At 42.1% G+C, this 72,089-nt stretch overlaps 1 protein-coding gene across 2 annotated transcripts; it reads right to left on the reverse strand.

The window, feature by feature from the left end:
- Positions 1-28,400: 28,400 nt before the first annotated feature.
- LOC131250573 (cellulose synthase-like protein E6) lies at positions 28,401-52,079 on the reverse strand. 2 transcript variants are annotated; one of them, XM_058250864.1, is made up of 8 exons: positions 51,454-52,079; positions 39,047-39,187; positions 34,274-34,402; positions 31,562-31,774; positions 31,227-31,356; positions 30,842-30,936; positions 29,667-30,014; positions 28,401-29,003 (listed from the first exon to the last, which is right to left on the reverse strand). In XM_058250864.1, exons 1-8 carry the CDS (start codon positions 52,027-52,029, stop codon positions 28,452-28,454), a joined length of 2,184 nt encoding a protein of 727 aa, XP_058106847.1. In that variant the 5' UTR covers positions 52,030-52,079; the 3' UTR covers positions 28,401-28,451. The 2 variants fall into 2 exon arrangements, with proteins under 2 accessions (XP_058106847.1, XP_058106854.1); XM_058250871.1 differs by having other exon boundaries at positions 28,402-29,003; positions 30,842-30,933.
- Between the last annotated feature and the right edge of the window lie 20,010 nt (positions 52,080-72,089).

Below are 72,089 nucleotides of genomic sequence, written 5' to 3' on the forward strand. Positions count from 1 at the left end.
TTGGAGCTCAAATCTTTTATAAATGGGAATCAGTTCTTGAGCTATTTTAAGAGTTTTTGGAGCAACCATAGGTAAAGTGATCCCATATGCATATCCTCCATTCCTATGAGTTCCAAGAAATCTCCCTTGAGATTTCAACTCAAATGAGAATTCAAACCTCACCATTGGAGATGTGCTTGAACTCCTCCATTTCTTAGAGATTAGAATTAAGCATCTTGGTAAATCATTGTCTAGATCTTCTAGAAGACCCATCTAGTTGAATCCCCTATGATAAACAATTACCCATTATTTGTAGGAGATTCAACCCACTCATATCACCTTAGGCATCTCAAAGTAACATCTACTGCAAGGTGTTGATCTTAGAGCTGAAGCCTTCGTGAAGCTACGACAACATGATCCGAGGAGTATCAGGGAGTTGATTAAAGCACGGGAGAGCAAACATCAAGAAACCCAAGAGGAGCATCAAAAGGGACTCAATCCGACCAGTAGGTGTCATATGTAAAAGTCCATCTTTGTACTCCTTCCTTGTGTAGGTTAGAGCGCAAGAGTTTGTGTTCAAACTCACCTAAGTTCATTCATAGGACCTTCGCTCTTCCGTAGGGCCTAAATTTTGTGGTTCTTGTGTAGGATATGGGTTGATGGTTAACCAAAGGAAAAACCAACTCAAGTCATTGTGTAGGCCTCTGGCGGGAGAATACGTGTCGGGTTCAGGATTAGGACATTTGCTCTTATATAGGGCATAAATCTTAGGTTCGGGATTAGGACCTTGACCTTTGTGTAAGGCCTAAACCACTAAGTTCTTGTATAGGACATTGGCTCTTGTGTATAACCCTTGCTCTTGTGTAGGGCATAAAGTTTAGAGTCATTATGTAGGGCTGTAAAGGTTTGAGGTGAACATGATTTAGAAATCCAATAGTGAAATCCGGTACACTCATGGGTTTTTTACATCCGTCAGGAGTGGAGTGGGTAAGTAACCGAACTACTATACATGCTTGTATTTGGGAGTGTCATTTGTGGAATTATTCGATTATGCTTGTGAGTTTGAATGTTTACATTTTACATGCATGATTAGATGAATGCTTCATGTTGATAGGTAGTACATCCCACATACACATGTTCACTATCATTTTATAGACTAGTTGCTTATTTGCAAATCTTTTGTAATCTATGTGATTGGACCCTCTATTGACATGGAGTCTTAGAGTTATATTGCCTTAGTTTAATTGTTAATTATTTTAAGTTAGACAATCTCAATTTTGATAGGTATAATTTTTTAAATTGGTCCTAATGACCCCCCCTCTAGGACATAGCCTTCATTCTCTAGCTCCGTTAAGATTCTGCACTTAACGCATTATGGAAAAAACTGCAATTTCATTTGGTATCAGAGAGGGTTCCTCCTTAAAGGTTTAACTACTCGTAATGAGATCCATAAGAGCTTTGGAATGATGTCTTCTTTTGTAGGCAAATCCCAAGTTACCCAAGATCATGAGCTCATTGGTATATCTAATTTGGGTAGACCTTTCAAGGTTAATAGAGGATTGAACTTAATAATCACATCTTTGCCTAAACCCTCCAGTAATCCAAAGGGACTAATTTTCTTCCCTAGTGTGTCATATGTGTGGAAAAGATGGGCACTTTCAATTTGAATGTGCATCTTTTAAAAAGGCCCAAGACACCTCAGTCACAAACCAAATAGGAAAATTCTTAGTGACCAAGAATTTAATACATTAATGGAGAAGGATCCCTAAAGGATTGCCTGAAAAAGATAGAGAGTTCCCAACCCTTCCTAAAAGAATTGATCAGATGAAGTTGTTGCTAACTTTAATTCCTCAGCTACATGAAAAGGTCAAATCAATGCTAATCAATTACAATAAAAATTTTGGTAGGATCAACATAGATAAATCACCTACCAAACATAGATCTCCAAGTAAGAAATCACTTAAAGGAGATAATTCTAGGAATATCATTCCCCCTCTCGAACATTATTCAGGTCCTAGGAAATTCACACCCAGGTGGGTTGTGAAGAGGAATAGGTGACCTTAGAGGTTTATTTGAGTGGAAATGGTAAATCAAAGGACTAAGCCTCCTATATGAGCTCTATTGTTGAATTAGAGGATTTCAGCCTCATACGTGATTTAATAGTTAAATCAGAGGAATCTATCCCCATTTTGTGCTTTATTGTAAAATCTAAGGATTTAGCCTCATTTATTTTGGTAATCTAACGTTTAAAGTTGTTGAACTTAATATACTTGTTTAGAGCGTAGATCATCATTGGTCATTCATGTTTTCATTATATATCTTTTGAATGACCTTTTATTTGCAGGCTTTATGTTTTTAATGTTAACATGCATCCCTAACCCTTGTTAGTATAGGCTTTATAATTGCAAATCTTTGACTTATAAAGTTGGTTCATTCATGATTTTATTGGCATATTTGTTTTGGACTAACCCTTTATCAAATACTAATGAAAAGGAGGACAGAGATCAAATCCTACCAAAACAATGTATTCTCTTATGTAGGGTTTGTTTGTTGCGTTACAGGTTTGATTGGGGAAGTAATTTAGGGGGAGCATTGCAGCATTACATGTCTTAGTGTATCGAGTTGTAAATTTTTATATTTGACATGTAATTTTTGTTTAGTTGTTTTGGTATGTCATTGGTATAAACCATGGCATTGTCTTAAGTTAGGTTTTTGTCACGTAATTGAGAAAGTGGGAGATTGTTAGTGCACTCATTTTTAGACCTTGGTTTGTCAATCATGTGAGTCGTTATGTCGAGAAGTTGGTTGAGCCTTTAGAAAGTGAAGACCGAAGACACAAGCAAAGACGAAAGCATCAAGGAAGCATAAGTAAATAGGTGCCTTAATGACCCTAACCCTTGACCAAAATAACCCTATAACCTCAAGATGATCTTGACCCAATAGGAATATAAATTTAATCATCCCTTAGGCTTGGGAGACTAAGAAAAGCATGATAAAGAATGATAGAACAAGTGCAAATCTTCTATGTAATAGATAGCCCAAAATAGCATATTCTAAGTCATGTTCGATGGCATCGAGCTGCCATCGAACGATCTTTGATGGCATTGAATGTCACACCCCAAACTCAGAAACTGGGCTCATAGAATTCCCGATCAGCAAATCCGGCACCGACAGGCTATGTAATACCCCATTCTCGGCTCCTGACACCCATACACCAAGTTCCGATTCTTGGGATCCTACAAGGAGGATTTATATATCACAAGTCTGTTTCATAATCAGGATACCCAAGATCATAACCATAGAAAATAACTACAGGAACAACATTATAAAATCCACTAAGAATTAAAACTTTTTATAGTACATGGCTGAAATAGAAAACATACAATGATAGATAGAAAAACTCCCAAAGAGATAGCTCCTCGGCAAGCTCCTGCTCCAGCACCTGTTACTACCTAGCGTCACGCATCAATCGTGCATAAGTTTATAGAAGGCTTAAAGGGTGGTGTAAGTGTGTGTAAGACAGGTGCCAAGGTCCAATATCAGAGAATGCGGAAAAGTTAGCAAGACCATGGATACCATTAAACTATCAGTCATACCAAGGCTATGCTATACCAAGCATGAATGCTATCAGTCGTCACAAGGCTATGCAATGCAATATATGAGTATTGGGCGCCATACCAAGGCGATGCAATAAGAGGCTTACATAGCCAAATGCTATATGCAAGGTGCAATGCAATCATGCCAGTCCTCAAGTCCACATATCAATATAGTTCCTCTCAAGGAAGCTACCGGGGTCAAATACACTACATGCTGACTGCCGCCTCCCTAACCACACAGACTAGTGAACGTAAGAGACCTCATTACCCGCCTGTGGACAGCCAATCACCAACAAGACTCGATGGTAGCAGACCCATTTATGAGCTGGTCAAACTCAGCCTAGCTTAAATGCCCTCTCACTCGGGCGGATAAGGTCACACCCCTTCCTAACCGACCACGTTACAGTGGGAGACACGGCCTCAAGGTGTAGGCATCGGTGCTCATATTTTCTACTCGGTCTCAACGTTGGAGCATCTCCTGGTACCATAACAGTTTTAGGACTTTCACCCAAGGACATCCTAAGTGCCCACAGTGCTCAAGATAATATTTCTGGTGTCCAAATCTAACCATTCACGTTATGGCTGTGGAGACTACGGTCCTGATGAAGCTAGGGCGAATATCTATGCCATACAAATGCAAGATGTATGAATCATGCCAGTCAACCATGCATCAGTCCTAAACATATAGCGCTCATGTAAAGCAACTCTACATCTCCGGGAGTCCCATAAAAACAATCTGCTCAACGGAATAAGTCATGATCAGTCAATCCATACTCCAAGCACACATATGATGCACATGGATGAGTCATGAGAGTGACAAAGTATGTCATGAGACGATGTTGTATTCTCCTCTTACCAAGGTGGAGTCAACGTACTTAAACAAAATCCTCAAAAGGTGAAAGATACATACTACTAGTGGGGGCCCAATAGTTTAGGATAGCCCACAAGGTCTAAGTAAATCATACTATGGGCCTAATGAATAGGGACGGGCCCAAATAAGGAATAAGGTGGATATCCAACCACCAAAGGATGAGAATGGACCTATCAAATAGGCCTAAGGTGGACATTCAACCACCAATGGGCCTAAAGGGGTCCACAATGGGGACATTTAACCACCATTGTCCCAGGAAGGTGGCCTAATCAAGATAGCTAACAAAACCAAGGCCCAAAGCCCGAATATTATCACGAAAATAAAAAGGGCAACCATGCATCCACATCACAACACATAATGGCTTCAAGAGAATGGCTCAAGGTCCTCATGTATATCATGGGTCCAATAAGGGCATAACATGGCCCAAGCATACACATCATTACGGGCCAAATGGGGCATCCACGGTCCAACCCCCAATTGTGACCGGATCCATGCATTAAATGGATCAAATGGACAGCCCACATGCCCAAAAATACAAGGTGTGGGCCTCACAACATCAGCCTATGACTTGGCAAGGCCTATCCAACAAGCTTCAAGGTGGGCCTTGCAAGTCAGCCCATACTAAGGGTTTAAATGTGGTATTCAAGATTTATTTACTCAAGTTGGGCTCATAGATAATTCATTGGACCCATAATATAATAGGGTCAGCCCTTGAACAATACTGGGCTCCAATGGAGAACTTCCAGTCCAACTGGGCCTAATGGACCATAAAAATCTGGGTTTATAGATGGTCCACAATATACAACAAGGATGAACCTTACAAAGCATCAATTAAGCCCAAAAATATTCCAAAATTAATCTGATCATGTGTGTACTCCACACTCTTCATTTGGTGGGCCTCACATCCCTTACAATACCCACAACTTGAATCATACTTCTTATAGTACATTGCTGGACTTTCAACCCACCCAGCTTCCTGGGCTTGCTGAGTCCAGCAGATGGGATTTATTAAAAAAAATATATATGGTAATGGTCCTTAATACTTATAGTGGTCCCCATCAAATGGAGAGTGTGAATACAACACCAGAAATGAGGTGGGCCTGCTGTTGGACTTGCAGTCCAGTACCACCACCAAATAGGCTGGACGTCCAGGTGGGCCTGGACGGCCTAACATACATACATCAAGGTGGGTTCCAATGGTGGGCTTCCCACAAGGGAGTGGTCCGAACATTAGTGGGCCACCCTAGGGAGAACAACCAAGGATAAAAACTCATACATCAAGTGGGCCAGCAGGTGGATGGCCAGCCCACCCCTTGGGCGTCCCAAGGGTGGGACAGTTGGCCCCCTTCCAAAGTCTAGGTGGGCCCCACTTTGGGATGTCCCATCGGGGACTAGTCCCCTACTAAGTGGGCCACACAAAAGATGGATGATTAGGATAAAAACATACATGAAGGTGGGCCTGAGGTGGGGTGAATGGCTAGCCCATTACTGGACATTTAGCCCAGCTGGATGTCTAGCAAGGTGCTGCTATCCCAGCCCCTAAACACCTCAAAATCAGATCAGATATGTGGCCCATGGGAACCTGGGGTTGTCCCCTACAAGGTGTGCCACAAGTCAGGTGAATGGGAAGGCCACCACCACACAAAAGCTTGGGTAAACAACCATGGACAGGAATGTCTAAAAAGATACAGTAGAAAAACAAAATACTGTTGTCCCGGTTTTGAGCACCCCAAAACGGTGGGCCCAAGTCCTCCAAAAATTTGGGAAAAATATTTCTAACCTCCCTATACAAGTGTACTTCAAGATGGAGTCCACAAAAGTGGCCCACCATTTCAAAAACTATTTTATATTTATGGTTTTCCAAACTGCAATATTGCTGGACAGTCCAGAAATCTGGACTGTCCACCCCACTTGGGCCACACCTTTGGGTCCTCAAACAAGGTCAGATAGGTGTAAAATTTGGTACACATCTAGGTGGGGTTCACACCTAGAGGAAAAGTCTATCAAAGGGGTAAAAACAACTCCACAAATAATCCTAAAACCTGACCCAAAATCATCCAGAAACTGACCAACAAATTAATGAACAACAGCATATACATGAAGTAAACTGAGCATGAGAACCAAAATAAGGGGAAATCATCCCATGAAATTAGTGTTGTGGTCCCCACAAATATCCAGACCTATTCCTCACATGAAAATCCATTGCATGTGCCCATAAAAGGGAAAATAGGTCATCAACATCCATAGAGTGGACAACCATAGGCGTCCACTCTCTTTGGATGGTCCGGATGCTTCCAAGCCACAAGGTGGGCCACACACATTAGAGAGTAAGAAAAAAAATAAGAATCAGCTACAAGGGAAGGGGCTCTGCTACAATGAGGCCCTTCCCTTCATCACAAACCACACATCCACTATTATTGATGAAGATACAAGGATCTACACATGCATGCATCTTTCTAATTGAGATCCAATGGTGGAGATGCCATCTCCACCAAGGATCAAGGGTCTAGATGACCCAAGAATCCTTCTTTCTAAGAGAAAAGGCCATGGTGGGATCTATAGAGAATGGCCCCACCCATGGATTATGCATGCAAGAAGGGATGTGCCAATGGCCACACCCAAGAAGACATGGGGCCTCCACCATCATTTGGTGGGCCCCAAATGCTTCAAAGTATGAAATGAAGAAAAAGAACAACTAAAGAAAGTAAAAATCTGAGATCCTAGTTTACAAAAGCACCCACCTTACTAATCTTCAAGGTACCACCACCAAGAGATTCTCCAAGCTCCCAAGTATAAAATTCAAAGGCTAAGATCTATAGTAGTGGGTTGGATGATAAGGTTTTTTAGGTGGAAGGAGGGCTGGATTCTAGCCAAAGGGTGGGATGTCCAAGTTTGCTAGAGAGGGAGAGAGAGAGATGAGGAGGAGAGAATGGAAGGAATGGAAGGAAGGATTGCTAGAGAAAGGGGTTTTTACCAAAATCCATCATTAGGTTGTTAGAAAAGAAGGATGAATGATTTCTTCTCTCCCTAGAGAAGAGGGAGAGGTTAGATTTTTAAACCTTGGTTAGAGTAAAAGAGGCTTGCTAGCATTGGAGAAGCAAAAAGGTGGCCACCTAGATAAGGTAACCAATGATGGGAGGGTTAGCTAGGACTTAGCTACCTAGGGAACCCTAGCCAATCCTAGCTAGGCTAATCATGACCCCTAGTATGATGCAAGCATGCATGGAATTTCGTGTAACACTAGGTGGGCCTTACAAATCACGATCTACGGTCCAAAACAAGCACGGCCTACCTCTTTTGATGTACAACTTGGATTGCCGCACGAGACGCGGCGTTGGAACCACGGCGATGATGCAGTCGCTATGGCACTAGTTTCGGGTCGATTCGGGTCGGATTTATATGATGGGACTTAAGGTCATTGCAAATGCAATCCGTAGGCCGCAAGTCACCAAAATTCGACCGGTAGGACCGTGGGACCCGACAAAGAGAAATGGATACTAAGGTTAAGGGTCTCACATCTCTCCCCTCCTAACAAAAAATTTCGTCCTCAAAATTTACCATAACCAGGACAAAAGAAAATGGAAAAAATATCATCATATATCTCAATCATCATCATATGAGAAGGCAATACAATCAATACAATCAAGCATCAAACAAATGGGGATAACACTCCCGAATCTCAACCTCGCGCTCTCAAGATGCCTCGGCCTCGGAATGATGACCCCACTAAACCTTCACCAAGTCTCTATGTATTTGATGCTCAATTGAAATTGCTTCTTTTATAACCTAGGACCAAAAGCTTGAAGGATGGGCTTTCAATGGGCCCTTTAGGCTTGTTATGTTCAGTGTTAAGATTTCATCAGGAAAAGATGAAATTACCTTAAAAAAAGGACCAAATCTACAGGCAAAGATGATGAGAAATGACCTGAAATGCAAGTCCTGGGCCTACCTGCAACAATCCTTCCTTTGATCGATGAAAACTCGAAAAAAAAAAAAAAGAGTAGTCCTTTTCCCAACCAGAATTAGAAGTTGTAAACATTGATTGAGTCATGATTTCACATGTCACATCTTGCATTCACATTAAGGTTTCAGTTTAATATTGAAGGTTTAACTTGGTAATCACTAAGCATGTGAGGAACCAACCTGGACAATTTTCCCGTCATAATCAATTGAAGAAAACGAAAATACCTAGCTATAAAAAAATTAAAAAAAAAAAAAAAACCAGATACCTTTGTAAAGGGTTGGGCGAATAATCTTCACCATAGGTTTGCTCCCTATAGGTGTAGATTTAATTCCCTATGAATGATATGTGAAAAGGATTGGGTGTACGGTCTTCACCATAGGTTTGCTCCCTATAAGTGAGGATTTGATTCCCCTTCTTGGAGCTACTTTTAATGGAAAAATCAAAAGTTGGAAGAATGAAAAGATGATTTGTGAGGAAAGTTTTGGGTTAAGTTCGGTTATCATGAATTCTCTTGTTGGTTACCAATGATATCCTGAAATAGAGAAGTGAATTTTAATGATGATAAGCCGAGTTTAGACTATACACTCATGGATCCTAATGTTTAGAATTGATGAATTAATCTTTGAACTTAATTATGAAGTTTACCATGCGCTTAAGTCCAGGAGAAAGACATGCTCAACATTCATGAATCTTAGAATTCTAGTATCTATATTGCTTTTTAAAAATCACTCAAGTTCATAGAAATTGTCCTGTAATTCTCAACCTATTTTTTTCATACTTTGCTCGGGACTAGCAAGATGCTGGTTGGGGGTTATTTTGAGGGTCAAATATTGCATATCAAACCCAGTTATTGCCTGGATTTATGAACATAGTACTGTTTAATAGCCCAATTTAATCGTGTTTGTGTTGCAAGGTGTAATTGCGAGCTTGGACTGGATCCTTGGCACCCTAGTTTCCTACCTCTGATCTCTCTAAATTTTAGATAAATATTTCACCATTATTCTTTAAATTTATTTGATTTAGATTTCGTCTTAGTCTAGTTCTAGTTCTACTTAGTTTCAGATAACATACAGATTTCAGTCCCTTGGGATTTGACCTCGACCTCACCGAGTTTATTACTATATCACAACCCTATACTTGGGGAGTGAACACTTGCCCTTCACTCTAAAACAAACCATGCCCTTCATGGGCGAGACCTTGAGATACACCATGTCCCCTATTGTAAACTCTAGAGGACAACGCCAATGATCTGCGAAGCTCTTCTACTGGCTCTGAGCTGTTGCGCATATGCTGCCTGATGATATCAATGACCTCTGACGTCTGCTGCACAAGCTCGGGACATAGGAGACGACGCTCTCCAACCTTGGTCCAACAACTAGGAAATCTGCACGGTCTACCATATAATGCCTCAAAAGGAGTCATATCAATGGTCGCCTAATAGCTATTGTTGTACGTGAACTCGGGCAGGCACAAATGCTCATCGTAGCTACCCACGAAGTCGATTATGCAAGCTCTAAGCATATCCTCAAGGATCTGGTTGACCCTTTCGGTCTGCCCATCCATCTGCAGATGATAAGCGGTGCTGAGCTGCAAAGTAGACCCTATCGCCTGCTGAAAGCTCCTCCAAAACTGAGACGTAAAAGTAGGATCTCGGTCAGAAACGATCGAAACCGGAATGCAATGCAGTCTCACTATCTCCTCAGTGAATACCTTCGTGAGTCAATCCAATGTCCAGGTGCACGAATCGGAATAAAATGTGTTGACTTCATCAAACGATCGATGACAACCCAGATGGCGTCGTAACCACGCTAAGTCTTCAGCTAGCCCATGATGAAATCAGTCGACACGTGCTCCCACTTCCATAATGGAATGCTCGACAGCTGCAAAGGACCAGGCGGCCTCTGGTAGTCGGCCTTGACAAGCTGGCAAGTGTCGCACTCAGCCACAAAACTATCAATCTGGCGCTTCATCCCTGGCAAAAAATATTACCTCCTCATATCTTTGTATATCTTCGTGGAACTTGGGTGGATAGTAAGTCGCGATCGATGTACCTTAGTCATCAGATCTCTATGCAATTCTGACACATCCAGAACACACAATCAACCTCTAAAGTGAAGTCAACCGTCAAAACCAATCTATCATTCTGACTGCTCCACGGATACTGCCTCTGCTCGGTACTCGTCTGCTGAGCCTGATCACCCTTGCGATAAGAGAGGGTTGAATTAACAAGCTCGATAGCTGAACAATAGAAGAATGCAAACTGAACTCGAAGTCGTACACTGCAACATCCTTGAGCATCTTCCATTCACGAACCATCATCTACGCCACTAAGCCTCGTGGCTGATGGCTGAGCGCGTTAGACACCACGTTTGCCTTCCCCGGGTGATACTAAAGGTTGAAATCATAATCCTTCAGGAGCTTTATCCATCTCCTTTGTCGTATATTCAGCTCCGATTGCGAAAACAAATACTTCAGGCTCTTATGGTCCGAGAAGAGCTCGAACCTGACCCCATAGAGATAATACCTCCACAACTTCAGTGTGAAGACAACTGCTACTAACTCCAGATTATGTATGGAGTAGTTCAGCTCATGGACCTTGAGATGGTGGAGGCATACGTCACTGGCCTCCTGTGCTGCATCAGAACAGCACCCAAACCAACTCTACTAGCATCAGTGAAAACAACAAAACCATCACTCCCAGTAGAAAGAGTGAGGACAGGAGTGGACGTGAGGCGGTCCTTCAGCTCAAGAAAGCCTGCTCACAAGCGTCACTCCACACAAACTCAGCGCCTTTCTGAGTTAACTTGGTCAGCGGTGCTGCAATGCAAGAGAATCCCTCGATGAATCGCTGTAATATCATGCTAAACTAAGGAAACTATGGATCTCGGACACATTCGTGGGCTGGCCCCACTGACGCACTGCTTCAACCTTCAAGGGATCCACAGCGACACCCTCCCTCGTCACCACGTGATCAAGGAACTTCACCTCCTCCTGCCAGAACTCGCACTTCTCCATCTTCGTATACAGCTGGTAGGCACGGAGGGTCTCCAACACAATCTGGAAATGCTCCTCATGGTCCTCCTGGGTCCTCGAATATACCAGAATGTCATCGATGAAGAGTACAACAAACTGGTCGAGGTAGGACCGGAAGACCTCGTTCATCAACTACATAAAGACGGCAGGTGCATTGGTCAGCCCGAAAAATATGACCAGAAACTCGAAATAACCGTAATGCGTCCGGAAAGCTATCTTCGGAATGTCCTCTTTTCGGACCCGAATCTAATGATAGCAGGACCGCAGGTCAGTCTTGGAGAAGAACTATGCACCCTGCAACTGGTCGAATAAATCATCAATCCTCAGGAGTGGGTATCTATTCTTGATAGTGACTTTGTTGAGCTCGTGGTAATCCATGCAGAGCCTCAACGAGCCATTCTTCTTCTTCACGAACAATACTGGGGACTCCCCACGACAAACTGCTCCCGTAACTTGAACAAGTCATCCAACTGCACCTCATCGGTGTCATAATATACGAGGTCTTCTAGACAGGCACAGTACTGGGCACAAGATCTATCTAAAACTCCACGTGTCGATGCGGCGGTAACCACGGAATCTCTTGAAACACGTCGAGAAAGTCACAAACGACCGGCAACTGCTCAGAACACCCGGCCACTGACTCCTCAATAACACAGGCCAACAAGCTAGACAGCGGCTCCCCTTTAGGCTCGGCAACGAACTGGAACAGTGGCAAGCCAGGTATACAGAACGTGACTATCCTCGCGGCACAGCCCAAGACAGCGTGATACTCGCCAAGCCAATCTATACCTAGGATAACATCAAAATCAGACATCGGTAACACAAACAAATTGGTCGGTAAAAAGATGTACCTAACCAACACGGGACAAGACGGATAAAAATGGCCCAAGACTGAAGTCTTCCCCAGTGGAGTCGATACTGACAGGCATAATGTGCAGTCTCCAATGGTAGACCAGTCGCCCAGCAAAACTCCTCGGCAACAAATGAATGGGATGCACCAGAATGGAATAATACATGACCAATAGAAGCTGAGATGGGAAGAATACCCTCGACTTCCCCTTCAGATGATGACTAAGGGTCCTGCTGAGCGGGGTAGAATCTGCCTTGAGCTGGCAAGGGAAGCAAACTTGATGACTGAGGGTCCTGACCTTGCACCTGCTGCGCGGCATAAACTCTGCCCTGGGTCGACGGGGGAGGTGCCTGTCCCCTCTGCATCTGCGGTCTCTGCTGCTACTGCGGTCGTTGCAGTGGCCTACCCTGCTGCCTCTGCTACTGCAAAGGAGGCCTAGGAGGTTGGTGCTGTTGTCGCTGCTAATGCCACTATGGAGGCTACTGTGGTGCCTTCGGCAGCTGCTGCTGCTAAGCATGGAGACACTCGTTCCTGCGATGTCCCGTCCTCCCACAACCAAAACAGACTCCAGTAAATGTACGAGAAGAAGAAGATGGCTGTGAAGAAGATGACGCTGGCTACACTACTGGTGCTCTAGGCCCTAAATGGCCCCTATGCCGTCGGTGCTGATGCTGACAGGAACTACCGGAGGGCACCTTCCTCTTCCAATCTCCACTCTGATCTCTGGACCTCTGCGAAATGGCCCAGTCCTCCTCATAGACCAAGGCCCTATGAACGACCTGATCGAACGTCGTCAACAAATGTCCCACCACACAGTTGCAAAGGGCGGGACGCAAGCCACTCACAAAACGACGATCCTTCTGCCTCTTGTCATCAACAAGGTAGGTGGCGAAACAGGACAATGCGACAAAATGTGCCTCATACTAAGACACAGACATATCACCCTGCACTAAGGTCTCAAACTCTAGCACTCTCTGCTCACGAACGTGCTCCAGAAGAACTTCTGGTCAAAGTGATCCACAAAGTCCTCCCATGTCCAAACGAAATTTGGTCCAGCTGACTTAGAAACTGAAGCCCACTAGTGTTATGCCTCTCCCTGAAGGAGGAAAACTACCAGGGGAACTCTCTGTTGGGTGGTGCACCGCATAGTATCAAATATCTTCTCCACCTCGGAGCGCCACAACTCATCTGCGGAAGGGTCTAGTTCACCCCTGAATCACGGGGGATCATGCTGTCTGAAATCTCAGAGCAGTGCGCTCGCTCGCAACTGCTCTACCTGCTCAAGAGTCTCAGGTATGGGATGATGGGTCTGCCCCTCAAGAATAGTGGTAACGGCCTGCAGCATCTGCTGCAACTACTTAGCTCCAACTAGAATCGTAGGATATACGAGGGCGGCACTGGCCTCTGGCGGAGGCACAGGTGCTGCAGGAGCCTCCGGAACGGGTGCGGCAGGCTCAGGCGGGGGTACTGATGCTACTGGGGGTGGAATCAGGACCTTGGGAACAGGGTCCTCGATAGGTGGAGAGGGATGCGCTGGGGTCGCTCAAGCACCTCGAGCACCACGAGCTCCTCTGGTACCACGACAGGGCGGCATGGTCTACAGAAACAACAAAAGCGTCCATCAGCCTTGAGAACCTCTCGAAGGCTCAGACGTTAGAGAACCAAACCAAGGGTTACGCACTCGGGACATGTACTTGGAACAAAACTTGTCCTAAGCTTGAAGCGAATATATGATGTTATCCTGAGTCATTCTATAGGTTATTCTCTGATATGCTCCGATGCCAACTCCTGTCACGCCTCAAACTCGAAAATCGGGCTCACAGAATTCCCAATGGCCGAATCCGACGCCGACAACCTCCATAGTACCACATTCTCGGCTCCTAGCACCCATACACTAGGTTCCGATTCCTAGGTCCTACAAGGAGGATTTATATATCACAAGTCTATTTCATAATCAGCATACACAAGATATAACCATAGAAAATAACTACAGGAACAATATTACAAAATCCACTAAGAATTAAAACTTTTTTACAATATATGGCTGAAATAGAAAAGGTACAATGATAGATAGAAAACCCCTAAAAGAGATAGCTCCTCGACAAGCTCCTGCTCCAGCACTTGCTACTACCTAGCGTCACCTACACGCATCAATCATGCATTAGCTTACAGAAGGCTTAGAGGGTGGTGTGAGTGTGTGCAGGACAAGTGCCAAGGTCCAATATCAGAGAATTAATACTATCAACCATACTAAGGTTATGCTATACCAAGCATGAATGCTATCAGCCGTCACAAGGCTATACAATGCAATATATGATACTGGGCGTCATACCAAGGTGATGTAATAAGAGGCCTACATAGCCAAATGTTATATGCAAGGTGTAATGCAATCATGTCAATCCTCAAGTCCACATATTAATATAGTTCTGCTCAAGGAAGCCACCGGGGTCAAATACACTACATGCTGACTGCCGCCTCCCTAGCCGTGCAGAGCAGCGAGTGTAAGAGACCTCACTACCCGCCTGTGGACAGCTATTCACCAACAAGACTCGGCGGTAGTGGACCCATTTACGAGCTGGTCAAACTTAGCCTAGCTTAAATGCCCTCTCACTCAGGCGGATAAGGCCACTCCCCTTCTCAACCAACCACATTACAGTAAAAGACACGGCCTCAAGGTGTAGCCACCGGCGCTCATATTTTTCACTCAGTCTCGACATTAGAGCGTCTCCTGGTACCATGATGGTTTTAGGACTTTCACCCAAGGACATCCTAAATGCCCACAGTGCTCAAGATAATATTTTCAGTGTCCAAATCTAACCATTCACGTTATGCCTGTGGAGGCTACGGCCTTGATGAAGCTAGGGCAAATATCTATGTCATACAAATACAGAATGCATGAATCACGCCAGTCAACCATGCATCAGTCCTGCGCATCCAGCGCTTATGTAGGGCAACTCCATATCTCCGAGAGTCCCATAAAAACAATCTGCCCAACGGCATAAGTCATGATCAGTCAATCCATACTCCAAGCACACATATGATGCACATGGATGAGTCATGAGAGTGACAAAGTATGTCATGGACGATGTTGTATTCTCCTCATACCAAGGTAAAGTCTAGGTACTTATACAAAATCCTCAAAAGGTGAAAGATACATACTACTAGTGGGGGCCCAATAGTTTGGGATAGCCCACAAGGTCTAAGTAAACCATACTACGGGCCTAAAAAATAGGGACGGGCCCAAACAAGGTACAAGGTGGACATCCAACCACCAAAGGATGAGAATGGACATAAAAAAATAGGCCTAAGGTGGACATTCAACCACCAATGGGCCTAGAGGGGTCCATAATGGAGACATTTAACTACCATTATCCCCAAGAAGGTGGCCCAATCAAGATAGCTAACTAAACTAAGGCCCAAAGCCCGAATATCATCATAAAAATAGAAAGGGCAGTCATGCATCCACATCACAACACATAATGGCTCCAAGAGAATACCCAAGGTCCCCATGTATATCATGGGTCCAATAAGGGCATAACATGGCTCAAGCATACACATCATTACGGGCCAAATGGGGCATCCACGGCCCAACCCTCAATTGTGACTAGATCCATGTATTAAATGGATTAAATGGATAGCCCACATGCCCAAAAATACAAGGTTTGGGCCTCACAACATCAGCCCATGACTTGGCAAGGCCTATCCAACAAGCTTCAAGGTGAGCCTTACAAGTCAGCCCATACTAGGGGTTTAAATGTGGTATTCAAGGTTTATTTACTCAAGTTGGGCTCATAGATAGTTCATTGGGCCCATAATATAATAGGGTCAACCCTTGAACAATACTGGGCTCCAATGAAGAACTTTCAGTCCAACTGGGCCTAATGGACCATAAAAATCTGGTTTATAGATGGTCCACAATATACAATAAGGATGGGCTTTACAAAGCATCAATTAAGCCCAAAAATATCCCAGAATTAATCTGATCATGTGTGTACTCCACACTCTTCATTTGGTGGGCCTCACATCCCTTACAATACCCACAACTTGAATTATACTTCTTATAGTACATTGCTGGAGTTTCAGCCCACCCAGCTTCCTAAGCTTGCTGAGGTCTAGCAGATGGGATTTATAAAATAAAATAAATATGGTAATGGTCCTTAATACTTATAGTGGGCCCCATCAGATGGAGAGTATGAGTACAACACCAGAAATGAGGTGGGCTGGCAGCACCACCAAACAAGCTGGACGTCCAGGTGGGCCTGGGCGTCCCAAGGGCCTGGACGGCCTAACATACAGGCATCAAGGTGGGTTCCAATGGTGGGCATCCCTCTAAGGAGTGGTCAGCATATCAGTGGGCCACCCTAGGGAGGACGGCCAAGGATAAAACACGTACATCAAGTGGGCCACAAGGTGAGACGGTCAGCCCACCCCTTGGGCATCCCAAGGGTGGGACAGCTGGCCCCCTTCCAAAGTCTAGGTGGGCTCCACTTTGGGACATCCCATCAGGGACTAGTCCCCTACTAAGTGGGCCACACAAGAGATGGATGATTAGGATAAAAATATACATGAAGGTGGGCCTGAGGTGGGTTGAATGGCCAGCCCATTACTAGACATTCAGCCTAGCTGGATGTCCAGCAAGATGCTGTTATCCCAGCCCCTAAACACCCCAAAATCTGATCAGATATGTGGCCCATGGGCACCTGGGGTTGTCCCCTACAAGGTGGGCCACAAGTTGGGTGAATGGGAAGGCCACCACCACAAAAATTCCTGGTAAACAACCATGGACAGCAAGGTCTAAAAAGATATAGCAGAAAAATAAAATACTGTTGTCCCTATTTTGAGCACCCCAAAAGGGTGGGCCCAAGTCCTCCAAAAATTGGGAAAAAATATTTTTAACCTCCCCATACAAGTGTACTTCAAGGTGGGGTCTACAAAAGTGGCCCACCATTTCAAAAACTATTTTATATTTATGGTTTTCCAAACTGTAATGTTATTGGATAGTCAAGAAAATCTGGACTGTCCACCCCACTTAGGCCACACCTTTGGGTCCTCAAACAAGGTCAGATAGGTGTGATATTTGGTACACAACTAGGTGGGGTCCACACCTCTAGGAAAAGTCTATTAAAGGGGTAAAAATAACCCCCTAAACAATCCTAAAATCTAACCCAAAATCTTCCAAAAACTGTCCAGAAAATTTCTGGACAACAACATATACATGAAGTAAACTGAGCATGAGAACCAAAATAAGGGGAAATCACCCCATGAAATTAGTTTTGTTGTCCACCTCAGTGGGCCCCACAAATATCCAGACCTATTCCTCACATAAAAATCCATTGCATGTGCCCATAAAAGGGGAAACAGGTCATCAACAACCATAGAGTGGACAGCCATAGGCGTCCACTCTCTTTGAATGGTCTGGATACTTCCATGCCACAAGGTGGGCCACACACATCAGAGAATAAGAAAAAAAAATAAGAATCGGCCACAAGGGAAGGGGCTCTGCCATAATGAGACCCTTCCCTTCATCATAAACCACGCATCCACTATTATTGATGAAGATACAAGGATCTACACATGCATGCATCTTTCTAATCAAGATCCAATGGTGGAGATGTCATCTCCACCAAGGATCAAGGGTCTAGATGACCCAAGAATCATTCTATCTAAGAGAAAAGGCCATGGTGGGGTCCATGGAGAATGGCCCCACCCATGGATTATGCATGCAAGAAGGGATGGGCCAATGGCCACACCCAAGAAAACATGAGGCCTCCACCATCATTTGGTGGGCCCTAAATGCTTAAAAGTATGAAATGAAGAAGAAGAACAATTAAAGAAAGTAAAAATCTGATATCCTAGTTTACAAGAGCACCCACCTTACTAATCTTCAAGGTACCACCACCAAGAGATTCTCCAAGCTCCCAAGTACAAGACTCAAAGGCTAAGATTTATAGTAGAGGGTTGGATGATAAGGTTTTTTGGGTGGAAGGAGGGCTGGATTCCAGCCAAAGGGTGTGACATCCAAGGTTGCTAGTGAGGGAGAGAGAGAGATGAGGAGGAGAGAATGGAAGGAAGGATTGCTAAAGAAAGAGGTTTTTACCAAAACCCATTATTGGGTTGGTAGAAAAGAGGGATGAATGATTTCTTCTCTCCCTAGAAAAGAGGGAGAGGTCAAATTTTCAGACCTTCGTTAGAGTAAAAGAGGCTTGCTAATATGGGAGAAGCAAAAAGGTGGCCACCTAAATAAGGTAACCAATGACGGGAGGGTTAGCTATGACCTAGCTACCTAGGGAACCTTAGCCTATCCTAGCTAGGCTAATCATGACCCCTAATATGATGCAAGCATGCATGGAATTTCATGCAACCCTAGGTGAACCTCACAAATCGCGATCTACTATCCAAAACAAGCACGGCCTATATCTTTTGATGTACAACTCAGATTGCTGCACGAGACGCGACGTTGGAACCGTGGTGATGATGCAGTGCTATGGCACTAGTTTCAGGTTAATTCAGGTCAGATTTATATGATGGGACTTAAGGGTTATCGTAAATGCAGTCCGTAAATCGCGGGTCACTGGAATTCAACCGGTAGGACCGCGGGACCTGACGGAGCGAAATGGATACTAAGGTTAAGGGTCTCACATCGAAGACCTGGCCGATGGCATCAATTGAGAGTCAAGAATGGCCAACAAACAAACTGAATTTTGGCTGAAAATCCAAATGGCATCGAGGATCCTTCAATGGCATTGAAACTTAAGTTTTGATGTCATTGAATTCCACTTAATGGTATCGATTTAAGATTCGAAATTGTCCAAAAAGGTTTTTGGAATTTTTTCTTAATTCTCTTGATGGCATCGAAGCCACTTAGATGACATCAAAACATGATGTTCAATGCAATCGAAGGTTGGGTCGATGCAATCAAAATGGGTCCAGATTTGTCTAGCAAACAAACATCATTTTTGTCTGAAAATTTTGATGGCATCGGTGAGCCCTTCGACGACATCGAAGGAATCCTCGATGGCATTAACAAAACTATTTTTTACCCTTTTTTTACCATTGGAGCTTGAATCTTTTATAAACGAGAATCGGTTCTTAGTTTTTTTATATTATTATTATGGGTTTTTAGAGCAAATAAAGGTAAGTTGATCCAATATGCATATCCTTCATTCCTTGCCTCCATTCCTTGAGTTCCAAGCAATCTCCCTTGAGATTTCAACTCTAATGAGGATTCAAACCTCATCATTAGAGATGTGCTTGAATTCCTCCATTTCCTAGAGATTGGACTTAAGCATCTTGGTAAATTATTGCCCAGATCTTCTAGGAGACCCATCTAGTTAAATCCCCCAGGATATAAAAAACTACCCATTAGTTGTAGGAGATTCAACCCACTCCTATCACCTTGGGCATCTCAAAGGAACATCTACTACAAGGTGTTCATCCTGGAGCTGAAGCCTTGGTGAAGCTACAGCAACATGATCGGGGGAGCATCAGGAAGCTGATTAAAGCATGGGAGAGCGGAGATCAAGCAACTCAAGAGGAGCACCAAAAGGGACTTAATCCAACAAGTAAGTGTCGTATGTAAAAATTTGTGTTTGTACTCCTTCCTTGTGTAGGTTAGAGTGCAAGAGTTTATGTTCAAACTCACCTAGGTTCTTTTGTAGAACCTTGGCTCTTCCGTATGGCCTAAATTTCGTGGTTCTTGTGTAAGACCTAAGTTATTGGTTAGCCAAAGGAAAAACCAACTTAAGTCCTTGTGTAGGCCTCCGGTGGGAGAATACTTATCAAGTATGGGAGTAGGACCTTTGCTCATGTGGGGCATAAACTTTAGGTTCGATATTAGGACATTGGCCTTTATATAGGGCTTAAACCATCAAGTTCTTGTGTAGGACCTTGTCTCTTTGTGTAGGGCCTAAATTGTCGGGTTCGGGAATAGAACCCTTGCTCTTGTGTAGGGCATAAAGTTTAGAGTTCTTGTATATGGTTGTAAAGGTTTGAGATGAACCTAATTTAAAATCTCCGATAGTGAAATCCGGTATAGTCATGGGTTGAGTGCGTCCGTCGGGAGCGGAGTAAGTAAGTAGCCGAACCATTATACATGCTTGTGTTTGGGAGTTTCATTTATACAATTATTTAATTATGCTTGTGAGTTTGAATGTTTACATTTTACATAAATGATTAGATGAATGCTTAGAGTTGATAAGTAGTATATCCCACACACACATGTTCATTATCATTTTATAGACTAGTCGCTTAATCGCAAATCTTTTGTAATCTATGTGATTGGACCCTTTATTGGCTTGGAAGCCTTAGAATTATATTGCCTTAGTTTAATTTAGGCAATCTCAATTTTAATACGTATAATTTTTAAAATTGGTTCTAATCACCCCCCCAGGACACATCCTTCGTTCTCTAGCTCCGTAAAGCTTCCGTACTTAATGCATCGCGGCAGAAACCGCAATTTCAATTAGGTGGGATAGAATTCCATTTTGTACTTTACGAATTCCATCTAGCATTTGGGAAGAATGGAAAATGTGTGGATTAGGTTAGATGGAATTGCATTTGGTCCCTTGTATATTATGAGCACTATAGCATTGCTTCCCACCCTACCATTTGAAATTTTTCTGAAAAGATTTATTGATGTCAGCAAGTTGTTCTATAGCCCCTCCATGATGTATGGGCTATATCTACACTGTCTACCTATTTTTAGATATCATTATAGGGCATGGGCCCGAAAATTAGGCAAATCTAAAGCTCAAGTGGACCTCACTATAGAAAGCAGTGGGGATTAAACGCCTATCATTGAAAACTTCTTGGGGGCTACTGAAGCTTTGGTTCAAGCTAATATTTCTATTTTCCCTTCATCCAGATCCGTTTGACCTTATGAACGGGTTGGATGGAAAATAAAAATGACGGTGGACCTTAGAAAGATTTCAACGGTAGGCGTCATTGTCCCCACTGCTTTCTATGTTGTGGTCCACATAGGCTTTAGTTTGCCTCATTTTTTTGCCCATGCCATAAAATGAGGTTGTAAAACAGATGGATGGTACGGATATAACACATACATATTATTCTCAATGGTTCCAAATGTTGGTTAGTATATCTATTCAATGGCCAACAAACAAACAACCGAATGCCACCATGACACAAACATGGCATGGAGTTATGTTTGTCCCATGGTAATAGGAGATAATCCCTGCCACATGCAATAATTATATTTTTCTAATCCCATACCACCTAATCTCATCTAATACCATGCGCCAAACACCCCCTAAAGGTCTCTAAGTTCTGGAATACGTGGGTGCATGACATTGAATATTATATTCAGAAAAAAATGATAGGTAATACCCAAGGACGTGCAACACCCAAGTATTGGAGGTCAAGGTGTTACGAGACCCTCCTAATATTGAGGACCTGTCAATTCTTCCCACCATATCCAATCATATCATCAAGAAGGGCCTACACTGGTCGTTGTGATTCAGGGGGAAATCGTCGAGTCTAAACCACTTACGAGGGCAAGAGCCGTGTCCCTTCGTGAAATTTGTAGAGAGGATATTTGTGATAACCCACCCAGGATTGTTAAGCTGATTTGAGCCCAACGGAACCCCCAACCTTATCCAAACCCAAGCCCAAGCCCAAATCAAAGCCCAGTTTAAGCCCAAGCTAGGGCCCATTAGCATTAGCTCCACAATAAAGCAAAGGAAAGCAAACCAGAGGGTAACCTAGACCACACCTAAGATCCTAGCCAAAATTGGGACCCATCCTTGGAAGTCCCGCTTGGGGTAAAACGACCCATTTACTCTTAGTTTTTCATCAAATTATGTCCCATACCAAGCCCCTTAGCCAATATGGTGTCATAATGTGGCACACCCATGCCCTCAGCCAATCACATCCCTTAGAGCCTCCTTTAGCCTATAGACTTTCCAAAAATCACCAAAATGCCACCCAGAAATAATTATAAATATACCATTTCTCTTTTCATTTTCAAATCATCCTCCATTGACCAAGCTTCTTCTTCCATCCTTAAGGAAGTAAAGAAGAGAGGGGGATAGTGGGTCTAGCCCATCAATCCACCAACGAGATGAGAAGAGTGTAATCGATGAAGCCTTCTAACCTTAGGTCAGTCCGATCAAGCCTAAAATCCAACCAGCCACTAGAAAGGATGATCTAACACGCTCCAATCACATCCCTTAGAGCCTCCTCTGGTTTAAAGTTTCTACATGGCTTAGCCAATTGCGGAAATTGGAGGTAACTATCTACTAGCAACTCGGAGACAAATATAAAATACCCCAAGTCGCAATTATACAAGAAAACTTGAAAAATCCCTTGTGAGCATGTTCCATCTACCATATGGCATTCATAGATGCCTTTTAGCAAGCTGTTGTCGGTGGAGATGGGCTCTATTATTCATCCACACTTTATCTCACTTCTGGAGTGGTGGCAACTTCTGTAAAAATTCAACGGGGGGCCTTATAAAAAAATTAATAGTGCATGCCTCTCTCTTAGTTGTTTCCTTTGATTTGGACTAGCAGAATCACATTTTAGCCTTATTTCACCTTGGATATAATTTTGGATGACACATCTAATGGTTATAGTTAATTTCTTGTAAGCATCTTAGTGGGCCATGTAAAAATCAAAGGTAGGTGTCTCTCTCCCAAACTATATTCCTTCAAATGGCCCACTTCAATTAAAGACTTGGCCAATTTTTAGACCCCATGGTTAAAATAGCATGACTCACCTGGTGATCAGCATGGATTTCACTTTGATCCTTACTCTCCGATGGTAGACTTTCAGGAGTTTCAACACCTAGTCAAGGGTTCGAGTATCCATAGGTGGTGAAATCCTATTGCGGCGTGAGTGTGCGGAGTGTGTGTGCATGTGTGTGTGTGTGTGTGTGTGTGTGTGTGTGTATATATATATATATATATATAAAAAGGGCAGATTTCACTTAAACTTCACTGGGGAGCTCACTTTAGCTAGCCACCCCTCAAAACTGTACATGAGGTCTCTTATGGACTGGTGTGCTACACACACACACACACACACATATGTACATATACGTATATATTATACGTGATAGATTGCAAACTCCCATATCTATTCCATTGAAAATGTATAGTATAAATACATGTGCACTAGCCTATAATTGGTAGTGTAGTACAACGTAGTATAATGTAGTACAGTGACTATCTATGGTATGTAAAATCAACAAGATTCCCAAAATCCTAACCAACATCCATCATGATCGTGGATGTGCCATTACGCCCCCTCAAGCTGACCGAGTGGGAACAAATGGTGAGCTTGGAAAGAAGAAGATGAAAGCGACCGGAGGATAGTCCCTTGGTGAGTAGGTCTGCGGGGTTATCGACAGTGGAGACATAATGAACCTGAAGAAGATTCCACAAGACTTTCTCTCGAACGAGATGATAGTCAACCTCAATGTGCTTAGTGCGAGCATGAAAGACCGGGTTGGCTGCGAGAGAAAGTGCACCAAGGTTGTCACAGTACAAAATTGGAGAAGTCGCCAAAAAAACATGTATGTCCGGAAGAATTGATTGGACCCATAGGATTTCTACAGTTATGTGAGCAAGGGCTCTATACTCTGCCTCCGTAAAGGAGCGTGCAACAGTAGGTGATTTTTTTGCGAACCAGGAAATAACATTAGGACCCATAAATAGACAATACCCTATCATAGAATGGCGGTCGTCGGGATTTCCTGCCCAGTCAGCATCACAGTAGGCATGGAGGCTAATTTGGGAGGAGGCCCAAGTGAATGTAAGGCCATGATGAAGAGTGCCTTTCAGATATCTGAGGATCCTTTTGATGGCCATCTAGTGAGTAGTGGTGGGAGAATGCATAAATTGGGCCACCTGATTAATAGAGAAAGCAATATCTAGGCGAGTCATGGAGAGATATTGTAGGCTACCAACAATACTTCGAAATTCTGTGTCATCTGGTAAAGGGTCACCCTCATGTCTTGAGGGTTTGGAACCAATGGCAATGGTCGTTTTCACTGGTTTTGCTTCATGCATGTTAGAGCGAACGAGTAGGTTGGTGATGTACTTGGTTTGACATAGAGTCATGGAATTTTGTGAGCGGGAGACTTGAATACCCAAGAAGTAGGACAAGGGTACAAGATCCTTCATAGTGAAATGAGTGCTCATTTGGGAGATAAGACTGGAGATGTCCTTGGGGCAGTTCCTTGTGATAATCATATTATGAACGTAAATGAGCACTAAAGTAATGGAACCATTCCTCTTGAGGATAAATAAAGAAGTGTCCGCGAACGAGGATACAAAGTGAGCGTCTGTCAAAAATTGTGTCAGGGGATGAAACCAGGCCCATGGCCCTTGTTTGAGTCCATAGAGGGCTTTATGTAAACGGCAAACGTAGTGAGGATGTTGAGGATCCACAAAGCCGGGAGGTTGAGTCATGTAAACCCCCTCCTGCAAGTGCCCATGTAGAAATGCATTTTGGACATCGAGTTGCTGGATGTGCCATTGGAATTGAACTGCAATGAGAGAACAAGATGAATGGTAGTTGGTTTGACCATTGGGCTAAAAGTGTCTGTGTAGTCAATTTCAGGTTGCTAATGATAGCCCTTTGCAATGAGGCAAGCTTTATAACGCTCGATAGAACCGTCGGATTTTTACTTGATTTTGTACACCCAACGACACCCAACAATATTTTGTCCAGTTGTTGGGGGAACCAAGGACCAAGTTCCAGTTTATATGAGGGCATCAATCTCTCTAGCCATTGCATTACGCCATTTTGCTACCTTTGAAGCATGAGTAAAGGATGAAGGTTCGATGGGGAGAGTGCTTGTAATGAGGGCATATTTGGGGTTGGGTTTACAGGTGTCGGCTTTGAGACGAGTAACCATGGTGTTGGCGGTAAGGTGGGTGGGGGGTAGATGCATGTGTAGGCGTAGGTAAGGTGTTAGATGATGGAGGAGATGGTGCTAATGGAGAAAGAATCACCGGATTCGGTGGTGGTGGTTGCGGGATGTAAGAATTGCATGGAAAAAGGGATTCATCAAAGACAACATGCCTTGAAATGTAAGTGCGACCAGTGGGGACATGAAGGCATTTATACCCTTTGTATTGCTAACTATAACCAATGAAGACGCATTGGGATGTGCAAAATTCCAATTTGTGTTTATTGTATGGTCGCAAGTAAGGGTAGCAAGCACAGCCAAAAGTACGAAGGATGGTGTAGTCAGGCTTCTGATGAAATAGCTTTTGCTACGGAGAGATGTGATTAAGTACACGCAGGGGAAGATGATTAATTAGAAACACAGTTATTTGAAATGCCTCATCCCAAAAGGTATGTGGTAGATGAGCATGAGCAAGCAGAGAAAGACCCATTTCAACAATGTGTCAGTGCTTACGGTCAACTACCCCATTTTGTTCGGGGGTGTGAGGACACGTCAACCTATGGGAAATGTCATGCAGAGATAACAAGGTCTTAAATTGAGAACTTGTAAATTCACCCCCGTCGTCTGTCTGAACGGCTTTAATCTTAGTATTGAGACGATTTTCAACATGCCGTTTGAAATGAAGAAAGGAATCAAATACCTAGGATTTAAGATGTAGGGGAAAAAATCAGCAGAATTTACTGTAATCATCAACAATAGAGATATAGTATCGAAATCCATTATTAGAGACAATCGGTGATAGTCCCCAGACATCACAATGTAAGAGTTCTAAAGGAAAAGATGAAATAGAAGGGGATAAAGAGAAGGGCAGATGTGAACTCTTTCCAAGTTGGCAAGAGTGGCAGACCGAATTGTGCCAAGAGGAGCCTTTGAAGGGAAGGGCTTTGGCAGAGAGGAGATGTTGCAACGTACGTTTGGCGGGATGACCCAAGCAAGCATGTCAGCATGTAGGAGTGACACGTTCACCAACGAATGCTTGAAGAGACGAGATGAGAGAGGGACTCCAATTTATTGGGATGGTGTAGAGACCATTTTTACTCTGGCCTTGAAATAAGATCTTCCCCGTGCACATGTCCTTGACATAGAAGAAATCAGGATGAAATTCAAAAAAACAATTGTGATCAGTGCTAAACTGATGGACAGAGAGAAGATTTTTTGAAATGTCAGGGACATGAAGAACATTGTGTAGAAGAAAGGTGCTAGTAGGGGTAGAAAGAAGGGAAGAACCTCGATGTGAGATGGGGAGGGCAGCACCATTACCTACGGCAACACGATCAGGGCCAGTGTAGTGAGATTGGAGAGATAGTTTGGAGAGATCATGGGTGAGATGTCGATTTGCACCAGTATCCGGGTACCATACATCATCAGTTGTGGTAGAAATAGAAGCATGAAGGGCATTGAGAGAGCGAGGAGGGTCCCTTCCTCGGTAGGCATGATTCACACAATGATAACAATCCAAAGTAGTATGACCAACTCTAGTACAAATCTGGTACGTCGAACGACCGTTGGCGGACGAGGGGTGGAAGTGTCCTCGAAGAGGACCGCCTTGGGCATGGCGTCCTCTCCCACGAAAGCGTCCTCAGGAAAATGTTCCTCTACCAGAGGAAAAGCCGCGTGGAGGCTGATTGTTGGTACGGGTAGTGACGAAGGCTGTGGGTGTGTCAGTGTTGGAGGCTGATAAGCGAAGCTCCTCTGTGATGAGAGCGCTATAAAGCTCCATCATGGTGATGGGGTGTTTCTGATGCGAGACAAAAGTAACAAATGACCTATACTCAGGGCCAAGGCCTTCCATAATGTAGGTGATGAGTTCAAAGTTGTCGACTAGTTTACCTATTGCCACAAGTTTCTCTGCAGTTGTCTTGAATTTCTTCAGATATTCGATGGTGGGAGTAGAGCCCTTTTTTGTAGTTTGCAGTTGCCAACGAAAGTGCATGACTTGAGCATGAGACTGAGATAAGAAAAGTTGTTCGAGCACGGTCCAGACTGACTGAGAGGAAGATAAACTGACAACTTGAGCTAGGATGCCTTCCGTTAATGTAGTATTGATCCAACTGAGTAGTGCTTGATCTCGCTTGAACCAAGTAATATAATCTGCATTGAGTACTTTGGTAGAGGTAGAATCGTCCTTAGAAGAGAGGATATACTCAGGAAGGCATGGATCTGAACCATCAACAAGGCCGAATAGACCGTTACTTTTAAGAATAGAAAGAAATTGGGATTTTCAGAGGAGGTAATTGTGAGAATCCAGTTTGATGCTCACTAACTGAACGATATTTGGAAAGGTAGACGAAACAGCCATGGAGAAGAACTGAGGACAATAAACAATGTCAACACAACGAGTTGGTGCACATGGTGGTTGCTGAGATAGAAGGAGAATCCTCTTAGTGCGACCGGGATTTGAGAAGAATCAAGGTGGACAGCGCTGATCGATTCGTACGGATACGCTGAACACACATTTCCAAAAGAGAGAGAGAATATGATCTTTGGGAAAAGAAAGGGTATCGGATCCTGATCCCAGGATAATGAAAGGGAGTCGTATCCCCCTATGGCTTTGATACCATGATAGATTGCAAACTCCCATATCTATTCCATTGAAAATGTCTAGTATAAAAACATGTGCACTAGCCTATAATTGGTAGTGTAATACGACGTAGTACAATGTAGTACAGTGACTATCTATGGTATGTACAATCAGCAAGATTTCCAAAATCCTAAACAACATCCATCATGACCGTGGATGTGCCATTAATACATATATGTACATATGTGTGTGTGTGTGTGTGAGAGAGAGAAAAACATAGTGTACATACATTTACATACGCATTCACATTACCTACAAAATGTACAATTAAAAGAATAATTAAAATAAAGAAAGCATTCAATATTTGGTACATAAATCAAAGATGTGGATCTCGGACCTATGAATGGGAATATCCCCGATCCTTACAAAGAAAAAGGAAGTGACTTAGAGAAAAAGAAAAATGACTTGGACAAAAAGAAATGAAGTGACTTAGATAAACTAAAGGTTGAGAATCAATTAAGTCCTCAGTAAAATCACTAATGTTACAATAATTTTCAGATCTTCTGATATTCCTTCTCGCTCAAAATCATAACAAAGTAGTACATTGAGATGAAAGCAATACACTAGATTATGATGAAAGAAAACCAGCATTCCACAAAACATTTACAAATAGATCCAGGCCCGCAAAAATACAATAAGAAATCCATCATATGAAAGGTGAAAATAGAGATAATAGAGAGATTGCCAGCCCTATCGAATATATAGTTATAGATGTGGGCATCCTACCTTTATCTTTCCTCAAGAACATGGCTTCATATAATGGCACACTAATTAAGCTTATATAACCCGAGATAATAATCTGTAGGGCCATATGATCGAAGATGGCCCATCCGCCCGTCGTGACTATAATCATCATTGCCTTGAGGAAATAGAAGAGGTTGAGTAGAGAGAGTGTTGTTGGGGGAATGAACATGGGGGAGGCAACAGCGAATTCCATCAATTCTTTCTTGTACCTCTTCAGTGCTTCTTTGTCTATGACTTTGCTAGTAATCTCAAAACCGGCCTCCGAAATGCCGAGATATTTTAAGATTATGACCATAACCGAAAAAAGGTAGGAAGAAGATCCTTTCATCATCCACATTCGAGTCTCATTCCACCACATCTTCATTGTTCCTTTAGCCAAAATCAATTCACCCAGACTGAAGATGTGGGAAGCAATGCCCAAGAAAGCAAACACCTTGAACCATGGATCAGAGGCCTGGAAAATGAATAATAGAGGACTATTAGATTTTTGGGCTATGGACCATCTAGATTATGGCTCACAGAAAAATAGTACTATGGTTCACCAATATCTAAACTCAACTAAGGAAAGCTGATCAGATCCCTTGGAGTTTTATATAGGCCTGATTGGATTCGGCTATGGCATTCAGTCTTATTGGGTTCAGTTTCAAGCGTGATTTAGGATTTAGCATGGGTTTGGTCGGGCAAAGGATTCAAATGGTTCAAATGCTTCCATGTCTATCCAATTTGTATTGGGAAGTGCTGAGATTAACCCACAGTGAACATTTTGGGCATGTTTGGATAGACGGAATCCATGCCAAAATGGAAATTGTTTTCTATTGACAAACAAGATAGTTGGGTTGTATGGATGTATGGATTCCAAACTATTGTTTTCAAAGACAGAAAATGTTTGGCATAAAAAATAAGGTAGCTGTTGCAGGATTCCACTTAAAATCTAAACAGGTGCCCCCATTTTTGGAATCCAATTTTTTTAGGATGGCCATGGAAATTATCACTGGGTAATCATTACATTACCCGAAAAATCCAAACACGAACCACGTTTTCAAACACAGCATTAGAGAAGGAGTTTGAAGGATAAAGTTGGAAGTTAGAGAGAGAAGAAAGGAAGGGTACAACTTACCTTAGGGAAGATTGGGATGTCATTGGCAGCAGCCAAAGGGAGAAAGAGTGCATAACAGACCATAGGCAGACACCAGAGGGCCCAGAGGGTGTAAAAACTGTAGCAAATGATCTGGCCAAGCTTCAAGCGTCCAACACCATGTGTCCAAGGGCAGTAGTCGGAAAGGAAGATCTCAAGCAAGCCAGTCGACCATCTCTTGTGTTGAATGAGGGTGTCATTGGTGTTAACTGGGGGAAAACCCAAGTAAGCTGTCCTCTCTGGGCTGCAGAAAACTGATTGCCAACCCCTTGACTGTAAAACCACGCCCGTGAACACATCCTCTACAGCGCATCCATACATCAATCCCATCTGGTGAAAAAGAAAAGGAAAAAAAAAAAACAACTTTAATAACCTCAGACAGACAATAAATGACATTGTTTTTCTTACTAAAGATGAATTGATTTTTTATTTTTATTTTTCTTGAGTAGTAGATGCATGATGCTTTTCTTATTTCCAAAGCATGTGATGTAATAGGATGAGGAAACTATGCAATCCTCGCCCCAAGGATTTATGGAATAGGGAAAGGAACAAAATGAAATGGGTGGAGGTAGTAAGAAAAGACTCAGGGGCCTGTTTGGATCCCACCAAGTAAGTTAATTTTTTCTACTTACAGCAGTAGATAAGTAAGTTCGTTTATGATTAGTTATAAGTAAATTTTTTACTTAAAATTACTTAATCACTTCAGTTAATTTTTTTTCAGCTTTTCTACTTTGCATAAGTTACTAAAGAGAGGCATCAGGAGAGAAAAAAGAGAGGAGAAGACCCCTATAGTGTCCTATAGTATAAATAAAGATACGGTCATTGATTAAGTGGGATAGCAGAATAAGATTCATATAGCTGACCTCAATTAGTTGAGATAAGGCTAAAATGATAAAGATGATGATTTGGGTTTCAATTCTTACAAGTGAAGTTCATGGTTTAGGCTAGTGATTAGTTGATCCTCACTATTAGTAAAATATATGGCAAAAATCTCTTAGATCGAATGGTGATGCAAGAAGAGTGGGCCAGAAAAATTTGATGGCCTAGATCAATTATCGAACTCTCCTTGTGTACGATGTGCACCACAACATGATGCAAATGAGATGATTTGGCCTTGGCAAGAAAGGAATTATAAGTAGAGGGATCTAATGCCTTACATCCTTGCCCCATGGTTTGCCATTCTCGTAAGTGCAACTTGATAGAGCCTTGGCCTTTGCTTCCAACTCTCTCCAGCTCTCATTACCTCCAGCTACTTCCATTCAACACATGATCAACAAAACATCAAAAGCAACAATTAAGCTTTTCCAATAGGAAATTTTGTAATGCTATCCCACCCAATATCACTAGATAAGATCATGATGAAATGTGGGGCCCACTTAGAGACTAATACAACATGGCCAAATGAGATGATTTGGCCATGCATTGTATTAGTCAACAGTGGTACAACAGTATTAGTCACGGTTGGACGACAACAGATTTCAACATTTCTATAAGAAAACATTGGATTAGCAACAACTAGTTATGATGTATCAATGTACCAACCTGGTTTCTCTTCCAAATTAGGCCGGTAATCATGTGTAAATTTCCTTCCGTTGAGAGACTCACGCCGGTGAATTGAGCCAGTGCCAGCATACATGGGACCGTTGTGTGCATTTGCACCGAAAAATTCAATCTACACAGAAGAAAAAAAAAAAAAAATATATATATATATATATATATATATATATATATATATATAAAGAATGTCATGAAATTTTAGAATTCATGAGTGGGTCGAGACATAAACCAATGTTCTTGCATGTAAAGCAATAAAACATAGCTACATACAGATTGATTGTTTTGAGATAAATCAGGGGAAAGTTGGTTTATTTTCTTACCTCATAAATCCTCTTGACCCCGTTGGCATACAAGTCGTTTTTGGTCAATCCTCCAAAGCTCTGAGGGAACTGGACATACCCGATTCGGTGGCTCTCCTTAGGGTCCAGCATGAAACACATGGCATGACGAAGGGCTTGTGCATTATTCGAGTGCATATCGCAGTCAACATTGAGAATGAAAGGTGCATTGCTTATCAAATTCGACACCCGATTCTGTGGCAATGCCAAAAAATCATTTTGAAAAGTGAGTGTACCAAAAAATTTTTAATTAAAATCACATTCCCATTGACAATTTAACAAAAGATAAAAACTGTATCAGTATATTTTCTAACAATTGTTATGAGACATGGTTTACAAAGTGATGAACAGAGATTAAATGGGAACTGATAAATATACAACGAAGCCAGTCCATGGTCTGAAATGGGATTTTGATTGCTAATCTTATATCTATGCTATGGTGGCAAAGTTTGAAAATAAAAAATCATGCCTTTCGGATGGCCATTCCATTATCGGCTATTTTTATTGCAACTGCCTGTTGCTTTGGATCCATAGATGAAATGTTTAGCAGCATCTAACCAGTATGCGTCTTCTGAATCATAAATAACCCAAGTTGGGACATATTGAATAGAGGTTTGAAATTGAAGTGGAACTTTTTTAATGAGGCCTACATTTGGGGCAAGTTTTTCTCCACTGTTGATTTCAGCATGGTCCATATGATCAGATTGTTCAATACCTCGAAATTTTGGTGAAGATTACTATTTTAACAAGTTGGATTAAATTAAAAGGTTGAGAACTGATGTAGTGCGGGTTGCAGACACTTTCATGGCAAAGATGGAATAGAGAAGGTCCGATCGGAGGCTGAAATGATCCGGACTGTCAGAAACTTAAATCAGTCGTATCTCACAAACTGGGATGAGTTTTTCGACATATTATGTCTGACTTTGGGGTAGGAGGACCTACTTAAGCCAACCAACCCGCTATGTCAGGTTGCGCACACCAGATTTGCGAAATTCCATCAGATCGACGGTCAAAAGTCCCATTTATTTTCGTTTTTACTATAAATAATAATTTTTAATTCTAGTATAACTTTTGATCCTTTGGGTTGTAGAAGTCGTGCCCAACATGAAAAGGGATTAAAAAAAGTTAGAAAAATTAGGAGAATAATGTGGTTGGTTCAATTTGGACACTTAATATTTTTGGCCGAAAAACACAAAGTCTAGCAGGAATAGAGACTGTCTATAAAGAGTAAGTTTACTATTTATAGTAATTCTGTTTTTAGGGTATTTGAGTTGGAGTTTAAGTCTAAAACTCCATCTTATGTTTGAGTTCCTAATTTAAAGAGTTGTAATTTCGTTTTTTATAATCAATTAAGTTATTTCAAATTTATTAGAAATTATTTTTACTTTTATCCCTCGTGGATTCAAGGAAGCTCTGTGGATTCAGAGTAGATATTTCCTGAGGAAGATGGTGATCGACCTCATCACGTCCGTCCCTGCGTCATACACATTTTATTTTTTTTTATTTTTTATTTTTTACTTGAGAGGATCATATCAGCCATCCTATGGGTAGATTCGGTGTCTGGATGGGTTCTGAACTTTGGACTACATTGACTCGTCAAAACTAAAAACAGAGTTCATCATGAGGTGGTCCACGATGCCACACACCATGTGATTGAATTGCTTATGATTTTAAAGAATCAGTCAGTTTTGTCAGGCAAACCCAACTATCTGATCCATGGCTCAGAAGATGGATGGCTAAAAAAGGCAGGAGAAATAAAGGATTGGATGCATCATCGGGTCACAGTTTTTGTACGGTGAAATGTGTTATGGACCTAATGGACAGTTCAGATCGATCCATTGGATTGTTTAAGTGACATGATACACCTAGGAGCACTGGAAAATTTTATGTCAGGGGAAGACTTTGATACTCTAGCAGAGTGACATGGTTGATAGGCACGCATTTAAAATTCACACATCAACATGCAATTAACTCATATTAAACCGTCCAAACCATTGGAATAGATCCCAAACCCAAAAGAATACTGATTTCAATTTTAAAAATGAGTGCTTGGCAACGGTTGAATAATAATAATAATAATAATAAAAGTCAATGGCTCAGATATAAGCAATAAATATCCATTAATCAGAGGTTAGAAATTTAGAATGTTAAATTAATCATATTCTGAAATGATGACAAACAAGTTGAGCAGTTTAATTTTTAATTAAATGTATCTGTCATGAGTCCAACTTCTAACTCTTCTACAGAGTGTGAAATAAACTCCTCTTCTATGAGTCTTCAGACCAGCGATATGGACCCTGATTTTCCACAGTTGGAGACCAGAGATTCAAATTTCAGATTGTTTTTTATCAGGTGGGCCTCAACATGGTTAGACCATGTCCCAAAAGTCTGATCCAAGACCTAACTTACAAACTAAAAGTTAAGGTCATCAGTAGAGAGAAGGGCAACAGATTGGACAGTTAGGTGATCCAACCTGAGAGATTTTATGGGCAGAGTTCATACATGGTCGGCCCATCAGACAAAAGTTGGATTGAGGGCACCATGGCCCTGTCTCACACGGATGGTATGTGATGTATGTTAGTATGGAATTGTTAAGAGGGTTTTGGTCCCATTATTATTGAGACATTTATGCAATTCTAAGGAGGAAAAGAGTAAGAAATGGAAACTTGAAAGAGAACAAGGAAAGAGAAATACCATAGCATTGAGGGCACCAGCCTTGTAATGATGTGGATGGCCTGGTCGTTTCTCTCGTGATACATATACGAGCGTCGGCATGTTGTTACCGTCCACATCAACATCTTCTCCATTCCCACGTAGCAAAACCTATTAAGTCCCATAATTTAAAATTTAGTAGCATTCGTGATATATATATATATATATATATATATATATATATATATATAAATTAACTTTTGGGAGACGATGCTCAAAAGATTTTAAAACTAATAATATGAATCATTGCAGGGTATTGTTGGGTGTGCAAGGTGAAGTAGAAGGGGTTGCAATACAAGTGCTACAATGACGATGGGAACCAAACCAAGGGGACCGGCCTAGCTCAATGGCTAAGATTGAGTAGGAAAGTTGGATAGGCTTTGGGGTGTGTGTGTGTGTGTGTGTGTGTGTGTAAGAGAGGGTAGATATAGCCCAAAATATTTTGAAAGAGAATAGTACCACACGTCCCATTGGGACTCACCCACTAGGGTTCAGACAAGTGGGCCCCAAGATGACCCATATCCAATAGGTATTTGCATCAATCAGTTTTAAAATATTGAAAATTAGCAGGATAATATCTCCTAAAACCTACCTTAGCAACAAGAATCATCAAGTAAAAATCCACCTAAGCAATGAGATGCAGCTCTTTATAAATGTTTTTCAAGTTTGTCTTGGTGGTCTTGGTAAGTTCTCAATTCTCTGGTAGATTTTGGGGATCCATGTCGGGAAACCTGGTGACCATTTTGAAGCGCTGCAACAAATCTTGGAAATTTCTCAAGATGGGCAATTTCTTGGCAGATTTTTAGATTTTGACGTTTTTCTAGCTATACTACCAGGAAATTTCATAGAAAAAAAAAATTTACACAAATATTTATTATATAATTTCAAATTTTAAAATGTTTGTGTGTAATGATTTATTTGTAATTTTAAATAAATATTTCATGGTAATATCATGAGAAATTAAAAACTGTCCCTACTTTGAAAATCTCACAGTATTATATTTTGTTTGATTCTTTTTATGAAAATATTGGATGATTTTCAAAAGCTCGAAAATATTTGTTAGTTTTGAGAAGCATCCAATCGCATGCCTCAACTGGTTTGAAGAAAAAATAAAGAAAGAAAGAAAATATCATATTCAAAGGTCCTCTGCTTTCTATGTTTAGGATAGTCTGACCAGAGATATTGAAATCGTGGTCACCTGTGGTTTAAGATTCAAATCATGTTCATATGATGCCAATAGCAAAATCAAAAGGGGCTAAACAGATAATTTATTACTCTTGCTGTTGTTGTTGCAGTAATCATTAATAATGCTATTATTATTATTATTGCCAGAGTTATTAATTGGCCTGAAACTACCTTGAAAGGTGAGCCTGGAACCTGTTCACGGCTAACAATCATACCTGTAACTATTACTGTTGTTGTTGTTGTTGTTGTTGTTGTTGTTGTTGTGTTTACTAGCATGATTGGCACAGCTAACCTCCACATGCATGGAGTAGTTGAACAAAAATCCACACCAACCAAGTTGTGGATTGCTTAGGTTGAGAATATGATAGTTACCATCTGATTTTGGGTTGAAATTTTGGACTTGTAATTATTCATTTGATAGTCATCTGTTAGATGATTAGGATTGCTTTATCAGCGTGATTTTAGAGATACATCCCATCTATAATTCAGCCACACGTTCAGCTGATTAAGATAGCTGAGCATAAGTGCCACATGTGAGCTGAAGAACTACAGGGGAATTGGTTGAAGACAGCTTCCCCTTAATTAAGTGGCCCTGATAATCTTTCTTTCATCTTACTTTCTTTCTTTCTTCTTCTTCTTCTTCCTTTTTTTTTTTTTTTTTTTTTTTTTTTTTTTTTTTTTTTTTTAAAGTTTGGACGCTGGAAAGATTCTGGCAGCCCTAACTTCTGCGGAGCCGACCATCCTGTATATGATAGGTCTGCGCCATTAATTTGTTTTGCCATATCATTTAGGTCAATGAGCCCAAATATAAGGCAGATCCAAATTTCAAGTGGACCACACCATAAGAAATAGTAGGGATAATGACATATCTGATGTTTATTTGCCATCCAATCTAAGACTCCAACCTCAATGAAGTGAAAACACAAAAATCAGCTTGATCCAAAACTACCGTGGCCTCTAAGAAGTTTTTAACAATTTCCAATCGATCCTCACTTTTTTCTGTACTGTGGTCCACTTGAAATTTAGATTTACCTCATGTTTGAGCCCCTGCCCTGAAATAAACTGGCAGAAAATGATGAACAGAGTGAATATAACACACGAGCCCCATTGATCTTAGAACTGCAAGAATCCAGGCTACTGGCAATTCCCATTCTTTCAATTATTCTCATGTCCTTTGTTAATACACATTTGATCAAGCACTTACAAAAAATAATTGCATGTAAAATTTTTCCCTTGACAAAATCCTGTTAGATATAGCTGACTTCTACTACTCTGCTAGCACTATTATTGTTATACTGACATGCAGCATTACTGCATGTTAGAGGTATTTGTAAAAGATAATACCTCCAAATGTAAATAAACAATCAATATCTTGACTCAACAACAATATAAATTATTATTATTTAGTAATTGTAGGTTTCCTACCTATAAAAGAAAAACAAAACTCCACTTGCCACCATTTAAAACTATTATTATCACAGTCCAGGAAAATGACAAAACAACACATTTAACAAAGAGAGAGCTTCCCCATGACCACGCCCATGGATGGTTTATCCAACCCATTCATCTAAAGGTCGCATTATGGATGGACTGTCTCCCCACAACTTCTAAATTAGAAGATCCTAGCCATTGAATCATTGAGCGTTATCGTGCATTCCCATGCTAGCAAGGGAAATGTTAAAGTTGAGTGGTACAGGAGATTCTTCGGACAGAGTTCATCAACCATACCCACATGTACAAGTTAATGTGCTCTCTGTTCATTGAAAACAGAGCGTTGTTTTCTTTGTTTATTGTTCCGCCATCCAAGAAGTAATTTTTTCTTTTCTTTTTTATTATTTTATTTTTATTATTATTTATTTTTTGCTACCACTAACGTTCTGTTCTGACCTCACATCGACTATTGGATAAAAGGCCTCGATCCTATGAAGCAAGGAAAAAGTGCCTCCCATATGATTCGTCGGCATTATTACATGTCACATAAATGTAAGCCAATCTAGGGCATCCAGTACGTGGGGCCCAGCACCAATAGAACATAGACTAATATGACACTTTAATTGCCTTCACCATCCAATTGCTAGCTTTCAAATGGGAACATAATCAGATTATTAAGATTGTTCATTCAGTTGAAATTTTGGGCTATAATCCGTCTATAAAGGCTCTATGATTTGGATAGTCTAGATTGGCAAACGTGTATGCTCCGTTTGAAGTTGAAAGTGGAAGCCAACTACCACCCACCACAGTTTGGGGGACCCCAGTTGCTTGTCCACCTTAAATTGATTTACTTATGCCTAGTGTTCAAATTATCGGTATCGCTATAAGTTTCGCTAACCAAGGACCAAGAAAATAATATCGATATCACCGATAATATCGCTAATAACCAGAAATGCGGGGGAACATGGAAAAAACGGTGAATTTTTCAGCGAATCTTTAGGAGATGTTAAAATGTACATATTTGCATATTTAGAAATTTAAAAAAAAATATATGCAAAAAGAATGAATATATAACAAGTTTCCATTTAATGGGACCTTAAAAGCATGTGTCTTTGAAAGAAATTAGTCGAACCATCCCATCCAACCTATTTAACTATCTAACCTTTCGTCCAAACATCCATCGATATTGCAAAATATCAACACATGATATTTCACCAAGAAATCAACAACAATTATAAAGGAAATGAAAGATTGTGGTCTCAATATCGCGCGTGTTGCGATTTCGATAATATCATGATATTATCAATATTATCAAGATAAATTGAACACTACATACAATCATGTGTCCATGAAAAGAAAAATGTTAAAGTAAAATTTTTTTCTAATAAACAAAATTTTGATGATATCAATACGTTGGCGATATTATTGAAATATCATCAATAGTCTTATGATACAAGCATTACCTAGAATTTACATAGTCAAAAATATTGGCGATTCATTAGCGATATTGATGCATTGGCAAGATAAGCGACACCTAGAATTTACATAGTTGAAAAAATTGGCGATTACATTAGCAATATTGATACCTTGGCGATACTTAGCGATACATTGTAATATCAAAAACTTCTGATACTACCAGTGTTATTGGTATCGCTAAGCTAGAGATAAAAATAATATCGGGGATATATCGATAATATCAGAGATAATTCGAACACTGCCTATGCCATTATCATTTTTTGAATTAAAACAGTAGAAAGGGTTGTTTGATAAGTAGGGAAACAAAAGAAAGCAAACAAATTAATAATAATAGTGATTGCTACTGCATGGTAAAAGATTGGATTTAAAAAATTAAATTGCGATTGATTTACGAGAAAAATTAATATAAAATCTTATATTTATTAGACAATAATTTCCTGTATATAATGTCAGTAAAAAGTAAATGTTAATATTATTAATGACAACTTTATAAAGTTTATTATTTTCCTTGCAAATTCATTAGGAGAAAACGTTAAATCAAGATAAAATTGGACTAATGTAACAAATGTAATGAGTGTAAATATCAATTTTCTTCTTTTCTTTTGTTTTAATTAATTTCATTCTTCTATTTTCTCTAATGAAAAAAGAGGATAAAAGGCCCACCTCTATGATGGATGGGTGGTCCCGTGGGTTGACCTTAGATTCCCACTCAACAAAGCCCTTGTGCTGCTTACGTGTCTCCTTTTCTACGTGCCGGTTTCTTCCCACTTTCTCTATTTGCTCTTGCATTTCTTCAAATTTTTTCTGTCCACAAAAAAAATAATAATAATAATAAAATAAAAAATAATAATTAATAATAATAATTGGAAAAAATATTAATAAAGATTCTACATATCCTTTTTCTTTAATTTGTTTCTTCTTGCAGTCCTTTTGTATGTGAAAACAAGTATCACATGGGTAAGATCTGACCGTAAATTCCATTCACCTGGAGTCTGAAGTCAGAAAAATATGATCATCCAGTCGGCCACAGAATTTGGACCATTGGGGAATTTTCTTAGTTATTCTTCTGTTTTCAGTAGGTTTAGTCCACTTGAAGCTTGTAGGGGACCAAATTCTACCAATGAAAACAGTAAAAAAGGTAAAGATTCTCTGCATGATATGACGATTTCATTCTTTCCAACATGGGTTCCATGCCAGTGGCCGGTGTGCACATGGAACTGGATAAAGTCTTGGAAGCGATTTGTGGATGTGCATCGATTATCCCCATGCCTTCTGTTATGATACCATGTCAAACAACAACTTTCTTTAAATGCTCGAGCTGTTTAACAAGGGACCTTAACACTCTAATGCGTCCATTCATGGCTAGAGAGAGCAGGGTCACCATGCAATTCACATTCATGTGTTGGTTAGGTTAGATATCCCCCTGACACCACATATGCCCTACTTCGCTTTACTACTTGTAGCGACCTTGAAATTTTTTGTGCTAATCTTTCCTTAAGTAGTTATTTTGGGGTAATTAGCGCTTTACTCGATTGCTTGTGAAATTCGCATCAATCACTTTAAATTGCATCTGCATGGCTCTAAACGTGTAGATTAGTGAGCGCTACGTTACTCTGAAATCTGGGATCCATCGCTAGATCCAGTTGTTCTAGGAAATTTTTGGAAGATCTGGATCGGACCTGGACCGCGCGTCGAAAGTCCGATGGCGATGATCTTAGGCTGTTGCGGTCACTGAGTTGGGCTTAATCTTCACCTCGAAAATCAAGTCGATCCGATGTTCTGGGTCGATTTAATTGAGCTCGGAGTGAAGAGTGTGAGAACGGTTGGAATTTATTATGCTTTTATTGAAATCTGAGTCGTGTCGCTTGCGCGACGATTTTAAGCATTCTGACCGTTGGATTCTGACCCAATTTCACCCTCTGATCAGGATAGTTGGCCCAGGCATATCCTAGTGCTTGTGGACCTGATCGAGATTTCGTGACCGTTGAATTGAGTGTGGTCCGCCACGGCTGATCTGAAGAGCCGGTCGGTATGAAAACTCAGCTTGACCTAGATCCATGGTCAAGGAGCTTAAGTCCGACCTTTCGTGGTTATAGGCCCACCAGAAGTGCTTCGTTGGATCGAGAAAGGCTTACTTTGGTTATAACCTAAGTATACCTTGACCCTAGGGTTATTTTCGTCAAATAAAGGCCTATTTATAGTCCTTAAACCCTAGCTCTCTTTTCCATACGATTTTCTCTAACCCTAGCTTGGAAAGAGAGTGGAAAAGAGAGAGAAAGTGAGAGAGATAAGTTGGTGAATCATCTTGATTTCTTCCTTGTTCATCTTCATCTTTGAATCTTCACTTTGAATCGTTCTTCTGACGGTTCTGAGTTCTTTTGGGGTAAGTTAACCTAACGCTAACTTGTGTTATAGCTTAGACTAGACTTGGTGTTGTTGTATCTCATTTCTATCTTTATTTTAGGGTATTCTAGCGCCGTTGACGAAGACAACTCGTCTAAATCAGCTCGGCGATTCCTTTCTTTGCTTAAGGTGCGGACTTTAAGTATATAGGTTATGGTTTTCAAGGCTTTCAATCCCAGTTAGTGATTTATTCTTGTTATGGATGAGATTTCACATGCCAAATGTTATGTTTACATTGCTTTCCTGATATGCATGTGCTATATTGAGATTTGTGTATTCTAAGTGTATTTATAAAGTACCGTATACGTATAAAATACGCACTTGTGTTTGCCATGATTATTTGTCATGTATGTATGCTAGATGCATGTATGACAACTCCTTGGTAAAAGGAATTGTCTAAGTGCATGTATTCCAACATACGCTATGTATGTTGTTCCTTGTATGCTAAGTGTTTGTAGAAATGCATGAATGATCTAAGTGTAACTGATTACACTAATTTTGGGCGTTGAGAAGTGATTCTCAATACTCCTATGGATGCGTATGATTTCCTTTATGCAGTTACATTCCATGTTATTTAAATTCAAGCATCTCCTATGCTTACATTTATGTTAAGTTGATATTCTTCAGATGCGTATGTACCATGATTTGAGTCGTTGTTCCATTACTGTTTTACATTCCATATGAATATCTGTAGTAGTGTAAAGTGTTTGAGACTATGCCTTAGTCCAGGAAATCGGTAATTGACCCTATATACGTGGTTGAGATTGCTTTCGCCATGTAGGACGTATTAGACGAACCCGAGTTGTATTAGAGTTGTCGGCAGTGGTTTGGCCACGTGGAGTGTTTGCGCACTCTATGTCGCTCAACTCAACGTGCGCTCGTGCTAGTCGAGTTCGTCAAATAACCCGATTGTCCGTTGTATGTTAACCATGTATGGACGCTACTGTTTGAATCTAGGATACCGAACTTACCAGTGAAATCCTGTTAACTATGGTACTTGATCCACTAAGACTCATGAGCCGAACATGGTGGTATGGGACACCGTGGTCGAGCTGTCGGCCTACGCTGGGGTGACGAGCCTCCCCGTAGTGACCAGTGAGCAACTAAACTCGTGAGCCGATTATAGTGGTATGGGACACTATATTCGTGCTGTCGGCCTACATTGATTGGTGACGAGCCCTTTGTAGTGACCTCGAGCATACCTGGATACCGCAAGGAGGTGACGAGCCGATCTGTGGTAGTAAAGGCATGAAAGGCGTGCATTGATTGGTGACGAGCCCTTTGCTAGGACCTCAACTATATGATCGTATGAGATGTCTAGGATTGACGACCCTAGTATGGATCACTGTTTGGATGGTGATATGAGGAAGGTATCTTAGCTTCCCAATCTTGTTGTGTGAAATGGACTAATAACAACTTGGTAATCATATCCATGCATCGCATTTGCATGTGCTTTGTAGATGTGGCGCACTTTGAGGCGATGTCATGCGTAACGTAAGATGAAGACGTTGAGGGTATACGCGTGAGGGCACGCATCATACCGCATTCATACTTGCATTAACAAGAGTACTTAGGATTTATTTAATTGTTCTGCTTTATCATTACTGTTTGATTGAACTGATAACATGTTAACCAGTGCCTTATTGTTCCACTGAGTTGATCACTCACTCCCACGTTTCTGGGGCGGTGTTACACACCTACCAGACTCTGTCTTAGGCCCTGATGTTGCAGATGTGGATGCGACGTCTAAGGCAGAGCGGGAGCTGATGACGACGAGGCTGCCTTCTCCTATATGCAGTTTTCAGACGGGTTCTAGCGAGCCTCGGTCTGTTGCGCGGGATCTCTGGGATTATATTTTTGGAACTGAAACGATGTAATTGATACTTATAATTTTGATAAATAAAACTTTCAAATGATCTGGCTTGTATATGTAATTCAGGGATTTACACTTGTACACATTTTACTATAAGTCTTCCACTTGCTTTATTCACTTATCCTTGAATCATATCTGTGTTTTTGGCTTAATCTATTCCATGTTTTATGTACTAATACAGTCAACATACATTCATCATTAAATATGTTGCATAAGTGATGTTTTGGAACTCGGGAGCTGAGTTATGCTCGACCTCCGAATTTCAGGGCGTTACACTACTGTATAGAAAAATCAGACAAGGGCCTTTCGTCCATTTATTGGGCTTTTATTGTGCAGTGACTACAACACCACTAGCTCATTAGTGTTGGGATATGGTGGGATTTGATTAGACCATCTATTCCTGTCAGAGGCCGATCACGTAACAACTTTTGAATGAACAAGGATTCAGTGAAGCTAGAAAAAATGAGATCAGGACATGACTGTGGGACCCACCTTGATGTATGTGTTGCCCAGCTCATTTTAGGGCTTAAGATTAAAATGAAGCAGATACAGATCACAGTTGGACCACACCACAGGAAACAGTGGTGATTAAACGCCCATCATTAACACTTTAGGCGGTGTTACCTGGCTAACATTTAATCCGCTCCCTACTCAATCTGCCTTGGATTGAGAAGACAGTACCAACTATTGGTTGGTGCTTGAAAAGCTTTGTGGCCTCACCATGTCGTATGTTTTTTATCTACTCCGTCCATCTATTTTACTGGCTCATTTTAGGAGATGATAAAAAAATGAGGCAGATATAAATCCTTGGACTATACCATAGGAAACAGTGGTGATCGAACACCCACCATTAAAAATTTCTGCCGACTACAAAAGTTTTAGATCAAGCTGGTATATACATGTGTTTGGGCATGGATTGGGTACTACTCCCATCTAGAGATGGAAGGTGGTGAGAGGAGCTCTAAGGCTCATTGTGTTTTATCCATGTCGTCCATCCATTTTGATGGATATTTTAGGGCAAGATTCAAAAAGGAGGCAGATCAAAGGCTCAAACAGACCACACCATATGAAACAATGGTGGAAATGATGCATACCATTGAAACCTTACTACTGGCCACGGTGATGTTTATTTGCTGTCCACACTATTCATAAAGTCACATGGACTGGTTGAAGGGAAAAGATTAATATTAGCTTAATCCAAAACTTCTGTAGCCACCAATAAGTTTACAATAGTACATATAATCACCACTGCATCTTGTAGTATTGTTCACTTGAGGCTCATATAGGGTTGTCAGTGGGTCAAGCCTAGGTAGGTCTTGGCCTAAATTTTGAACTATTTTAGGCCAAGCTTTCAGGCTGACTCTATTTAAAATTCTAATTTTTCAGGTCTGAGCCTAGCCCATTGACACTTCTAGGCTAATGCATTAAAATGAACTGTCAAAATGGATGGACAGTATGGATAAATTACACACATCACAGTGTGCCTTTCAAAGGTCCTATTAGGACCATCCTTCTATAGCTAGCTGCTGATGTAGAGCGGGTCGCGGATAGTTACATGGCCAAGATGGATCAGAAAAGGCCCGGTCGATGACAGAAGTGATCCAGACCATCGAACCATAAATCGGGCGTATCTTGCAATCCGGAATGAGTTATCTGACGTAAAATATATGATTTGGGGGTAGAACTAGCTACTAAAGCCAACCAATCCTGCTATGTCGGGTTGCGCAGCCCAGAATTGCGAAAAACCCCTGGATCGACGGTTGTTTCCCTATTTTAATTTTTTTTACTATAAATAGTAAGTTTTAGTTTGATTATAACTCTTCATCCGTCGGGCTTTAGGAGTTGCGCCCAACGTGAAAAGAGCTTAGAATAATTAGGAGAACGGTTTGGTGAAGCCAAATAGGACACTTACTATTTTTGGCCGAAAACCGTGCTCACTAGTAGACATCACGACCGTCTATAAATAGTAAGTTTACTATTTATAGTAAGTCACGGATTCTAGGAGTTTGAGTTGTAGTTTGTTTCTAATTTCTTTCCCATTGCTTGGTACCCCTATTTAAAGGGTTGTGAACTCGTTTTTATTCATCAATTAATCAATTTTGAATTTCTTAGAATTTATTTCTATTTTCTACTTTCTTTCCTCGTGGATTCGAGAAGTCTCTGTGAGGAGTCCAAAGAAGCTCCGTGGATTCGGAGTAGTTATCCTCATCACGTTCATCCCTGCGTCAATTGGTATCAAAGCAAGGATTCCCCTCGGGCCGATGGCAAACAATGAAGGTATGAATCAAAATCCTGTTGACGGTGATCCAGGGATTCGTTATCTTTCGGAAAGGATGGAAGCTTTCCACCGGGAGAGTCAGTTGACCATGCAAGGGCTGCAGGCAATTCTCGACCGTCTTGCGGATGCGCTACTCCCGCCCCGAGCCCTAGGCGGTGCTCCACCACCCATGATTGCTGTACGACGCAACCCCGATTTTCGTAGAGTACTACTAGTGGCAAACCGTAAGGTTACACCAGATGATTCAAGTTCTAGCGATGAGGACCTTAATGAGGATTTTGCCAGACGATCAATCCATAGAGGTGATCATCTAGATCGTGCTGAAAAAGACTATCGAGGTAAGGCTGAACTTCCTAGTTTTAACGGTTTATTATGTATAGAAGATTTTCTCGATTGACTAGCCGAAGTAGAGAGATATTTTGATTACATGGTCGTGCCAGATCAAAAAAAGGATAAAATTAGTAGCGTTTAAATTAAAATCTGGTGCTTCTGAATGGTGGGAACAATTACAACTCTCACGAGCCCACCAAAACAAGGCGCCCATCTCATCATGGCCACGGATGAGACGTCTTCTTCGATCTCGATTTCTCCCCAGTGATTATGAGTAGATATTATTCTAGCAATATCAAAATTACAGACAAGGAAATCGAACAGTCATAGATTACACTGAAGAATTCCAACGGCTGGCTACACAAAACGATTTGTCAGAATCTGAGTCACAGAAGGTGGCACGATTTATAGGTGGGTTGCGACCGACAATTCAGGACCGAGTTCAGATGTACCCAGTCGGGACTGTGGATGAAGCAGTTCAATTGGCGGGTAGGGCAGAAACACAACTTGCAAGAGCTCCTGCTCGTTCATATCCTTCAACTCGACCTCCCATGACGGGTCCCACGCAGGATCCAGTGCTGCCATGAGGAAAAGACCCAGTACCTCAACTTCCTACAACCGCAAACCGTGATACGGAGAACGGCTCATCCAGACCTCAACGTGCAGCACTCACAACAGCGAGTCCGAGTAGGATTCCAAATCCTTATGCTCAGCCAAGGTCGAACAATTGTTACCGATGTGGTCAACCAGGCCACTTATCAAACACTTGTCCTCAACGTCTCGCAGCACACTTGACTATAAACGAAAGGGGGCAATGAAGATGAGGCCACAAAAGAAGACCATCACTTTAATAAAATGAACAAATCACTGAAGAAATAGCAAGTGGCGATGAAATAACAGGGAGAATCGTGGTAAATTTCTAGTTGTGAGGCGATTGCTGTATGCCTCACTAAAGGAATTACATCCACAACGACACAATATATTTCGTACTCGGTGCACCGTCAATGGAAAGGTCTGTGATGTGATCATAGACAGTGGTAGTAGCGAGAATATCGTCTCAAGAGTAATGGTGGATAAGTTGCGGCTACCAACGATGAAACATCCTTCCCCGTACTCGATTGGCTGGATAAAAAAGGTGAATGAGACCAAGGTAACTGAACAATGCACTATCTCATTTTCAATTGGCAAAAATTATAAAGATCAAATACTTTGTGACATAGTCGATATGGAAGCTTGTCATATGTTACTCGGTCGACCCTGGCAATCGGACCGTGATGCGACCCATCGGGGATGAAATAATGTTTACGTATTCGTCAAGGATAGTCGAAAAATAATTCTTGTCCCTATGGCACCAGAGAACCACCCTGAAGCCTCTAAAGTGGAGGGGAGTTCTTTCTTGACCATTCAAAATTTTATGGAGAAATCCAAGGAAACCGGCGAGGTATACGCTGTAGTGGTGAAGGGCAAGGAAGAGGAACCCTCAAACATCCCTCCAAGTTTAAGACTGTTGCTAAACGAATTCAAAGAAGTCTAACCTGAGAATTTACCTGATGGATTGCCCCCCATGAGGGACATCCAACATCACATAGACCTCGTCCCTGGGGCTAGCCTGCCCAACCGCCCTCATTATCGGATGAGTCTGAAGGAGTGTGAGATACTTCAGGGGCAAGTGGAGGAATTGATCCGTAAGGGTCTCTTAAGAGAGAGCATGAGCCTATGTGTCGTACCAGCATTATTAACGTCAAAAAAAGATGGAAGCTGGCTCATGTGTGTCGACAGCTGGGCAATCAATAAAATTACCATCAAATATCGGTTTCCAATACCACGGTTGGACGACATGCTAGATATGTTAGAAGGGGCCAAGGTGTTCTCTAAACTAGATCTAAGGAGCGGGTACCATCAGATTCGTATTCGACCCGGTGATGAGTAGAAAACGGCATTCAAGACCAAGGAAGGGTTGTATGAGTGGCTGGTCATGCCCTTCGGCCTTTCGAACGCACCAAGTACTTTTATGCGTTTGATGAATCAAGTTCTAAAACCGTTCACTGGCCGATTTATGGTTGTATATTTTGATGACATATTGATATATAGCCAGGATGAGGTGGAGCACAGGAAACATCTCAGGCAGGTGCTCCAGGTCCTACAAATTAACAAGTTGTACCTCAACTTGAAGAAGTGTAGTTTTTTAACTGATAGCCTGTTGTTTCTAGGATTTGTTGTAACGTCCACAGGCATTCGTGTGGACGATGAAAAGGTGCGAACTATTAGGGAATGGCCGATCCCGACAAACATTCATGAGATGAGGAGTTTTTACGGGTTGGCGACTTTCTATCGTCGATTTGTGCGAGATTTTAGTACCATAGTCGTGTCTGTAATAAATTACATGAAAAAAGGACCGTTCCAGTGGACCGATAAAGCTGACAAGAGCTTTCATGAGATCAAGCATCATTTGTCTACAACACCAGTTTTGGTGCTTCCTAATTTCGACAAATTGTTTGAGGCGACAAATTGTTTGAGGTTGAATGTAACGCTTCATACGTCAGAATTGGATGAGTATTATCACAGGAAGGCAAGCTGATAGCCTTCTACAGCGAGAAGCTCAGCGAAGCCCGAAAGAAGTAGTCGACTTATGAGCTTGAGTTGTACGCAGTTGTTCAGGCGCTGCGACATTGGCGGCATTATCTGATTCAAAGAAAGTTTGTTTTGTACACTGACCATCAAGCATTAAAATTTATTAATAGTCAGACTAACGTGAATCGTGTGCATGCTACATGGGTTGCATTTTTACAGGAATTCACATTCGTTCTGAAGCACAAGTCAGGGCAGCAGAACAAGGTGGCTGATGTACTTAGCCATCGTGCATCACTACTTGTTACGATGAGCAACGAGGTGGTCGGCTTCGACTGTCTCAATGAGCTGTATGCCAAGGATGAGGACTTCAAAGATTCTTTGATGAAGTGCCAAGAAGGTCACCCCAGTGACCTTCATATACAGGATGATTTTCTCTTCAAAGGGAATCGATTGTGCATCCCCTAAAGTTCTCTGAGGGAGCAGATTATTCAGGAGCTACATGGAGGTGACCTCGGTGGACACCTGAGGTGAGACAAGACGCGAGATCTTGTAGAAGAGCGGTATTACTGGCCGCAATTAGTACGCGATGTGGGAAAAGCCGTACAACGTTGTCATGTTTGTCAGACCTCGAAGGGGCAATCTCAGAATACGGGCCTCTACACCCCGTTACCTGTGCCTAACAGTCCTTGGGAGGATTTATCAATAGACTTCGTGCTTGGTCTCCCACGAACACAACGCGGCATGGATTTGGTATTTCTTGGTGGTAGATCGTTTCTCCAAGATGGCACACTTTATCCCATGCAAGAAGACCCTCGATGCAACACACGTGGTGAATTTATTTTTCAGAGAGGTCGTACGGCTTCACAGGGTCCCCAAGATCATTACTTCCGATCGTGACACGAAGTTCATTAGCCACTTTTGGCGGACTTTATGGAATCGATTCGATACACGACTTCAATTCAGCAGTGCTTACAACCCACAGACTGATGGGCAGACCGAAGTTGTGAATCGCACGTTGGGAAACCTCCTTCGCTGTATTTCAGGAGAAAAACTGAAGCAGTGGGATTTAGCCTTGTCTCAAGCAGAGTTTGCATTCAACAATATGGTGAACCGCTCGATAGGGAGATCACCGTTCCAGATTATCTACGGACGAGTGCCTCACCACATACTTGACTTGGTCCCTCTACCCAAGCACCCATGCACGAGCATTGCAGCAGAACATATGGATGCAGAAGTACAGACCAAGCTACATGCGTCGAACGAGAAGTACAAGGAATAAACGGACAAGCATCGGCGACAAAAAGTGTTTGAAGTGGGCGACCGTGTTATGGTCCATCCGCGCAAAGAGAGATTTCCGACCGGGACGTACAACAAGTTAAAAAATAAGAAGAATGGACCGGTACCAATCATCCGAAAGATCAATGATAATGCTTATGTTGTTGATCTCCCAGATGACATGGCAATCTCACGGACTTTCAATGTCGCGGACCTAACCGAGTATCATGAACCAGAGCATGACTAGAACTCAAGGACAAATTCTTTTGAGGTGGAGGAGACTGATGTAGAGCGGGTCGCGGATAGTTACATGGCCAAGATGGATCAGAAAAGGCCCGGTCGACGACAGAAGTGATCTAGACCATCGAACCTTAAATCGGGCGTATCTTGCAATCCGGAATGAGTTATCTGACGTAAAATATATGATTTTGGGGTAGAACGAGCTACTGAAGCCAACTAACCCCGCTACGCCGGGTTATGCAGCCCGGAATTGTGAAAAACCCATGGATCGACGGTCGTTTCCCTATTTTAATTTCGTTTTTACTATAAATAGTAAGTTTTAGTTTGATTATAACTCTTCATCCGTCGGGCTTTAGGAGTTGCGCCCAATGTGAAAAGAGCTTAGAATAATTAGGAGAACGGTTTAGTGAAGCCAAATAGGACACTTACTATTTTTGGCCGAAAACCTTGTGCACTAGTAGACATCACGACCGTCTATAAATAGTAAGTTTACTATTTATAGTAAGTCGCGGATTCTAAGAGTTTGAGTTGTAGTTTGTTTCTAATTTCTTTCCCATTGCTTGGTACCCCTATTTAAAGGGTTGTGAACTCATTTTTATTCATCAATTAATCAATTTTGAATTTCTTAGAATTTATTTCTATTTTCTGCTTTCTTTCCTCGTGGATTCGAGAAGTCTCTGTGAGGAGTCTAGAGAAGCTCCGTAAATTCGGAGTAGTTATCCTCATCACGTTCATCCCTGCGTCAGCTGCTCATGGGGATAGTACTAACATAACTAACCTTCTCTAGCTAGGTCTTGGTGGGGATAGTAACCAATTCATGTCCTATATATTTTCTTTTGTATGACCTAATTAGGTTGGATGTCAAATAAACATTATAATAAGTCTTAGGAAACTTTTAATGGTGAGTGTTCAATCACAACTAATTCCTAAGGTGGTGTCCGCCTAAGATTTGAATCTGCTGCATTTTTGGCTCACACCTTAAAATAAGCTTTAAAAAATGGATAAAAGGCCTGGATAAAATACATATATGAGGCCTAAGGAACTTTTGCAGCACCGACCAGTCTCACGTGGAGCCCTTGTCAAACATGCTTGGAATTAGTGGTGTTGACTCACCGCCCAATCCAGTGGTCCCCTTCACCATCTATTGAATTACCAAGACAACTATTTTTGATAAAATCTATTGAATTAATTGCCAAAGAAAGCGTCTGTCCACGTACCTGAAAGATACCATTATAGCTGATATTATTAAAAATCGAGTTGACTTGGTCTGAGTTGAGTTTAATGAGTCTACACAGCAACACTTCCCAAGTTAGGGCCGATTCTCTCAGAACCGACCTTCGCAATCATCCAGCTCGAAAGCTTTCAAAATCGAGTTGACTCAGCCGAGTTTCAGGTCCAGCTGTTGAGTTTTAAAACCACGCATTTCCTGGTCACGCTTACCCCTTAGAACAGAGCAAGCTTTTCTCAGACCGGAAGGAAAATTGGAATAATCTACAAATTAGGTGGGCCACACACACACACAAAATAAATCAGACCTTAAGCTGACCATTGATTTTAATGGTATAGCCTGCCTAAATGTACCATCCTGATTTCCACCCGAGGCATCTTTATGATGATGCCCACCTTATGAAGGGTTCCGATGTTTCACATGTAAGAATCCTATAAGGTGGGCCTTATTGATCAACGGTCTAGATTAACCTAAAGGTTGGATAGTGTGATGGGGTGCACCAGTGGTCGCCAGTAAGGTGTGATACATCAAGAAATTCCACACAGTATCATAAGGCAACTACGATTCCCAAGCGGACAGGAGTTTTGACGGGTTTCAAACACCTCTGCCCTCTCAAATATATATAAATAAGAGTCGGGTCCCCCAATCCACCACCATCGACTGAAGCTATTGCCAATCACTGCTTCTCTAAATGTGAAAGGAAATGAAGATCTCAGAGACCATTTCAATGCACAGTAGATCCTAGATCCTACGGCCATTCCGCAATTAGGAAAAAACGCTTTTTAAGTTTCTCTTTAGGAAACTTGTTTTTACGAAACGCTTTTAATTAGTTTCTCTTTAAATAAAAGTAAATAAGTTGTGTCTGTTGTCACCTTTACTGAGCTATGGTCCATCTGGAAATTCCGACTCCCACCGGCGATGGAATTCTCCAACGAGAAGTATTGCTGAGGGGCCCGCGGCTCAACGTTATACTTGCGACAGAAAGGTAGCCAATGCTTTGAGAAGATGGAGGCCTGATACGCTGCATGGAACGTCAGCTCTGACCCACCATCGTCTGATAGATAGTACGCTAACTTGTCCACGTCGTAGTCATAGGCCATGAGAGATAGGAGTGTGTTGGCGACGAGTGATGGTGGCTCTCTAACGGGATCAGCAGTGCAAACCATCACGTCGACCTTCGGGAGAGATTCCGGCAGTCGATCGGGGTAGGTGATGTGGAATGTGGGGGCCCACCTGAAGCCCTGTTGAAAGAGCCATACGGCTGCAAACCAGAATTCGGCAAGGGATATGAGGAGCCAGAGAAGGCGGTGGTCGTTGGGGATGTGTGTCAGACGGTAGTAGAAGAGAGATAATATTCCGGCGATGAACACGGCGAAGTAGAGCTTGTAGACGAGACGCCCAGGCGCTTGGCGGGTGGCAAAGAGTCGGGTGGCGGGAGATGACGTCATTTTTTTCTTTTTCGGGCGAGGGAATGGGAGTGGGTGTTTGTGGCAGAGGCACGCTGGGGTTTTGATTATAAAAGAAGTCAGAGGCTCGTGCATGACATTCGAGCCCACGGAGAGCCCACGGCGAGGGGAGAAAGGAGCGCGTCTCGCAAATGATACTGCACGTGTGAGAGGAGGTAGTAGGTATGTGACAGCAGCACAAACACGCGTGAGATGTCGTATATTTTATACGGACGTGGACTGTGGAGCGAGGTGATCACCACCCTTTACGTCGTAGGAAGACTATGTGGGGCCCTCCATGATGTACGTCGTTTTATCCAAGCCGTTCATCCCTTTTTCCAGCTCATTTTAAGGGCATGGCCTCATAATATTTTAGCATATCAAGGGGAACACCCTCATTTTAAGGGCATGGCCTCAGAATACTGAAGCATATCGAAAGCTCAAGGGAACACACCAAAGAAAAAGAAACATAGTGTGACGTCCACCGTTGAAACCTTGTTAGGACGACAGTAACATTTATTTGCCATCCAACCTATTGAGGTTCATATTGTTATTCATTTATTTGACTTTATGTGTGCCACGTGCACGATTCATGAGTGCCTGCGTGTCAATGTCATACGCAGCCAGAGTATCATATAAATCCTCATATGGTCACGGTCAGTAGGTGGGTCATTCGTGTTTGGCAGGAAACTAACGATGAGATAAAATGAAAATATAATCGATGGTCTATGTTAAAAGTACGTGTGTAGCCCATCTAAATGAGTGGCTGGTTTGATCCTTGGGTCACTGATTCTGGTTCCCACCTGAGTGGAAGCTGATCCCGCATTCGAAGCCAGGTGGGGCTCACCGTGATATTTGTGAGAAATCTAAGCCGTCCATCCGTTTTTCCAGCTCATGATAGGAAATGTGCCAACCAAATGAGATAGATCTAAAACTCAAGCGTGCTACTCCGAAGGAAAAAAAAAAAAAAAAAAGTGGGGAGGAAAATGCCCACCGTTGAAACCTTCCCGGCAGTGTCCACCATGTTTATATGCCATCCAAACTGGGATGAACTGAAACCACAAAAATAATAGCCACATCTAAAACTTTCTTGGCCTCACAAATGTTTCAACGGTCGGTTTTCAATCAACACTATTTCTTAGTGGTGTTGATCAGGCTAATATTTTTGTGTTGTTCATACTGGTGGGAATTACCTTATGAATGGTTTGGATGGCATATATACATCACAGTGGACCCAGGAGGGTTTGAGCAGTAGGCATTTCCCTCCCCACCTTTTCCTATCATGTGGCCTACTTGAGTTTTGGATCTAGCTACCTTTTTTTTGGCTCATGTTTTAAAATGAGCTGGAAAAATGGATGAATGGAGTGGATTTAAACATCACGGTAGGTCCCACATAGCTAGTTACTGCGGTCAGGGGTGCCCGGCAATCTGCGTCCCTTCTCCCGCAAATCGCCTGTTCATTTCAGAATGGTATTATATTATGGATTAGGTGAATAAAGTTGCGTGTTAGCTCTAATTTGCTGAAAGGGTAATGCGTGTGGTATTAGTTATCTTTATCTTTAAACGGTAGTGAGTGGTAGAAGTTCCAGGTCGTTAAACCGGGCGCGAGTTCGATGGATCCCGGGATCTACCGAGGTGTGTGGCACCCCTGATTGTGGGGCTCACAGTGCATGATGTTTAGGGCATGATCCCAAAAATTAATTCGACACAAATCTTAGGTAAACCACACCACAGAAAACAGTCATGATTGAATCCTCACCATAAAAAACTTCATGGATTCCACCAGAGTGTTAATTTGCCATCCAACCTGTTGATTAGGTCACAAAGACCTAAATGAATAGACCACAAAAATATCATCTTGTTCGAAAGATTTTGTGGCCCACATAAAATTTTTAATAATCAGGATCAAGATTAACCATTTGCCTTGGTTGATCTAAATTTTGGAGATTCATTGTGGCCATGTTGATGTTTAGATTAGACAAGAACATATCGATATCTGTTAGCAATTCTTCTTCGCCCTTCTCCAAAAATTTCAACGGACCTCATTGATCTTGTGTGTTATATGATGCAAATGAGAAAAGTATACATAAGTAACATAGTTATTAGATTATATGCTTGAAAAACATCCCTCTCAACCAACTAAATATAATTTCGGTTGAAATGCCATCTGGTTGCTTGAGTCTCGTGTCATGGGACTATAATGCCTAAGTAGCTTTGGTAATGGTCCCCTTTGTAGGCCCATTACCTCACAATAATGGCATCCATCTAAGCAAGTGAGGCTATTTAATATTCATATCAACCATGCATTAGATAAATTAATCATAATTAAAAAAGAAAAGTCTATCCTGTCTATATTTATAATAAATTGGTAGAGGAAAATATTCTAAAGTAACTTGCATGCGCCAAGGGGGATTTGCACTTTTGGACCAAGTGTTTAAGGCTTCAATCTACTAGTAAAGTTCCATCAAAGGTTGGTGCAACCCTGATCTTGGGGCTACTTCAATTATGCAGTGTATATATATCCACACCATCCATCGGTTTACCAGCTTATTTTAGGGCATGGTAAAATAAAAATAAAAATAAAAATAAAATAAAAATAAAAAATGGAGATACAAATCTCAAGTATATATCTTGGGGACCATAAGTTTTGGATCATGCTGCTATTTTGTTTCACTTCATTTAGATATGCATGACCTTATTAACAACTTGGATGTGGGAAATAAATATCAAGGTGAGCTAATTAGGAAGTTTTTAATGGTGGGCATTCAATGGCCACTATTTTCAGTGGTGTGGTCCACCCTAAGATTTATATCTACTTCATTTTTTTTAACCATGCCTTAAAACGAGCTAGCAAAACCATGCTCCAAAACAAGCTAGCAAAATGGATGAATGACGTGGATATACAACACATACAACGAGGTGGGCTCCATGGTCGCACCCACCTGGCTGGATCCAGGTCGCAGCTAATCCAAGTAGCACTTCCATCCAGACTCAAAATGATGCAGGAAACCCATGCAGCAAGAAAGCCAGAGGGGTCACTCTAGGTCCGTGAAAGGACAACTTCTTTAGGATGTAAGCTCATACACGAAACCCATACAACAATAAAACTGAAGGGCTCACCTTGTGTAGACATCTCACCCTGTGCAAGGTTACCAACTGTAATAAGATCTGAATTATTGATAACTTCTGAAAGTTCCCATTCGCCAATTTTTAAAAGCCCAAACTAAGCCCAAATGTAGGCCCAAAATCAAGCCCAAAGTCAAGTACAATCCTAAGCTAAGTCAAGTCTAATCCCAAGTAAAATCTAAGCCAAATTCAAGTCAAATCAGAGCCAAATACGACTCAAATTCAAAACTCTACGATTTCCTAAAATGTACCAAACACTTCTCTAAATTATAAAAAATGCCACATCCAAGAGATCCATCAAGTGGAGGTTTAAACAAGAAAGAACACATCTAAAAGCCAACACTCATAAAATGCCTCTCACACTTTTCAAAATTACAAGAAATACTACAACCAAGATGTGCATCAAGGGGTGGCTTATCCAAGGGATAAATTAAAAATTCAACTCTTTTCACAAAATACCCTAGATTTCTTCTTATTCACACAGTTTACCAAGGGTTAATGAGGGAATGTAATGCGGCACCAAACCTTATCATACAATCACAAGGTACCATTAGACATGTTTGCCCCCAACGTACTCCCATATTGCCCAGTTGTCATCTCCTCCTGCTTCATTTTCAAGGCACACCAATAAACCAAGAGGAGAAAAGGGAGTGGACTCTCCCACTACCTAACCACCCCTTCCCATGCTTAGACTAAGCTTGGCTCATTTAGCCCATCTAGCCCCCTGAAGTCCCAACCATTTAACTCATCCTACCCATTTAACCTAACTCATCTTACCCAACCAACCTAACCCATCTAGCCATCCAAACTGTCAAACCCAATCTAATCAACCAAAACCACTCATCCAAAGCCTAACTCAAATCCAAGTCAATCCAATCTATTTAAATCTATCATCCAACCAATACAAGTCATGTCAAAAGTCTAAATCATGTGATGTAAGGTCAAGATTAAGGATACTTGACTATCTCTTTTATAAGGAATGTTGGGTCACTTCTTTCTTCTTACACATCTTCGTCTTGTCCGTAATCTCACTTGGTATATTTATTGTTTTCTTTCACTTCATTTATGATTAATCGTAACACTTCCTTTCTCTCCAACCCCCTTCTTGTCTCTCTAACCCCCTTCTTCTCTAGTATGTTCAAGCGTATGTGTAACGTTATGTAAAATTCCGTACAGGAACCTTAGTATGTACGCAAGCATAACTATTAGTGGGTCGTACTAGTCCAACTAGATGACCTAATTACACTATAAATAATGGAATTAGGAAAAATTAGATTTGAATACCCGTTCTCGCTTATCATAAATGGGTAGGGTCATGAATTTAGACAAGTCTGAAGCTAGGTGACACCCATGAGAAGTCTCAAGGGTTAACATATCTCATAAATGCCTCAGTTAACCAAATTAGAGCTAGATCGCACATTCTAAGTCCGTTGAACTCGAAACTATAGATTAACATTCATCTTGTTGGGCTTGATGTCCATCGTGGATGTTAATCTAAGGTGACACATCAAATCACTCAACTTTAGCCCATAAGCCGAGCGCATGAGATGTGCGAGTGCCTTAGTTGATAACTTGAACTTAAGTGAAGTGATCACCTTACGCTCTTTGTCGAAGTTAACACTTTTTTCTTTCCGTTAGATCACGATCAAACTTACAACACCAAATTAACATATTTCCCTACACATATTCATATAGCCATAGTTTTGATCAACTAGCTGTGACCATCGAACTAGAAGAGGGCCCTTATTCACTGATAAGCGCGTCCGATCATCAAATGGTTATATCAAAACATAGATCTCTTAGTGAGGCACCCATCCCCTGGTTTAAATTGGCTTGTGCACCTTCCTGTGGACCCCGGTGGTTGAAAACAACATCCTATAGGGTTCGTATAATGAAAACTTAGCCTTTGGGGCTATTTGCATGCGTTCTGGCACTATAAATATCCTTTTAATTCACACCCCCTCTCCCTATACGAATTTTGTGCTTTGGCCTTAAAAATGAGAGAAGAAGAGGAAGTTGTGTGAGAGAGGGAGATCGATTGTAAGGATTGCTTTCCTCCCATTTGATCTGAGATCTAGCCACGACCGGATCCTTCTACAGATCTCCTTCACAAGTAATTGAAGGTAAACTTCGTGCCAAAATTCCCGAATATAAATATTTAGGGTTGAGTTTTCCAAAACCTTACAAAGGCTTGTTTGAATTGTTTTGCGTTCGGTGATTCTTCCCTAAACCCTAACCATAGAAGCAAATCTAAGTTGGGCGAACTAACGCAAGGTGCGAACTACTCTCCTGGGTTTCTGTTTATCAAACCTTGAGGGTGATAGACTATGATCTCTTTTGATTTAGTAGAAATCCTTGAGTATACCCTGAATGCTTTACTATAAAAATTGTTGTGTCAATATTAGTAGCTAACATGTATGACAAAATGCATGCTTATTTTAATGCTTAGTTTATTGGTGATTGATTAGGGTTTGTAATGACAATATTAGATTTCAAGGGTGTTTAATGTGTTGATAATCTTGGGCATGTTCTTTGCATATTTTGTTGTAGATTGAATATGGACACTTATAAATTCTGACTTATGTTTGCCTTGAGATACATTGTTTATTTTAGCTAAGTTTAAGAACCCTGTTGATGTCAAATAAATGTTATGCCATTGATTAGTCATATTTTATAAATTAGGCTATGATAGAATGAGGTCGAGCCCTGCCTAACTTTGAAACAGGGGATGGTCGCTAAACCCAGCCATCCCGACTAATGTAGCTGACCAAGGCAGAACTTGGGCGATCGGTAGTAGTTGGAACTATGTGTGTTGCTTGTACCCAATGCCGATCTGTCCAGGGTTCCCCTTGAACAACCAAGTTAGTCCTTTACATAGCTTGATCGCACGTATGACAAATGTTTGAGACATAGTACGGAATTTGGGATACCCTTTCACCAACGAATAAGGTTCATTCATGACCATTAGTACGATAAGATCCGACGAGAGTTGAGGCTCGGACATGGTGGTATGGGACATTGTGCCTAAGTTATCGCCTACGTTAGGGTGATGGGCCTGCCACATTGGCAAAACAATGGGTGATGAGCCTACTGTGTTGGTAAAACATTAGGAGACGAGCCTCTCCGTAGTGACCGGTGAGCACGTAGGAAGGCCGCAACCCTATCGTCATGATGGTGATATGGGTGGTGTGCCTTCTCTACAATGGAGTAAGGTGATGACATTTGCCCTATTTGTGGTTGTCCTTTGGCAATTTTTCCTACTCCAAATACAATTAAGTATATGAACTTGAGGGAAATAAAACCCAAAGTGGATCGAGGGATAATGGTAAGGAGCCACCTAGTGTTGCAATGAACCATGTGATCCAAATAAAGACTAGATATTCGATAGTGGCATCCCTGCTTCGCTAACCGATTGTTTAACCTAAATATTAATAAATACTCAGCTAATCATGCACTCCATAACATTTGTTGGGTTGTGCTTCAGGCCAACCATTGTGCATATGTTGACATCCTCGCTAGTGATAGTGTTGATGTGGTTTTATATTAGTATCGTTGATCCCAGGTCATGCATACGCATGTAATGTCATTCATTCATTCCATCATAAACTAAATGCGATATCCTGTTTAAATATTGAGTAGTTTTGTGATTGGATCATTTACTTGGCTTAAAAGCCTGTAGAGTTAAAATGAGTATATCTTGATAATTGCACATTAGATCAAGATTAGGTTAATAGGATTTTAATTTATCATGAAAGTTTATAAAGTCCTATTCACCCTCCTCTATGACACTTTGACCTATTCCTACTTCTACTATAGCAGTCTTTACCGCAATTTCATATGAAAGGTTTTTTATCGTGAAACTGAGCTAATAGGTAAATCCAAGCTACGCGATTGGAGAAACACCGGGAAGCTGATTCAAGCTCGAGAACGCGAAGATCTAACAACTCGAGATAAACTAAAAGAGAGAACTCAATTCGAAAAGTAAGTGTCATTTTAAGAGTTCAAAAGTTTACTCTCTTTCCTCGTGTAGGATTGAGGCTAAGAGTTTGCTATCCACAAACTCGATTAGGTTCCTAGTGTAGGACCTTCACCGGTGGGCCTAAAAGTAGGTTCCTAGTGTGGGACCTTGGCCGGTGGCCCTAAAAGTAGGTTCCTTGTGTGGGACCTTAGCCGGTGGGCCTAGAAGTAAGTGTCTTATGTGGGACCTTGGCCGATGGTCCTAAATGGTAGGTGCCTAGTGTGGGACATTGGTCGATGGGCCTAAATGTGGTTTTAGATGTATTACCTTTGTTCTTATGGAGAGTATAAATTGTGTCCTTAGTGTAGGACTGTAAAGATTATTGGTGAACTTATTTAAAATCATTGAGAGTGAAATCTAGTGCACTCTGGGATTGAGTGTGGATGCCAGGAGTGGAGTAGGCACGTAGCCGAACCACTATAAATGCTTGTGTTTGAAATTGTCATTTGTGCATCTGTTTAATCATGTTTATATATGCTTGAATGTTTAATTTTGTATACATGATTGGATGAATGTTATCATTGATAGGAAACACATTCCACACATAAACTCACAACACTAGGGTAGTCGTTATATTCTGCATATCCCTTATAGCCTTCTCTAACTGGCTTGAAAGCCATTAGAGTTATTTTGCCTAACTTGGTCAAAACGGAATGATTATTTAACTTAGGCAATTAAGCCTTTAAATAGGTAAAAATAATTGAAAAGTCATATTCACCCCCCTCTAGGACATTGCCTCATATTCATTCTTCAGTATTAGCGGTATAAATTACAATTTCAATTGGTACCAGAAAGGATTCTTTTTGAAGGGTTTAACAACCTTGAGGGAGATCTTGACAAAAATGCAAGATACTGATATTGAAGAAATAATTGAATATCAAATCAATAAGGAAAAAGAAAAAGAAAAAGAAAGTATACATGATGCTTGTGATCAACTTTACATACATAGCATTTTTCACGCCCCAAACCTAGAGATCGGACTTATAGGAATCCCGATCGCCGAATCCGGTGCCGACAGCCTCTATAATACCCCATTCTCAGCTCTCAGCACTCTTACGTCAAATTTCGATCCTAGGATCCTACAAGAAGGACTTTCCAACGTACATTTATCTCATAAGAATCATAACCAAGTTTACCCAAATCACTAAGGCAACATCATCATCACATATCTATTAATATAAACATTTGAATACAATGCTGAAAGAAAAATACATATTTCAAAATCAAAGCTCCAAAAGACCGTTGTATGCCCCATGCTTAACGCTGCTGTAAACTAACGCCACCTGCATGCATTTATCATGCATAAGCTTATAGAAAGCTTAGAGGGTGGTGTAAATGTGTGCACAAGGTAAGTGCTAAGTAAGCAATATAAGATAAATCAGAGTAAGCGAAAATACTGACAAGCTCATAAATCATACAATATCAGAAATACTAGCAAGTTCATAAATCATACGATATCAGAGTAATGCGAAAACATATTGATAGGCTCATAAATACCATCCGCCTTATCCAAGTTATACGATGCAGAATATAATAAAAACAATATCATATACTAATGAAGCAATGTAGATCAGCTATGTAATGCGAATACAACAAGCCAAATATCAGATGTCGATGATGCAATGTAATATGTAAATCCTGATGAGTCTACGAATACCGTCAGTCGTATCTAGGCCGTATAGATGCATAAACATAGTAACCCCAAATACCATATGCTATGAATGTAATGCGATATGCGGTGCGAATGGAATGACCATGCTAGAGTGTGAAATTGGGATAATAGTACGTAGTATCGTAGGCTATGGGGTCCATCACAAGAGACTTCTATTCAAACCAGTCTCATACCTAAATTTGAATAGTCAGACTCAATGTGGTAAACTCCTGATCTCAGGTTAGTCGCGTACCCCAACCGAAATCCTGGCTATTGCGAAGGTACACGTAACAAATAGTTGCGCACTACCAGCCCGAGTGGATAGTGAATGAATGAATGAATGAGTATGAAACTCCTGCTCAATAAGTCAACATATCAGTACGATTCCTCTCTAGGATCATCACCGGGGTCTAGTACACTCTACACCAGCTTGCCGCCCCATCAAGTGCACAACTGGGTAAGTGGAAGAGACCTCACTATCTGCCTGGCCAGTAGTCAGCCAATATCTACTTGGCACATAGATAGCAGACCCATTCACGAGCTGGTCAAACTCAGCTTAGCTATGCCTACTCTCTCGAGTGGGTAAGACCACACCCCCTCCCAACCGACCACGACACAGTGGGAGACGCGGCCTCCTAGTATTCGGCACTCGGGCGCTCATGTATATCCACTCCGCCTCGCCGTTGGGACGTCCTCTGGTACCCAGAGGGTTTAAGGATTTTCACCCAGGGCCATCTATGACAGCCCGATGCTATAACAGATTTTCAGTGTCCCATTTAGCCATCCAAGACATATTTGTGGAGGCTACGACCCTGATGTCGCTAGGGCGTACAGTAATCACAACACACAATGCAAGATGCATGAGTCATACAATCCAGTCATGCATCAATCATGCGTATACCGTGCGCTCATGTGAGACAATCTTCGCCTATCATGGAGTCTCATAACAACCTGCCGAATAACATATGCAATGGTCCATCACATGTATCATGATGTTATGCTGTCACATACTCATAATCAGTATCGACAACTGGCACCGATAATCATCATCGATAATCGGCCTCAACAATGTGGACATTTAACCAACATAGAGCCTAACATATAGTGGACCTATGGCTTCACACAAGGGCCTAATATACAACACCATGGGCCTCACTCAAGAACTTAATACACATCACGATGAGCCTCTCACATGGGCCTAATATATATATCACAATGGGTTCCATTGCCTGGCCCTTAAATGCATCATAATGGGCCTTATCACATAGACCTCATGTTCATCACATTAGGCCTTAAACACGGGCTGAATACACATCACAATGGGCCTCAACTACAGGCCGCATATACATCATATTAGGCCTCAAACATGGGCCGCATATACATCACATTGGGCCTCAAATATAGGTTGAATACACATCATAATGTGCCTCAACTACGGGTCGTATATACATCATATAGGTCTCGACAAGCGGCCTCGGCAATCGGAATTGGAATCGGTCTCGAAATCGGCCTCGACAATTGGCCTCGACAATCAAAATCGGCCTCAACAATCGGAATCGGCCTTGACAATTGGCCTCGACAATCGGAATCGGCCTCGACAACCGGCCTCGACAATTGGAATCGACCTCGACAATCGAAATTGGCCTCGAAAAACAGAATCAGCCTCGATAATCGAAATCGGCCTCAACAGTCGGAATCGGCCTCGACAATCAGAATCGGCCTCGACAATCAGAATCGACAACTGGAATAGGCCTCGACAATCAGAATCGACCTCGACAATCGAAATCGACAATCAGAATTGGCCTCGACAATCGGAATCGGCCTCGACAATCAGAATCGGCCTCGATAAATGGGATCGGCCTCGATAATCAAAATCGGCCTTGATAATCGAAATCGGCCTCGACAAATGGAGTTGGCCACGAAAAACGGAATCGGCCTTGACAATCGGCCTCGATAATCGAAATTGGCCTCAATAATCAGCCTCGACAATTGGAATCGGCCTCGACAATCAGAATCGGCCTCAACAAACGGAATTAGCCTCGACAAACGGAATCGGCCTCGATAATCGAAATCGGCCTCGACAATCGGAATCGGCCAAACAAAGCTTTGGGTAAGGTCACAATGTGGTCATTTAACCATCATTGCCCATTAATGTGGACATTTAACCAACATCGCCCCTAAGGAGTAGCCCTCATAGGGCCAAGCCAGACATATATAGTGGGCCCATGGCCACATACGAGGGCCATATATATCATAATGGCCTCACTTAAGGGGCCACATATACATTACATCAGGCCTGATATACATCACTACACACATCGCAATGGGCTGGAAATACATCACAATGGGCCGCATCCATGGGCCGGAAATATATCACAATGGGCTGCATCCATGGGCCGGAAATACATCATAATGGGCCTCGGCACATGGGCCATAAGTTCACATCAGGCCTTGCCCATGGGGCTCGAATACATTACAACGACCTCGCCCATGGGCCTCGAATACATCACAATGGGCCTCGACTCATGGGCTTCAAACACACAATAGATGGGCCCTACACATGGGCCTAATACATATCACAATGGGCCTTGCCCATAGGCCACGAATACATCGCAATGGGTCTTGCTCATGGGCCTCAGATTCAAGTCGGTGTGCCCCATCATATGGGCCTTAAATACAAGGTAGGTGGGCCCTATCACATGGGCCTCAAATATACATTACAGGTGGGCCTTAAATATACATCACAGGTGGGCCTCAAATGGGCTTGGACCACACCAAAGAATCAATTCACTAATTGTAGGTGTAACATGTGTATCACTATACACTGTTATTCCATAGGGCACATGGCTCACTAATGATGATTGGCACCATCCAAACATTGCCCAAGTAAATCAGCACTATCCAAATATTGTCTATGTAAATCAGCACCGTCCAAACATTGTCCAGCACCGTCCAGCTCAATCTGGATGGTGTGGATGAACTAAATATATCATGGTGGTGTCCACGCTGGCAAAACGAGTGGACAGCTTGGATAGGACACATACCTCTGAGGTGGGTCCCATCCGCTGGAGATGGGCAGCAAGGTAAAACATGAATATCAAGGTTGGCCCCACCGTCCAGAAACACTGGACGATGTGGATGTAAACCACACATCAGGGTGGCTACTTAAAGCTCCTACCCGTCCCATTTAATGAATGGACGGTGTAGATATAACATAGCATTGTGGTGGGGTCCACACACGTGGCCCACCAAATATATAATATATTATATTATAATATATAAAGTCTCCAGCGTCCAGGAAGAGATGGACAGCTGGGATAAAAAGAAATACATGCATCAAGGTGGGTCCCACATGGGACTTGCCATCCACACACACACACACACACACACACATATATATATATCATATTTAATTTATGTTTTTATTTTTATTTGAAAACAATGACCAGCATCCAGGCCTGGACGAATGGCCTGGATGGAAAACACATATATTAAGGTGCTTCCAACACCGTCCATGTGTTGGACGGCGTTGGATATATAATAGATTCATCAAGGTGTGTCCCATTGTCTGAAAATGTTAGACGGTGTGGATGAATCACATACGTCAGGTGGGTCCCTCAGATGGACAGTGAATAATACACATACCTCATGGGAATCCCACCATCCAGAAACATTGGACGGTGGATAGTCATTGATGAAACATAGACATCAGGTGGGTCCACACGTGTGGCCCACCTGCTTTAAATAAAGTTGTTATTTGTTTCTCCCTTCATCCAGGGCCTGTCCAAACGGACAGGCAGGTGAAACCTGCCCGTTGGACAAACAGCGTGGATAAAACATTGCATCATGTGGGGCCCACATCCATGGAAGGCATGGATATACAACAGATACATCAGCGGGTCCCACGTTCATGTGGCTGGACAGCATGGATATACAGCACATGCGTCAGGTGGGCCACACACTCTAAACAGATGGATGGTGTGGGCAATGCATATCATCAAGGTGGGCCATCAAAAGAAGAAGAGAGAGAGAGAGAGAGAGAGAGAGAAAGAGAGAACGAAATAGCAGAGGGACCCCACCACTATGGGCCCCTCCTTACATTGCATACATCAAGATGGGTCCCACCATATGTGGGCCCTTAAATCACAAAAATCAAATCATAAAATCACCCACCTTTGATCTTCTTAGACTTCTTCTTCTATCGACGCATCCTAGAGCTCCAAGGGATGCATTTTAACGGTGGAGATGGTCTTAGGATGGTTGGATTGAGTGGTAGGGAGGTGGGCCACACTAGCTACTCCTCTCTCACATGGATACGTTGGACATAAGTTGCTTGGGGAATGAGGGAAGAGATGAGAGAGAGAGGGTTGTAAGAGAGAGAGAAGGATGGGTGTGAGTGATGGAGCGATGGGTGATGGGTATGTACTTGACATGTATGGGTGTGTAAGAGAGAGAATTAACTTTGGGGTTGCTCTTGTACTTGACATGAGGTGATTGATGTGCACTTGATTGATGGGACATGTTGTAGAGATTCTCTTAAATTTTACAACGCGCGGTGTTTTCTTGAACTGAACGCTGGCCTACATCTCCTAGCCTGGGTATCACCTCGGCATGTAATACATAGCGTCAGAACCACGACGACGGCGCGGTCACTAGGGTACAACTCTCGGGTTGAGCTGACTTTAGAATACGGGATATGACTTAGGGTCGTGCGTAATTGCCGATCACAGATCACGAGTTGCCGGAATTCGACTAGGAGGACCACGAAAGCCTAAGGAACAGTACGGGCTAGGATACGGGCCTCACAACATTAGTATACTAAAAAAAACTTAGCATTTTAGAAAATAGAAATAAACAATTGTAAAAAGATCTAGATGAAACATAAAAAATAAACACACAAATGATAAATGATCTTCAGCAATATCGTATTGAAAATGACAAGCTTGAAAGAACTTCCATATCCATTGAATCAGAAAGTCAAAAACTAAAGAAACAGATCAAACTTTTAGAATCAAAAAATAAAGAACTCAAAAATGAAAATCACATACTGAGATTCGATTTAGAAAAGTTTAATCGGTCTGTTGAACTTAGTTACAAATTTTCACGAAGCAGTGAAAAATTGGATAAACTGCTAGGGAAGGGAAGAAGCCATAAAGACAAAAGAGGATTAGGCTATGAATCTAGAAAGCTAAGTCCGGTCTCTACACCACCTATAATAAGGAAGATTGTTACATATGGAAGCAACACAAAAATCACTCTAATCTATCACTCCTGTGGAGACTTGGGACACTACAAGTTTGAGTGTCTTATATCCAATAAGTCTCACTTCACTTCCAGGCTGAATCATATAGAAAAATCTAAACCAGCAAGAAGAGTAGTCCAAAAAATTAAGAGTCCTTCTAAACATACATTAAATGAAGGTAGAAAATACCCTACTCCACCCAAAATAACTAAAAGGATGGTGGAGCTGTTGAACCAAGTAAATCAACTGAATCAGAAAACCAGGGAACTGATGAAACATGGAAATCTGACACAAATACCTGAAAAATCTAAGCAAATCCAAAATGAAGATAAAGTGACATGTCCTAAGAAAACTATCGCTAAATGGGCTATAAAGAACAAGAACAACTACCTTGTAATTCACATCGCACGTAAGGCAGGCAGTAGTTCCAAGTGGTATCTTGATAGTGGATGCTTCAGACATATGAGAAGTGATCAGGCCCATTTTTGTGAGTATTCAGAATTTGATGGTGGGTTATGTAAGACCCGACCCAATTTCGCATGTGTGCATGTGTATGTGTGAGTATGCATTTTGTTCATTTTGGTCCCGCGGTTCTACCGGTCAAATTTCGGCAACCCGCGACCTTTGGGTAGCATTTGCGATCATCCTTGAGTCTGGTCACGTTGACCCGACTCGGATCGGCCCGAGACCTATGCTATCTCGTTCGTATCGTCGTTGCAGTTCTAATGACGTGTCTTGTGCATTCATCCGACTTATAGATCAAAAGTTGTGAGCATTTCATCATGTGGCCCACTTTTTGTACAAAAGCATATGGAGCATTCTCAGGCACAAGTTCCATGCACACCACCCACACACACTACAATTTTCATGGAATAAACACTACCCATCCTAAACACTACCCACACCTAACCTACCCTAGCAAGCATTGTTTGTATCTCCATAAGTCATGATTTCTTTCTCTAACCAAGGAGGGAGAGCAATGATGACTCTCCTACAACCTTCCCTTCCTCTCTCTCCTCCTTCATTCTCTCATTTTTCTCTTCCACGGTGGAATTTTCAGCCCTCCCTCTCTCAATTTCCAGCAACTTCCCCTTCCTTTCTTCCTCCATCTAGCCACCACAAATTCATCTTGATCATTGAACCTTTAAGTTGGAGCTTGGAGTACTTAGTGTTAGTGGTAGCTTGAAGATTCAAGGTGGGTGTGCTAACCTCACTTCTCTCTCTTATTTCTTTTGTTTCTTCATGTAGGGAACAAGTGGGACCCACCAACCCATGGTGGGGATCCCATCTAACCCTTTGGATGTGCCTATTGGCCATCCATCATGCATGTGTTAATCCATGATGGGGCCATTCTCCATGGACCCCATCATAATGTGTTTCATGATTTCAGCCCTCCTAAGGTTATCTAGACCTTTGTTTTATGGTGGGGATGGCATCCCCACCTCAGATTTTTACTATGGAGGTCCATGCATGCATAGATCCATAGATGAGCAATTGTATGGTTGAATCTTCTTTATACATAAGGGGTTTTTAGTGGCGAAACCCCTCTTGAATGGCTGATCTCCTCCTCTTATTTCCTCTATCTCTTTTATTCCTTCTCCCTAAATAATTGTTGGTCATGGGGGCCCACCTGATGTGCAAGGCACATCCAACCGTCCATCCTTGTTGGGACGTCTATATGTCCTATTTTCTGGACATGTGGAGATCCACCTTGCTGTCCATTCACACATGGAAGGTTTGGATCATTTGGGAGTATGTCCCAGATATGTGTGGCCCATCTAGGTGGCCACACCTTAATGTGCATGAAGATTATTTTGCTGCAACTTTAATGGTGGACTGCACTAGGCAACTATACCTTGCTGTCCAGATTTTTTTAAGGGCCATGTTGCTAATTGTTTGGGCCCATGTGTTGCTTTGTTTTGAAGAAGATAAGGGCGGGTTATTGGTATGAGGACCCCACCTTAATACATGCTAAAAACCTATCCCATGCAGCCCTTTTTGGGACGTCCAGGGACTGGGCCTAAGGGCATGGACGGTCCAACATATGGGACCGTCCAGCTATGTTGGTGGAAGAGGGAAAGACCCCAGTGTGATCTGATTTTGGGAAGGTGGCCAACTGATGTGGACCCTACCTTGTTGTACAGTAATGGAGGCACCCTTCCCTCCATTTTTTCCTTGATTTGATGAGCATAGGACCACTCCTTGGGTGATCCAAAAGGGGACAACAATCTTTAATTATTTTGCAACATTGCTGTCCATAAATTGTATGAATTATTAAAAATACTTTCACTATCCAAAAAGTGTAAAATTTTGTAGAGAGGTGGCCCAACCATGACAATAGCCAGTTAAAAAATCTTGGGGCCAATAAGCACTTGTACTCACCATGGTGGTGGCTGGACCGGCCCACTATAATATGGTGTCCAGATCAGTCTGATTTTTAGGACAGATTGATTTATTTAAATGAATTAAAATATTTACAGATGTCTAAAAATTCTAGAATTTTATGAAAGTGTGGTAAACTCATTTTAAGATCCACCTACAAAATTTCAGGGCCAATGGACTCCTGTGCACACCGTGGCGAGGGCCGGACTGGCCCACCACGTTGGGACGTCCAGGTCTATCCGATTTTCTGGACAGACTGTTGGACAGACTGTTTTGTTTAAATAAATTTAAATACTTAAGAAAATTTAAAAATCCTGAAATTTTGTGGGGGTGTGGTCTACATATGGAAGTATCATCCTAGAAAATTCAGACCTAACGGACATTTGAGCTGGCCGTGGTGTGGGCGAGAGTGGCCTACTAGGCCAGGACTCCCAGGCTGGGCCGTCCAGCCTTGGTTGGCCCTCTAGCCTGCCTTGTGGGCCCACCTAGATGTGTTGTATATCCCACCACATTATGAAGATCTTAGAGGGAATAATTTATACCTTTGGTTCCTTAAATGTTGGGCTTAATAAATGCACTTTTGAGGCCCACCACAGTTGAATTTAATTGGGTCCATGAATGTAGCTAGTTGTTGAACTCTTTAGGCCCAATTGTGCTGGAACTTTCCAGATAGGCCCATTGACCTCTTGGGCCATTTTTACCATACTATTGTGTTGGGTTAGTGGACCGGATTACACAAGTAGATGGGCCCTTGGTTGCCCACCAAATCAACTTAATACTTGGGCCGGGTTGTAGGCCCAACTTACTTGACTAAGAGCATGACATTTGCCCATGTGGTTTGAGCAATGGGCTGCCCACTAGGCCACCACAATATATGGGATTAGTGGCATTTATGTTGGGCCCTAACTTTTTCCCTATGGGCCCATAGTGGTATAGATGGGTTGGGCTATGTGTATTTCCCTTAGACCAATGTTTTGGATAGGCCTTGGGCCGCCTTTCTAAAGCCCAACATGAGTGTTTGTGATATGATCCATGATCAATTAGAGATGGGCTACCTCTTGGGGACCAATTATGATTGAATGTCCACATTGGTGGCCCTAAGGTAGGTCCATGGGCTTCTATGGGTGGTTAAAGGCCCACCATAGACCCTTGCTAGGCCCATTTCATCTATTTAGGCCCATACCATTGTTCTCCTTAGTCTCGTGGGCTACCCCAAGTATATGGGCCCCCACTAGAGGTTGTATTCCTTATGAGGAATTGGTTAAATACCTAGACCCTTCATGGTTTGGTAGAGAGTTCATCTTCACCTCATTGACACCCCTATTTATCTTCATGGCCCACTCCCATACACATCATATGCATGCTTGGTTGAGGTATGATTGGCCATGGTTGTGCCATTGTGTAGGACATGTTGGTATCTCCCCGAGAGATGGATGTTTGGGATTGATGCATGGGTGATTGTGTGATTCATGCATCTGGCATTGCATAGCTTGTGGATATCCGCCCTTACTTCATCAAGGCCTTACCTTCACAGGGTTATTCATGGATGGCCATGTGTGTGAACACCGAAAATATTAGTTGAGTATACCGGGTGCATAGGATGCCCATGGGTGAAATTCTCAAAACTTTCATAGTACAAGGATCTGCTCCAACATCATGACCGGGTAGAATACATGAGTGCACGAGGGCCTTATACCATTAGGCCGTGACTCCTACTATCGTATAGTCGGTTGGATAGGGGTGTGTCCTTACCTTCCTAGTGTGAGGAGGCATTGCTAGGCTGAGTCTGACCAGCTCGTAAATGGGTCTGCTATCTTCAGGCCTTGTTGGTGATTGGCTGTCCATACGGGGGTAATGAGGTCTCTTACGCTCGTTTGACTGTGCGGGGTCTACAGAGCGTCCGTCATTCAGTTGTGTAATGGACCCCAGTGATTTCCTTATGATTGGAAACGTACTTGCCATATGGTTTGGATATGAGCACTGACATTACTTGCATCGCATTAACATTAGCTATACAAGCTCCTTCATGCATTACCTTGGTATGGCGTCCAGTACTCTTTGCATCATATTCATGGTAAGCCTGGGTAAGGCTAGTGATATTCTCTTTGATCATGCTTCTCTCCTTGTATCTCCTACTACTCTTATGTGCACCATTATCACACACCTACACCACCCTCTAAGCTTCTATAAGCTTACGCACGATTGATGCGTGCAGGAGATTCTAGGCAGGCGTCGTAGCAGTAGAGCGTGGAGTAGAGATGAGCATTTGAGGACTCTAGTGTTGCCGACCTTTCTCTCTTTTCCTTTTTATCTCATGTATGTTCTTTTGGACCTTATGGATGATTGTAAAAGTTTAAATTCTTAGTGGATTTTGTGATGTGTGCCCTTTGTTATTCTCAGGAATACTTGCTGTGATTTTGGGTATTCTTGTATTGGAATAATTATACTGTTATGAAAATCCTCCTTGTAGGATCCCAAGATTTAAACCTGCCTCAGGAGCCGAGAATGGGGTACTACGGAGGCTGTTGCGGTCAGAACCAGCCATCGGGCTACTTGTGAGTCCGGTTACCTAGTCTGGGGCGTGACAGGAGTTAGTATCAGAGCATAACAAGTAATTCTAGGATTACTCAGGATGATATCGCATGTCTACCAAGAACATAGGATAAGTAATGTCCTGAGATTCTTCCTTTTGCTCCGTATTGAGCCTATAATTGTCCTGATTCCTTGCGTCGTCATTATTTTATAGACGATGTCGCGTGGACGTAGCACCCGTGGTCTTAGTGCCCGTGGACGAGGCGCTCGAGGTACCCATCCTACTTGAGTATATCCTGCTCCCGTTGTTGAGGATCCGATTCCAGAGGTCCCGATCCAGCCTGTTCCTCCAGTTGCTCCGGTTCCCCCACCTATTCCCCCTCCTCAGCCTGCTGTTCCAGTTACTGAGGCTCTTGCTCCACCGGCCGCACCCGTGCCTCCGCCCAAGGCGAGTGCCGTCCCTGCCTTTCCAACAGTACCTATAGGAGCTGAGCATTTTCAGCAATTGATGCAGCTTGTTGTCACCGCATTGCAGACCCGTCAGCCTACTACCGCTGAGGTTTCTGGGCAGTCTAACTTACCGCGTGCTAGTGCGATAGCCCAAGAGTTCCGGTAGCATGATCCCCCGAGGTTTAGTGGTGACCCTGACCCTTCTACCGCCGAGGCTTGGCGCACTGAGGTTACGAGTATTTTTAACACTATTTAGTGTCCTGCGGGTCAGAGAGTATCCCTTGCGACCTATCTCCTTCAGGGTGAGGCCCGCCATTGGTGGTCATCTGTATCTAGGATGGTCCGATCTCAGTTTGTTTGGACATGGGAGGAGTTTGTGGTCCGTTTCAACCAGAAGTTCTTCCCTGAGCACGTTCAGATCCAGTGGGCGATCGAGTTTGAGACCCTAGTGCAGGGTGATATGACTGTATCTCAGTATGAGGCCCGTTTCTTGGCCTTGTCTAGATTTGATCCTCATCTCACCAGCGATGAGAAAATGAGGGCCCGTCGTTTTGTGACTGGGTTGCGTCCTGCCCTTCGTAGCCGTGTGGTAGGGCATTATTTGGAGACGTTCGACCAGGTCGTTCATCGAGTACTGGTTTATGAGGAGGACTGGGCTATGA

Source organism: Magnolia sinica, chromosome 1, assembly GCF_029962835.1.
Source record: "Magnolia sinica isolate HGM2019 chromosome 1, MsV1, whole genome shotgun sequence".
Lineage (NCBI taxonomy): Eukaryota > Viridiplantae > Streptophyta > Magnoliopsida > Magnoliales > Magnoliaceae > Magnolia > Magnolia sinica.

What these genes read in the sequence shown, in the direction of transcription:
- LOC131250573 (XM_058250864.1), bottom strand. Translation starts at nt 52,029, where the DNA reads ATGACGTCATCTCCCGCCACCCGACTCTTTGCCACCCGCCAAGCGCCT. An exon ending in CTGGTGCCCTCAATGCTATG is followed by an intron (nt 31,775 to 34,273) that starts GTATTTCTCTTT and finishes GCATTGCCACAG; the next exon opens with AATCGGGTGTCGAATTTGAT. An exon ending in GGGTCAAGAGGATTTATGAG is followed by an intron (nt 31,357 to 31,561) that starts GTAAGAAAATAA and finishes TCTTCTGTGTAG; the next exon opens with ATTGAATTTTTCGGTGCAAA.